Here is a 65,696-nt window from a genome sequence, read left to right as displayed (position 1 = left end):
GTCACCGCACCGGCGTTACTGGACAGTAATTTTTCAAACGTAACCCGCCGTAGAGACCACAGTGTTGTAAATTTGCACCCACGAAAAAGAAAAAGAAGCAGATTTCAAAATTCTTTTCTCCAATTCCGCCATTTTTCTATGATAAAACTTGACTTCTCAATGTTTTAATGATTTTAATCGATTTCTAAGGAATCGTTACCCCCAAAAAGTCTCGTCGTGAGATTAATTTCATACATTTATAGATGAAATGAAAAGTTTTTTAAATTCCAAGTGGAAATTTGCACCAGTGTGGTAAGTGTGTGACCTCAAAGGGAGTGTCTCCGTGCAATTTAAAAAAAAATTCTTTCGGCCAAGTATTTTTTCGAAAATATTCCAACGCCTGAGCTTCGTTCGTAGCCATGCAGAAGTGTTGAGAGCGGGAGCATTTGAATCAACTTTACTCCAAACAATATCGACAAGTATTTTCGTTTCTCTTCATCTCGTGCAACGATGCTCCAATTTTAGTCCTAAGAAAAATGATACGACGAATTCATTATTTATATTGATCGTGCGGGCTTCCAAATCCCATTTGGAGGCTGCGTACTCTCATTCCGAAGAGCAGCGACGTTGACAAGAACGCCGCGACGAAGATACGTTATTCTTAACCAGAATCTCGTTGAGTTTTTGGTTTTTTTCTTCCCACACGCGTTCCCGACAGGAAGCCACTACTACTTCGATGTCAAACCTGCATATATACGCATACAAAATACAAGAACGAAGATAAAGATACGAAAAATACGGGCAGCGAAAAATCCGGTGAGACGCGGTAGGATCAAAGGAAGGAATAATCGTTTGATGCCGGGCTATAACGTACCTGGTCATGGAGAGGGTCCTGCCGAAAGAGAATTAGGGATCTGGCAACGGGCGCACGGGTACTCGGATCATCCACTGGCCGCACGATCACACGAGCCCCGTACCACGCGCTCGTTTTCATTCACGGGATATTCGTACGGTCTTCGAATCCATTGTACAATCAGCACATTTTCATTTGTATTATCATTGGCTCGGGAATATTGGACAACGAGAAAGTAGAGAAAGAATCGTCACGATTCCATGGTCGATTCTAGCGGGGACGAGAATCATCGCGTTTTTTAAAGCTGGAAAAAGAAATTCGTTCATTGAACCCGTGAGACGACACTTCAAAATGCTTTTCTTCAATTTGGTCATTTTTTTATGATAAAATTTGATTTTTCAATTTTTTAAATGATCGTAATTGATTACTAAAAAATAATGCAAATTTCAATTTTCAGCATTTTTTTTGTATACAAGGAAATAATGTATTTTCTCTACCTTCTTTTACGAACTTTAATTTATCTCTTTGTTTAAATCCATAAAAAAAAACTGAATGACGAGCCATCAGAAAAAACAGTTTGCAACTTTCAATTTTCATCGTTTTTCTATTTACATTGAACTTAAATAATTCAGACAACTTTACTGGAAAGTATAGAGCAAGTACAGACTTGTACACAATATCTTACAAAATTTCCAAAAATTCAAGCGGTTAGACGATTTTTTAAAAAACTCATATTTTCGTAAAATTCAAAATTTCGTAAAATTTAAACCGCTCAACCGATATTCCCCAAATTCAATACCAACCTTCCTATTATCATAGTCTATTTATAAAAAAAAAAATGATTAATAAATCTTAAAATTTTCGAAAGTTAAAGCGTCGACACCATTTTTATGAAAATTTCAAAACGTTGTCAGATTCGTAATTTTTTACAAATTCTGACAAAATTATCAGAGAATGAAGAGCTTGTATGGATTAACATCTGTGCAAAACGGTAGCCCTGTATCTCAAACTGTTTCTGCGGGGACAAGTTAACGAAAAGTATTATTTTGCAGTTCCTGTAAGGCACTGCAAAATTTTTAATATTTTACAGAATTTTCAGTTTTGTAACAATAAATATTGCAGATAGGACGCCAAAATTTACTAAATACTTTGCTAAATGTTTCTAATTCGAACAATAAATATTATTTAATTTATTGGAAAATTCATTTCGGGTCTGGGACAAAATATTCCGGTTAAAATATCCTGAGACACGTCCTCTATAATATTGTTTAATGATTATTTGTTTTTTCATTGTATTTATACCAGGCAGAACACACACACACACACACACACACACACACACACACACACACACACACACACACACACACACACACACACACACACACACACACACACACACACACACACACACACACACACACACACACACACACACACACACACACACACACACACACACACGATGTTTTGGACCATTTTGAGCACATTAACATTGAAAACTGGAAAACAAAATGTTTCATCGTCACAAAGCTTTCTATTATGAGGAAGCAAAAATAGAAGGATGTTCACAAACCTGTATTTTTTTCCAAGCATAACGAACGAGAGCAAAAGTGTTGAGGCATTGTGTCAAAAGGACGAAAGGATCTGAGTGATCGCCAGTTTTTGGAAGGTGTGAGAAACAAGAGAGAGAAAGAGCGAGGGAGAGAGAGAGAGAGAGAGAGAGAGTGAGGGGGGGGGATGATCCTCACCTGCCATAATCAGAGTAAATTGGACCCCCGGCGCTCGTTCTACGTGGTTCGATATAACGCGGCCACGGTGTCGGGATACGCCCCGAGCGCCCTGTGATCTTTAACGCTAATCAGGGTGAGCGGAGTGTGAGGTTCGGAAGAGAAGGAAAGAGAGAGAGAGAGAGAGAGAGAGAGAGAGAGAGAGAGAGAGAGAGAGAGAGAGAGAGCGAGAGAGAGAGAGAGAGAGGAAACTCTGTGCTCCTGTCGCAAGAACGCGTTTCGTTTTCTGTCTCACAGCGACGATTACTACGCTTGAAAAGATACAACGCAGGTGCGGCGAGTTACGACAGCGCGTTGTATACATTCGAATGTTTTTTTTCTGCCGCGGGGGAGCTGTAAAATTCACCTGCAACGTCTTCCCCCTGAGCAGCCACGGTTTTGGCGATTAATGATCGTTAACAAGAGAACAAAAAACCTCGAAATTACAGATCGAAAGAACGAACCTGCTCTCAAGGAATTCACAAAATTCAGTATCACTGAATTTGACCGGTTAAGGCAGTATCACTAAGTTTGTTACGAGATGAAAAAAAAAAAATTGTTAGTATAAATCGTGGAAGTTGAGATACGAGAATAAAAGAGAAAAGAGCTTCGATCAAACGCGGTTAATTTTACGAGTAAACGAGCTTTTTTTTAAATCGATGACATCCAATTCACGATGAAGTTGGTCTCCATTAGTGTTTCAGTTTCACTAATTTTTCTGTTTGGTATATACGGTACGTAATGACAGATATTTTTTTTTACGTCCTTGATGAGATCAAATAAAATGATCATTGTGTTGACACCAGTTGTACCGTCATAAACTTTTGCGTTGTCAGTTAAGGCAGCAGTTCAGTATCACTAATTTGACCGGTTTTGACCGGTTAAATACACTTGCAGCGGGCGGAAAAATGTGATTTTCTTCATGTTTTTTCGACAAGAAAATAAATGTTTAGTGAAAAACTGTGAACGACTTCATTAGTACGTGTGTTCGTGTACTTGTGCAATTTTTTTCATAAAAAAATTTCTCATGGCGCAACTCCAGTTGCGTTCCAGTAGCACCTTTTTTTAAGCATCAGTCGCGGCGGACGTGATAACTAAAAAATTAATTCGATCCATACGAAATTTATCGCACTTATTCATTATAATAATAGCTTGGGCCTGGACGAAGGATTTGTGAAAATTTTGATTTGAAAAAAATGGCGACAGTTTTAACGAAAAATTCATTTTTTGAGGTGCTAAATTTTCGGTTTTTTGTTACAATTTTTTTTTCAACGAAATACGAAATCCTTCGTCCAGACCCCAAGCTATTATTATGATAAATAAGTGGTATAAATTTCGTGTACATCGGACAAATAGTTTTTTAGTAATCGTGTCAACCGCGAAGGTATTTAAAAAAAAAGACAATTCTGAGATAACCGCGTTAAAGATTCAAGAATCTAATGCTCCGATCTTTACGAAATTTCGTGAAGTTTCTTCAGACATTGTACTTGAATATCTAATGTAAAAATTTTCAATTTTTCCTCCCTTCACAAGTGCGCCCTTGAAAATGTTTTCACGCCTGAAATAACGAAATTTATTGTGAGGCATTCGGAAAACTTCGCACTCCAGCTCGAAGGAAATTATCAGGTAAAATCCTGACCTGAGGAGAAAACAGTCTCTCGACATCTTCCAGGAAAACCAGGAAAAGGCGATTCCGAAATCCCCATAAAATTAACTGAAATCCAAACGGTTTGCGATCTCACCCCACTTTAAGGAAGTTGAGGCTGTACAGTCATTTTTTTTACCCAAAAGTTATGACCTGTACCTTTCAAAAGTTAGGCCAGTTTACAGTTTGGCAATGTTGCATACACTTTAAAGAAAAGTTGGGGAAAAAAAGACGAAAAACTGGTGAAAGCTCAATCGAAAACACGAACGGTGACGATCCTAGCCGCAAAAAACTGCACGGGAAACAGATTATTATTAATATAATCTCAAAAAATAATAAATAAATAAATCTGAAAAAAATTGACATTGTTCGGCAAGCCTTGCTCATGTTGCCCAAAAAATTTCATATTTTTAGCATCATTTTTAACGGAGATATCACTGAATGTGTTTTGACTTCCATAAGATTACATGTTATTTGGCCCAAATTGTTATTGATTTTTCTCAGCAACAACGCTCCTAAACTGTCTGAAAATTTAACTGATTTTTTTTTACACTTCACTTTATAAGATGCAATCGGTTTAAAAGCGATGACATCATTTTCATTCTAATGCCTCAACTTCCTTAATCCAATTCATTAGAATTTTTCTACACGATTGTTGCCAGAATTTTGAGTTATTCCCACCACTCTAGCGGGGCTTCGAATTTTCGTTTGAAAAAAGACCACCGCGAACGGTTCGTCGTTCGAGTGTCGACACGAAAATATCAAGAGACTCGGTACAGTCTCGGATGCGAATGAATACACTGATATGTAAGCCAAGAGCGATTACGTAGGCGGGGAATGAAGGAAGCGAAGCTGAAATCAGAGGCGAGAGGAAAGCCGTCGAGTGAAACTCTCCCGTGGCGGCGATAGAGAAACGAGTGTGAAAGGGAAAATGTAGAGTTGGGAGCGAAGAGGGAGGGTGAGTTTTGCACCCTTTCGGGATAGCGACGTTCAGCGCCGTCTAGAAAATTTCCTTCTCCTGCTCAGCGACGCTTACCCTCGCGCAGAAACACACAAACAAGTGCACACAAACACAAAACCATTTCAGGCTGAGTTAAGGGGAGGACGCATCAGTGGCACGATTTTCAATTCCACTTCAATTAATTGGGCTCTGCGTTATAGTACGGGCAGACGAGACGCGATGAGCGAGCCCAGAAAGACGCAGGCGGAACGACGCTTCTGCAGAAGGCACCAGGGGCAACTCCGCACAGAGCCCGGAAAACCCCTCAAACCGAGACGCAGAAGTAGTTCTCGCGCTCGACGCTCGCTCAAGTTAATTATGGAGTAAGAAGCAATTCTGAATTATATTGCCCTCGGAAATAGTATTCGTTCCGGCGTGACCCTCTCTGTCCTGGCCCACTACTCCTCTCTATCGTCGCTCCTAACTTTTTTCTCCGACACCCCGCCGACGTCACACGACGATGTCGTTCACAGTTGACTTATGACTTCGCACTTGGGGAGAGAAAATCCTCGAGCCAAAAGCACTTTCAACTAAAAATCAGCTCCACCCTCGCTATCCTCATTGGACTTTTCCGTCGGAGGGAATTTACGAAGACAGGAATTCGGACGATCCGAAAAGTCGAGACGGGCTGCAGTAGTTTTGCCCGAATTTTGAAAGCCGGCTTCATCCTCGACAGCAATTGAGGTATTCCTTTCGCATGGGCGTATTTTTCGGTGGCGCAAATTGGGGCACTCGAAAGCGTTCCGCAACCCTTTATTTTTATCGTCGATTCCTTGAATTTTTTTCTATCCCCGAGACAGTTTGTATCGGGGAAGCTTTCGTATAAATTTTACGATTTTTCAAGTTTCGATTCTTTATTAAGGGGGTCCTCTAGTTTCTCGGGTCGAAAAAATCGATTTTTATTTTATTTTTTTCGTAAATCACATCTACAACATGTGTAGAAAATGTGTGCCAAAGGCCTATTGTATGGTCCAGGCATAGCAGATTGACGGTGAGTTGAAATTTTTAGTATAAATCACATGCGCGAACTTTCAAACGCGTTTTTCTCGAAAGACCATTTTTCGAAACGGTGAGCACGATATTTCAGTAACTACTGCACCGATCTTGTTCAAATTTGTACAGCATCTTCAATACGTTATAAGCCAGCGATTGAACTAGGATTATCACGATTGCTTCGATAGTTTTTTTTTTACGAGCGAAAAACTTGAGAAAAAATGAGTAAAAAATAGAATGTAATTTTCAAAAGTGTATAAAAAAGTCAATTTTTGTAATTCACAATTCACTCTAGTTCAATCGCTAGTCTTAAATATGAAGATTAAAATGCCGCTTGGTTTTTTTATTGCAGATAAGCAGAACAGCCGTAATTCTGGTCACCGTCAAGCACCTCTTTTACGTGATGTCTTCCTGTCGGCAGCTATAACTTTTATTCTACTGTATATTTTGATTTCAAAAAATTTGAAAAGCTTATTCAAATGTTAATAAAGATTATGCAAAAACAATGAGATTGATTGTTTCGATGGTTTGCGCGTAAAAAATGATTGAAAAAGCCGTAAAAAAACAGCCGAGAAATTAGAGGACCCCCTTAAATGTTCGATAACCTGACCTGGAATTTCGCGAATTTATTCGCACGCACTTTTACTTTACTGTTACTTAAAATCAGTTGTTTGCAGAATATTCGAGTTCGTGAAAGGAATACCTGCTTTTTGTTTCAGGAACGAATTGCTTTGCTCGCGATCCAAGAAACTTATTCGTCCCCGTCGGTGTTCTCGCTCCAAGGGATTTTCGCTTCTCATTTTCATCATCTTCAACGCTCCCTCAGGTTTGATAAACTGATAAAGTCATATCTGTGAGTGCATCTCCCAACGGAATGGTGCTAAAACACGCCGATAATAAGACCGAGTGCAATAACAATTTTGATGCTAACGTGGCCAGCCGAACGATCCAGAAATCTTAGAATGGCCCCCACCCTCCCCACACTGCTTCTCCTCATGAGCCCTATAATAATAGATATTAAGGATCATGAGAGGGAGGCAAATGCGAACATATTACACGTGCGGCTGCTTCCGATGCACCTCTCAATTCTGCCCCATCAACGATCTTCCATTTATATAGCTATAGCTACGTGGGACGCTGGATTACTCTCGATGTACGCGCCTTTGTATGGAACCTTCTGTTCCAAACTTCGCAAGCCACAGTTCCAATAACTTTTTCGATAAATCCTCAGAAAATTGTGACGCGTGACAAAAATACGTTCTACGGAACGTAGAAAATCGGTTTTGCAGTTTCGAATTTTCGATTACTCGGAATTACGACGAATTTGTAAATTTCTGACAGCCGATGATCAGGTTGGTGGTTACTGGAATGTATTTGACTCTGAAATGGGTCGGTCGACATTTCAGGTCGAACGATTCCCTATTTTTATGATAAGATTATCAGCGAAAACTGATGGAAGAGCGACTGAAATATACGCGGCATAAAAAACATCGGAATCGATAGAATTTCGGTCCTTTTTGCGTCGAATGTTTTTTGGGGAATATCGTAAAGGCACTTTTTCACGTGCTTTTATCCTTTTCCCCGAATTTTAGTAGCGCGAGGGGTTTTTCTTTCGCAAATCTGGGGAACGTTACGCGAAGCGACTTGACAAAAAGTTTGAAGAAAAAACATGAATTGCAGCTGCTTGGAATTGCTATCAAGGGATGCGTCGGTGTCTCGAGCTTGTGGGAGGAAGGGTAAGGAATTTCAAATTTATAATGCACGAAAAGTCGAGTCCTCTTATGCCCGCTGATACAGCTTATGAATTCTTGAATTTTGCCTACGCGAGTAGACAAAGTGCATTTAGCGAATGTGTGGAAAACTTGAAGACTTCGGAAGCGCCCACGAAAGTTCAAAAACTTGGGGAAATATGCGAAATGCCGAAATCTTGAGAACGAGCAATTCATGAGAAAAAAATTAACGAAAAAAAATAATCAATATTGATTATCTTCAAGGAATGTCCAATGAGCTTGAGGCAGTTCACGCACGAAACGATTTTCTTAAGAAAGTCGCGAAATTTACACAGAGTTCAAATGGCCAGTCGACTGACACGAATATCAAAGTTTAAAGGGTTCTTCTTATTGGTTGTTCAGATAAAAGTGCTTAAATATGAAGAAAAATACACAGGGGAAAAAATTCGAGACGATTGTCTTACTAGTAATAAAAATATATTACGTCAAAGATTGAACGAAATTGGTGAAACGAACACTCGTAACCACAGATTTGCTTGTTTCGGCGTTTTGTTTCTTCTTGGCTTCGGCCATTCCCGTCATTTTCCCTTTGCGTTTTCAAAAGCGATTTTTTACATAAAAACTATAATATTTTAGCCAGGGGTGAATGAAATTTTGGGTTCAGTCAGTGATGGATCCTCGATTAAATAATGGCTAGTAATTTCATTCACCAAAAGACAACTTGCAAAAATGTATTTACAATTTCTAATTAATAACTCTGACATTAATTTAGAGTGACAATATCTTTAATTAGGAAGTAAAAATCGACCCAATTTAGACACCCGTAAAATACGATTCTACGAGCATGATCTACCTTAAGCATGATCTATCCATTGCACTTAAAACACGCTGAACGTGATTTTCTTGAGTCTTTTTTTAACCAAAATGAGAACGAAAAAACTGTTATCTGAGACCCATTTAAAATTTTTATTGTTTTGAGTGCTGGACGTAAAAGCTACTTTTTTTTGCCAATTCATGCTCATTTTGTTTCTTAATAATAAAGGGTAGAAAGAGTGGAATAATGTACACAAAAAAGTGGTGGTGGAAGGGAGAAGGAAAAGAGTGAGAGAGGGAAAAGGAGCGAGAGAGAAAGTAAGCATGGCAGGTCGACACGTAGAGGATATTTGACGGACGTGCACCGCCCCGAGGGGAGCCCGATGGCCCTATCAATTTTCGCCGGTCTATAATTTGCTGCTTTCAGGTGCCAGACCGTCCGATATTTAGGTTGTAACGAGAAGCAATATATAAAACGAAAAGAGATGTAGATAGGAAGAGAGATGAAAAGCTGAGGCTCTACGTGCTCTGATTATTCGGTATTTCTGCGAGATACTCTGGCCAATCTGAACACATTTCGAACAGCTTGCTCGTCAATAAGTAACAATCGAGAGGGCCTGAAGAAACCTCAAGAAGAAAATCCCTGAAAAATTCTCGAAAAAAATCTATTTAAAGTAGTTCGGCCGTTCTATGACTAGTTTGCAACTGCTTTATGTTGATTTAATTTGAGTCTAAATGATTGGTAAAATTAATAAACATTTACATTGAGAATATTTTTATCACGAGAATGCAATAAAATGCTTTAAAAATATCATAAAAGATCAAATTTAGACTTCAATTTGACTAATTAATTATTGAGTTCGACACTTTAAATACACATAATCTAGGGAACATTTTTATTGTACGAAAGAAAGTTTATATCGTTCTAATAGCTGCGAGAAAAAAGAATGAACAATTCGTTACAAAAAATGAAGCTACTAGATGAATGAAGGCACGCGAGTCAGTCTCAAAAATAAATTTAATGAAATCCCCGCGATTCCCGAATTTGCCCAAAGTTCAATCAGCACTCCAACGTAATGACTGACATGCGCTTTCGACGCGTCAAAAACTAAAGTTTTATCATGTTTTCTTTCTTAAGGTTGATGGGTGACGGCTACGTGATTTTTGCAGCAACTATATTTTTCGAAAATTTCAAAAGACGAAACTTGCTTGAAAACAATAATTTGATTATTTTAGAAATATAATTGGTAAAGAACCAACATTTTTATACAATTTTATTATTAAATAAACGTTTCAAGAGTTCATTTTGGCTAGCGTGGTGCAGCAGCTGCCGCTGCTGTTGATGTCACGCTGTCACTTTTGTTTACAAATTTTATAGGTTATGAAGTGAGTTTACTGCCCAAAGCAGTATTGCAGTGGAGGAAAATGAAAAAATGAACGATCAAAAAGTTTACCGGGATAAAAATCGTCCTTTTGTAAAAATTTACAAAAAAACGTGGCGAAGCTAACGAACGACAAAATATGACCGAAAGGTCGAACTGACGTCACATGCGAACGTATATTGAATGCAGCGTTGTCAAACGTTACTGATCCATTTGTCGTGTAATCCGAATGATTTCTCATCAGATAGTTTTTCATATTTCAGCCGATTTTCAACGGTAAGGTTAAAAAACTAAAATACTCGTGTATTCTTGAATATCCACGAAATACAACGATCGATTTTTTTTGCGAAATCTCGGATCTGGATATAACTAACGAAAAAATTCAATAACTTTTGATGTGTGTACGGTTTTCATATGCCGGAGTGATAAGTATCAGAGAAAAGTCGATATTCAATAATTAATTTGCTGCTAAACTACACGGTAACTAGCGTCTAAATTTTGCAAATCTATCCAGTACGTATTCATTTTTCCCTACCAAAAATATCATCGCGTAATCTTGGATAACGAATATTCATCCATCTACCTTAAAAGCCCCGTAAGGTAATGTTTTGTTTTAAAGAAACCGAATCTGTGATAAATTTTCTTCACGATATAAACTTTTCCGAAGCTTGGACACCGTGCAATTTTTCACAATTAATATTATTGTGAGTTTTGCCATAAGGTACCGAGTCAAAAACTCAAAATTGTAAATGAAAAAATTCAAAATTTTGCCCCGTAAGAGGCCTCGGAACTGTGCTTATCTTTATCAGTGGACCTTAAACTATTATTTACCGAAAAAAAGTGAACCTTAACCGGACTTTATTGAACGGCCGAACTGCTTTAATCAAGTTTTTCACAGAAAAAATTGTGAAGAATCAAAAACCCAGAGAATTGCTCACAGCAGGTCAACTCGCCACGAATAAATTCTGAAATGAAGGTGAGTCAACAAGAGACTAAAAATTTCTGAACAATCGAATGTTTGATCAACTCACTCAGGAGGTTCCTTTTGAAATGTAAAGTCAAAATCTTCCTCATTCGTTCTTCCCTAGCATATTTCTAACGTCACTTTATTTCCTCGAATACACGAAGCTTGAAAACCAGATTTTTTAAAATGTTCGAGTGCATAGATCGGCCGTCGATTCGTTGAACTTGCTACTCAGTAATTTGAACTCTTAATTTCACTTTTCAAAAAAATGTTCACAGATTGGGCAAAAATAGATTTTAAGTAACAGTTCAGTGAGCATTCAGTTTTAATAATAACTTCAAATCTCGTTCTTCACGTATTATTAAAAATATTTTTACCCGCCCCCCCCCCCCCCCCCCTGCCGAAATTTACTTCATTCAGAGATAACATGGTAGACATAGCTGTCAATGTACTTGTCCCGAAACTCTACCGAGTCTCTCGCCTTATTATTTCACTCACAGTAGTCGAAACCGGCTTTGGTCAGACGCCTAAAGTTGTTTCTTGAGGTTCGATTGTTCGACGAAACTGAGGTAAAATCAAAAAGCTTTCAAAATTCTATTGCAAAACCTACCACCAGATGACGTCGTTAAGGTAGTTCGATAAGTGCCGTATAAAAAATAGGGTGCAATCCCCTTCCTGTGTGAATATTATTTGTTGTGATATTTTACTAAAATTTCATAATTGCTCGTGATTTTGGAATTTTTATCCGTATATACGTACACATACATACAAATGACCGCTCAGAAGCGCGTGAATCGTGGCAATGGTACACGGGCAGCAGTCTGAGACGAGCGCAGCGTCTCAGAATCCTTGAAATTCTCCCACTCAAATTCTCGTACGATTTTTATTAAAATAATATTTTTCTCAAAAACTGGACGGTGAATCATGTTTTTTTAAATAATTTTTTTTCAGATAGTACTCTAACATATAAATAAACAATAACAAATCTAACAATAAATTTGTTTCAAAATTTTTGTAAGAAATTTGGTTTTGCTACTGAACAGCCTTAAAGCGTGAATTTTGTACAGAACATAACGAATTGTCACGACGTGAAGTTCAAAAGTGAAGAGAAATCGCCAATCTTGAGACTCGATACGTTCCAAATTTTCTTCTCAGTTTTTTTTTAATACTCGGCTTTGTTTTGTTCTAAACATCTCCAATCAAAATTTCATCATTCGGTTCTGATGAAATAATCATTTCAGAAAAAATCGTGGTGGCTGATTTTTCACAAATGACAAGCATTGTCGAGTAGCTCAGCAAAGAAAATTAGCGAAAGAACTTCGGAGATTTATCCGCACTGTACTCTCTAGATACCTGAATTTGTGTATACAAATGCACGTGGAAGTGGCCAGGTCGTGTGGAAATCGGCGATCGGTTTCCAGGCCACACATCCTTAACGAGGGTTCGTTATTCTCGAGAGCGAGAGAGAGGGAAGCGAACGTATAGTGGCAAAAAATCGATGAGGCGGCAAAAATTGCATCAACGAGCGAAAATGCTGATGGCGTGCGGAGTAGAAGAAAGAGAAAAATACAAACGAGGCTGCTGGGGTTGCGGACAGATCCGATAAACGCGTGGTGATAATTACGAGGAAAAGTGGTTATCGATGTCGTCCGTTCTACGTCTCATTTGATGAAAATTTCGATCAACGAATTTCATTTATCGAGGGGGATTTTGGAATTGAGTCGAGCAGGAAAATTATTCTTCGTTTTCAGGGTCGAAAGTTTCAGGTAAAAAAATTTTGTAAACAAACAATGTTCATTTGATTTTTCTTCAAACTGTGCCTTCTCTTTTTCAATTTGACCTTCGAAATTTTTCGTTGAAACAACCCCAAATGAAGCCTTACATGAGCTGCCTCAGGTGGAAGTCGAAGGGGAAAAAAACTCTGGAAAATGATCGAGGAAAAAATTGAAGAATAAAAATACTCGTATCTCGTACGGTTCAATATATTCGCAATTATGTCGGACTGCGTAACTAAGTACATTGAATGAGGAATCGGATCCCAAAGATATTTTAGCATTATATTTCGGTAATTAGGTTTCGACGAATCGTAGGTCACTAAATTCCAGACCGTTATCAACACAATCAGAGACTCAAGCACACCACTCGCATATATACTTTCTCACTTTCTTTCTCTCTTCATTGTTGTACGATTACAAAACTGGAGGAATACGTAATCGATTGTTCGGACGAAACACATACTCAAACAGAATTCCAAGATGATCATCACCTTGAAGTAAAACACTTTCAATAAAATTAACGAAAAAAAAAAAAAAATTAATTTTCGACAGGATGCATGAAGAAAACGAAAGAGAAATAAATTATTTCTTTTTGATCAATGTTCCATTATTTTTTTTTGTCAAAATGTGTTATTATCGATCTCATCATTCAATCGTTGGTCATTTTTCTCGCACTCATTCGAACATTCATTTTATACCTAGATAACATCAAAATAAATCTATGCTCTTCGTTAATATACATAGCAATAGTTTTTGTATTTCATTCTCATCCTCGAGGTGAGATAAATATTTACAAATGCGTGTGTGCGCGCGCGCGCGCGCGCGTGTGTGTGTGTGTGTGTGTGTGTGAGGGAATAAGATCGCAAGAGTTGCAGGCTCTTCGAACGCCTCAACTTCCTAGACGAGTCAACAAAAAGAGGAAAACTTGTTATATATTTGGAGCATGCGTACTTCTGCACTACTACGCCCTCTTACAATCTCTCATCATGTACATATAGACACGGCGACAATAATTTTTCGCATTATAATAATAAATTTCTATCTGTTATCACGAAAATCGTACGTTTCAAGGGGGTTTAGAGTAGTCGCTTTTTTCATTGTATTTCGACGCCATAGGAAACGTAAAACACCCAAAACAATGGAGCGCGTATAGGGAAAACACACCAAGATAAAAAGCGTGTTGGCTCCAACACAGTTCGCTTCGCTCTCGGGTGCGTTTCGTCAGTCTCATAAACAGTGTACAATTTCAATTTGATCGGTTCCGCATTGAAGTTGATCGAAGCTTATCGGTAGGTGGAATAGGAGGCGAAATAAATCGAGGCAATTTTACCAAGGTCTCCACATGCCCTCTTCATCTTTGACCGGCTGTGGCTGGCACACGGGCGAGGGTGATGAGATTCTCACTAATTCGCAGCCCGCTTGACTAGAAGGTCTTGCATCCTCATCCTCGTCTTCCTGTATCATCGAAATTTCCGTGTGTTCCGTCATTGGTAGCTGCTGCTGCTGCTGATGCTGTTGCTGCTGTTGATGTTGCTGCTGCTGCTGCTGCTGCTGCTGCAACTGATGTTGTTGCTGGATGTGATGCAAGGGCGCTTGCTCGAGGTGATGCTGAGCTGGAATGACGTTAGGATTTTCATTCCCGAGAGTTCTCGTGACCTGGAGCTTTTTCGAGGTCGTGAAATCAAGGGGCTGCTCGGGTTGCTCGATTCTGGGACTCTTGGAGGACTTGGAACCGTCCTGGGACCAATCTTGGCCGATTTCAGGCTCGTGTGGCCTCTTGGCGAGCTTGTCCGTTGCCTTGAGGAGAGACATGTTGGTCGCTGCCCAGATAGCCGTTGGTGGATTCGGGCCGATGCTTATGCCGTTGGCAGCGGCTGCCGCTGCCAATTGCACGTAATGACTAGGGAGGAGAAAGACGACCTGGCCGTCGGGCAATCGAGATGGTATGACTTGCACGACCGATAGCATGTTCGGGTTCTGACTGGAAGTTGAGGCCTGCTCGAGGCTCATTACCGTTGGATTGTGCGGATCTAGAACCCCAGGATTGACCTGACTGAACGCCGAGTTTGGCCGACTACTGTTGTTGTTCTCGTCGCCCGCGGTCGTACTACTGTCCGGACGTGCCGTTTCCATTTCCGGCATTTCGGACTTAATTATTGCCGGATTCAAGGCCGTGCTACAATGCGGCGCCGGGGTCACGTGATGCTCCAATGGCGATGGACTCGTCGCACCGGTAACGCGCTCGTTCACGCTGCCCGGACTACTCCCGAGACCACTGTCCGGCCTCGAACCCAAATCCAAATCAAGCTCCGAAACGCAACTGTCCAGATGGCGCAACAACCTTTGCTTCACCGCCGGATCCATCGGCGACGTATTCCCAGTTATTATGTCTGGAGCATCGAGGTAACGGCTTACCTGCAACAAATTATTCAATGTCGATTAAGAAACAGGCTCGTCTTTCCACAAATTTTAAAAAGTCGATTTTTTTCATTTCCATAACTTGTTTAGATCATTATTGGGGATTGTTGGAAACGAAAAATTACTCTATTTTTATGACGCTCAAGTTTGCAACGTTCGAGTCCAACGAAATGATCTAAAAAACACTCCAATCATTCCAGTCATTCTCCAATTTCGTTCCCTGTCGAATTTCCAATTCGTAGCTTTTCAACCTGCACTCATACTTCGCGAAATAAAAAGTCGTCCATTTTTTACTGGAATCCTTATGACGAGCGGTGGGAAATTCGGAGAAAGGGAATGACTGAAACTTTTCTACATGCCTCATTATAATAGTCACTCATAAATGTACGTACGACGAGTTTATTGAAAAATTACATAAATTTCGAAAGCTCAGTTTCAAATATTATTATTATACACAGTATGTGTTGATGGTAGTTGATAGAAGAACAGAAAACAGGCCCTAAAAGAATGCAATTTTCCTCACGAAAATGTCACCGTGACGAGATCACCGACTTAGAGAAATTCCGCCTCTAAATTTTCACTGAAAAAAAAGTTATTCGAAAACTTGGAAAATTGGGAACAATCTGCTCACGAGAATGTGGCAACCGCAACTGTCTCCAATCGTTCTTAGTATTTCCTGTCAACAATTTTTCCTGGAATCGTTTCGACTCACCAAAATATTTAAAACAGAGACTAACTATCGGCAAAAACGTTTTTTTCAGGTTCTAGTTTTTCGATAATTAATCGTCTTATTTTTTTCGGTTTAAATTTAAAAAATCAGGTCATTGGTCAATTTTATTTGTCAGAGATACCAAAATACGCGTGAGCCCGGGTCCTCCAAGCGATTTTTCTCGATCATGGCCGACCCTCATCATCAACGAGTTTCTCTACGACTGCTGTACTGCTAGTGGACGAAATAATACGCGTATAATGTCTATTTGCATGTGTGTAGGAGCGTCGAGCCTCTCTCCCATTTACGGTTGAACACGTATCGATAACGAGCCGCGAAATGTCCGAGCGTTTTAGCGATTAATACGGAGCTCCACTACTCTCATCGACGCGTTCACGAGGATCGTTCAAACGAATTCTCGTTTCTCTTCAGCTCCTCGCCGAATATACATTCATGCTTTTCGTGCTGTACGATCAACTTTACACGTGTACACGAGAACCGAATGCATTGTTCGAGCAAGTATGACCCATAAAACAATAGAAACGTAAATTTGAGATTTATAGAAAAGCTCGTTATGCTTCTGCTCGACTGTTTATTTCAGATTGGTCTGCACCGGGCTCTTATTTCTATCAAATAAAGTGGGGAAAGAGGCTTCGTTATTTTGGACTTTGAGTGCTCATTATTTCAGCGAAATTCAGTTCGTCCAATATAATTTATAAATATAAAACGTTTTCAATATGTTTCATGATAATTCACAACCATAATTTCATTGCGTGTGAATGAAACTGTTCACCAGAGTATATGGAAATGAAGGAACGTTGCATAGGTGAAATTTGCATGAGATTAATCCTTCGTCACACGTGCAAGAGTTGCAAACACACCGCGACGCGTGTCCCGAGGAAATGCAACGATGCTTTTGAGCCTCGGCGCGCTGCCGAATCGTTTTCACTCACATTTTACGCGCGGTTTTGGGGTTCGAGCCTTCGGTAGAATTTGTGACAACGTCGAATCTGAATCCGTATGCACGATTCTGCACGCCCTTGCAGACAAACGGTACGTTTCTTGCCGCTAGTTCCATTGAAATTCTTACAAATTGTGAACTGGAAATACTGAAATTAAAATACCGGGATTGATCAATTGTCACGCGCCTATCAACCAGCACAGTTTTTTTTAAATGAAAACAGAAGTGACGGTAATGTGGGAAATTGTACTTTGGAATGATTTCGCCGCAATAATTTCGTGTAAACCGATATTTCGGGCTCTTCGAACGCACATTATTGTGATAAAATATTCAATTTTCTTTATATCGAGGAAGTTCACGCGAATCCAATGGAAATCGAAAATTCCAACTTTATAATTGTTGAAATTTGGAAATGTGCTAGAAATATACAGCGTGCATCTATTCCCGGAATTATTATAGGATCTACTGTCTAGTAGTCGAGAAAGCAATTCACGAAAATCACATTTTTTTAAGGGTTATACATAGGCTCTTATGCGGCAGCCACGCTCCTTGTGCGACGATTTGGATTTAATGGAATAAGATCCTCCCGATTTTAAAGAGTTAAAAAATAAAAAAAAAAGAAACATTATGTTTTTAGATATCAATGATGCTTTAAGAAACTCTTGTTACTGATGAAAGTCACTTGGGAATGGAAAAAGAAAAACACTTATTTGAGGTTAGCGAGTAATAACGACATAAAAGGTGGAAGGTTTGACAACACCATGAGCCAGGTGGTTTAAAATATAGATATACATACGCATATAAACAGAAAATAACTATTGTCACATTTCGCTTGACGATTTTACAACGAAAGTATTTTAACCGCCATCATTGTATTAAAAATTGATCAACCTCAACAAATAAGTTACACACAATTGAAATAATTGCGAGAATAAATTATAATCGTTTCTTTGATCACCAAAAAAGCAAAAAAAAAAGTCAGTTGCTATTTTAAATCACAAGTAACGCTTGATCTCTCTTCTTAAGGTAGTTCATGTACGAAACGATTTTCTTTTAAGAAAGTCTTGGAATTTACACAGAGTTTAAATAGGTAGTCGACTGACACGCATTTAGAATTTTAAAGGGTTTCTCTTATTGGGTATTTAGATGAACGTGCTTAAATATGAAGAAAAACAGTGTTATTAGGTCTATGCATAAAAAATTGTTCATCTTCCCATATAACGAATGAAAGCTTTTTACGAAGTTTATGAAAAAGTCCACAATAACAATGAAGTATTGGGAAAAAATTCGAGACAATTGTCTTACTAGTAATAAAGATATATTACGTTAAAGATTGAACGAAATTGGTGAAATGAATACTCGTAAGCTCACATTTGCTTATTTCGGCATTTTGTTTCTTCTTGGCTTTGGCCATTCCTGTCATAGCCTTCTGTCTTTTTATTAACAATTTTTTCTTGATGCATTTCCCCTTGCGCTTTCTAAAGCGATTTTTTACATAAAAACTATAGTATATTCGCCAGGGACGAATGAAATTTCGAGTTCAGTCTGTGATGGATCCTCGATTAATTAATGGCTTGTAATTTCATTCGCCAAAAGATAAGTTGAAAAAATGTATTTACAATTTCGAATTAATAACTCTGACATTAATTTAGAGCGATTATATCTTTAATTAGGAAGTAAAAATCGACCCAATTTAGACACCCATAAAATACGATCTTACGGGCATGATCTACCTTAAAACAATTGATTCACGTACCTCTCTGGAACAATCCTGATATCCGGCTTTGTACCTGGAGAGTCCAGGCTGCGTGAGTGATCTTTGACGCTGTAAGTGCCGTACTGTGAGTTCCAGTATGTCGGCTTTTTCCAATTTACTGTGCTTGGTATTCTCGAGACGAGCGCTGTCAAGTATCAGGGCCTTCAGCGCCGCCAACGACTGATTGATCCTTGCTCTCCGCCGTTTCTCCATCAGTGGTTTGTTCGCCTGGAAAAATTCCACCAATAGGATACTTTTATTAACGCCGTTGTATCGCTTTAACCATCAATTGAGTTTTTATTTTCTTCCTCCCTTTTGCTTCAATGTTTCAACTTTCATTGGATCGATAGACGGTCCAAGTACTGCTTTATCCCTATACAGTCTGATTTTTCTTATTTATTCGAAAATAACCAAGAAATACGATCTTTGACTTCTTCAATATCAATGGGCAGATGCATTGATTTTCGCCAAATTTTCGACTTGAGCCAGCGACAGAAGAATTCGATCCTAAAAATATGAATTTAGAAGCGTTTGAAAAACTATTTTGTTACTCGTACGAATTAACGCAAGTGAAAAAATGATTTATAAAAATTTCAAAAAAATCTACAGCCATCGGACCTTGTTAAATTGAATTTAAATTCGGAAGATTGTTTTCTTGTTTGGCATTCGTTCTTCGAAAAAAAGCGATAGTCAAATCGTTGACTCGAGCCCGCATTCAAATACATCAAAAAAAAATTTTTTTTTAAGGACGATTACTCGTATTACAGTACAATCAACTTCTTTCAAAAGTTTTTTCCAATTTTTCTCATCATTGTCACAGGAGCCAATGATGAGCCATCGCATTTCCAGCTGGTTTCGAAAACTCCACAAAATTATTTCTCCAATAATAAAATAATTGCACTACTCCAGAGAACAGTGCAAGTTCACGTATTTTTTCTATTCTTTTTCTATCGCACAATGAAAAGAAATAAATTATTTTTGAATTGGATAAAAAAAACTGTGCATTTTATCACACATTTTTTGATTGAGATGTATTTTCAAAAAAAAATTAGCTACAAAATCGACATCGACGAATGTTTAGCTCACGTGTTCGGTGCGCTTTGAAACACCGTTCGTTGAGCGTCTATGTCTGTATATTATCGTCTTTAAACCTCTCCGCCATTTCGTCTCGTCGTGAGATTTACACAAGCGAGGCACACGTTTTGTACGGTACATATCTCTAGTACGAGAACCCCGGGAAGCCTGGCAGAGTGCCGACGTCGTTCTTTACTCTCTCCTAGTTGGAAAAGACACGAGACAGACGGCAAGAGTGGCGTGAAGCAACTTGCAAAAAGAAAATCGTCCGTCAGGGATTCCTGTTCTTATATTTAGTTGTATACACACGAGAATTTTCTAAGCACTCGCTTTTAATTCACTGAATTTCTGCATTTGGGACCACCCAGCTCCAACGCTTTCTTAAATTAAGCTCGTAAGAGCTTCCAAAGTTATTCGAATATGTGAAGTCGTGCTCGGTTGAAAAGCAGCGATTGATTGTTCCTCGGTTTCAGCTGCAGTTTGACCTATTCGGAAACAGCAGGTTCCACGACCATAGCAAATTTTATCAGATTTCTAATTAGGCTAATACAGTTCGATCAAATCTGGACTGACCGATTATCTGCCGGATTAGTGGAATAGTGTGAAACGCAGTGGTGCGAAGCTCGACGATTACCTATCTGTTCGAAGCGGAAATCTTATTTCGACGATAATTCGAGAACCGATGGTTTCGTTTCAATTGAATATCTCGAGGCTTCAGAGTCGCTTGACTCGATGAGATCGCCTTCCCAGCAAACATTTCATTGGAGCACTCGGATCGGTGGCCACCGATTCGTTATCAACACGCTTAAAATATCGGTTTCAAGACATTTTTCACCTCCTTCATATGGAATAGAATTAAATTGCAATTTTGAGTTAAGCCTAGTTTAGGATCGTCTTTATTCAAAAGTCGAGAATGACTTTTGGGAGGATACGTCAAGAGAAACATAAAGAAGTAAAAACGTCATGACGCTGAAGTTTGCAACGTTGAAGTGCAACGAAATGATCTAAAAAAGCTCTCCAACAATTCCAGTAGTTCTCCAATTTCGTTCCCTGCCGATTTTCCAATTCGTAGTTTTTCAACCTCCACCGATACTTCGTGAAATAAAAAATTGGTGAATTACAAATGCTTTTTGGTTCATTTCGTTGGACTCGAACGTTGCAAACTTCAGCGTCGCAAAACGTCGGTTTTCGCGTCTGTCCCGTCTAAGCCTCGTGGCGTTAGTAAAGCAGTTCGGCCGTTCTGTGACTAGTCAAGTCTGCAACTACTTTATGTTGATTAAAATCAAGTCAAAATGATCAATAAAATTAATTAACACTTTCATCGAGAATATTTTTCATCATAAGAATGTAATAAAATGCTTTAAAAATATCATAAAAGATCAAATTTATACTTCAACTTGACCAGTTAATAATTGAGTCCGGAACTTTAAATACACATAGTCTAGGGAACATTTTTATTGTGCGAAAGAAAGTTCATATCGGTGTAATGCCACCGAGAAGAGGAATGGCCAATTCATTAAAAAAAAAGCGAAGCAACCAGACGAATGAAAGCACGCGAGTCAGTCTCAAAAATAAATTTAACGAAATCCCCGCGATTCCCGAATTTGCCCGAAGTTTAATCAGCTGTTATCAGCAGTCCAACGTAATGACGATTGACATCCGCTTTCGACACGTCAAAAACTGAAGTTTTTTCATGTTTTCTTTCTTCAAACCCCCTTAAATTTTCTTCACGATATAAACTTTTCCGAAGCTCGAACACCGCCCAATTTTTTCCCAATTAATATTATTGTGAGTTCTTCCATGGGGTACCGTGTTAAAAGCTCAAAATTTTAAATGAAATAATTCAAAATTTTCTCCCCGCAAGAGGCCCTGGATCTGTGCTTATCGTCATCAGGGAACCTTAAACCATCATTTACCGCAAAAAAATTGGATCTTCACCGTACTTTATCGAACGACCGAACTACTTTAAGCGATGAACAACCGATAAGCGGAGTTCGTTGTTAGCATTTTTCCACAGGACGTACAGTCAGTGAGCCATCATCTAATTAGAGACGAGTTGTTTCCGAGTCAATGCGTCGTAGGAAAACGTGGGTTGCAGCGGTCAAACGATTGCGACTGAATTACAGCGTTGCAACTGTATCGTACGAGCTGGTCCATTCCAAGGATCATTTCGAGTAACGTTTCCAACAGGTTACCGTTCGTAATGGAGGTTCGGGTGAGCCTCGTGACGAAGGAAATTTCGAAGGATATTTCTTACTCGTCCTGACCAGTGAGAGCGGAAAAGACGGAAAAAAAATCATTGCGTCGATCGAAAGAGCAAATAGCAAGTTACCGGCGTTGGGTGTCGAACGCTATTAGCAACGTTGCGGCTCCTCGCGTCCGTACCCGGCCCATAAAGTCATTCCACGATGCTACAGATTCTCTTATCGCTACAGCCAACAGTTATAGATACGAAAAGCCGCAAGTACACGCGCAGTTAGTCAATGCAAATGGCTTGTTTCCAGAATGGCGTATGTTTGGCCGAAAAAGCGTAAAATTGATGGCCCTTCGGTGTGTAGCAGCTCGTTAGAGTGCGCGTATTGATGTTGGCTTTCGAATAGGGCTTTATTACGAGGACGCAGAGAGCGGGCGAGGCGAGCCTGAGCCGTACGAGTATTGTGATTTATTAGTGGAATTCGCGTGGCTGCGTGCGGCGGAGCGTAGCCACGACGAGGTTGCCGGTGTTGGCGGGAACGCGGTGACTTCCTCTGTTATTACGAGACGAGATGACACAGGAGGCGAGCTGAGACGGAATTCTCTCCTTCTCTTATACCTTCGAGCGTCACTCTTTTTTCCACCTTTTTTTTACTTCTCTTTAACACAGGCCGTCGGTTTGTTCCTCTTGTTTTATCTTCCGCTCTTCTCCTCGCCGATTCCACGCTGCTGCTGCTTCTCTCCATCCTCCCATGCTTCTTCAACAACCTTCAACGTCACGTCGCATGCGGCACGTACATGTAACTACTTGCCACACTCATATGCCTCCGCACTGTCGTAAAACATTTTCTGCAAACTTTACGTGGCGCGCTTTCAGATGCGCCACCTTATTTGCCGACGAAAAGGCGTAACTCGTGCTCACGAGCGTGCTCATGTCCTTGTAAATTATTCCTCCCATTGAATTTTCATTAATTAACGTAATTCGACTAATTAACGAACGAATATGGGCAAAGGACTGAGTGCTCGCATGAAAAAGTACTTTGCTTGAGATCGACCTGTCAACGGAGCTCTCACACTCTCGATTCTCACTGAAAGCCGATAACGGCGAGTGGGCCGGGCCTGGTTGAGCTTTAACGCAACCTGGACGATTGATGGATCCCAAAAACTGCGCGTTATGCGACGTGTTACACGGCGACGTTCGAGGCTCAAGGGAGAGGCACTTGCCGCACGAGCGACTGTTGACCAAAGCATATTTGTGAAGAATTCTGTTTAAGGAGTTTCGGTGCAGAAGTCTAAATATTAAGAAATTGATCAAATTTTGTGATAATGTTCTTCAACATCAAGTGCGAAAACACAAATTTTTTCAACATTTTCTTCTGCTTAGTTATCGAGTAATTACGCATTAAAGCAGATTTCTTATGCCCGGAATGTATACCTATATATATATGGAAACGCTATGCTTATACACGTGAACTTTAGTGATCAATAACTCGATAACTGTGTAGAAGAAAAATCTTAAGGAAGCTCGGTCGCGTAGGGCCGGGTTCTGTGGGTGCATGAACGGGGCACCCCGTTTTTTTTTTAAATGCGCATATTTGCATTGCCGCAATGCATTATAAAACGATTATTAATTATTTAAAACAGAAATAATCAGTCACACATCAATAAAAAAAGAACAGAAAAAAAGGTACAGTTTGATGTTACGATCCTATGCTCACAAAAAAGTGGCAACGTCGAAATATAGAGAAAATAGTTCAACAGCTGAAAATGACTTGATTTCATACAGCGAAATACTCAACGATCTATTACGATGTTTTTTTCGGTCTCATTACCTGTGATATATAACATTATTTATTATTGTTGGAAAATAAGTATATAAATTGCGTTAATCGTTAAAACTTGTCGTTTTTATACAATTAATTCGTTTTTTTAACCTCTATGTACGCGTATACACACGCCCGGACGTGTGTGTGTTTTTCACAAATTCCAGGTTAGACAGTCGATGCTCCAAATATCGCGCATGCGCTTCAGCGCTGTGATGAACATCTGATTTCTGCGACGTTGCGGAATCGTCTCACCGTCACGAAACGTCCCAGAACATCGAGTTTGTAGACATTTTAACAGTCAATATCTTTTTAGATAGGTCGATAACTCCAAACTTTTTTGATATATTCTGAATCCTTACGATTTGGAGAACAATACTCTATTTTTTTGTTTATTTCTGTTGCGTAAGTGCATATATATCCCTTAGGACACGCGTTTTGAGAGTGACTCTTCCATAAGACCCGTGTTAAAAATCCTAACTTTCACGATTTTTTTCATTCTTAAATGGTCGATGACCCCATCTGAAATTTTGCACATGTCATTATTGGTAATCTAACTATGAGATATTAAAAAATTATTTTTTTCTGTTGCGCAGGCATTCGCGACCGAGCCTCCTTAAAAAATTTGTATTGTCAAATTTGGCACTAAAGAATATGTTGACCAAATTTTATAAAATTCTCAACTTTTTGAAATTTTTTATATTCTTAGCATGGTTTAGCATGGCGACATTGTATCGCCTGTACCGAAACTCCTTAAGGAGTTTCGATACCTGTTAACAAATTTTAAGAAATTGATAAAACTTGGTGATAATGTTCTTCCATATAACGTGTAAAAGCTCAATTTTTTTCGAAATTTTCTTAGCAAAGTTCTTGTGCCCGGAATGTATACTTAGGGGCATTCCACGTCAAATCAGCCACTTCAAAACTTTTGGATTTTTTATTTGGTTCAAAATTTTTCAGGTTGTTATACCCATTGAAAGGAGCTCTCTTGATTTTTTCCAGAATTTTTCGTCGGTTGGCTAGTAAGTTATGATTTTTGGACAAAAATAGAGATTTTTTTTTCTTTTCCCTATAACTTTCCGAAAAATGGGCCGAATTGAACTTTTTTTTTTAAACTTGAGTGTTTTTTTTCTGTTCTTTTCGAAGATATTTTTAAAAAAATTATTCGTGTAGATTTTAATCAATTTTTCGCAGTTTTAAGCAATAAACCATTTATTTCAGGCAATAAGACACTTTCAATTTTTTTTCGATAAATTCTCAAAAAAACTTCAACTAACCCAACGATTTTTAAGACTAGTTTCGTTATGGGATCTCGTTTGGTTTTATTTTTTTTGTAATTTTGAAAAAAAAAATTCACCAATAAAATCTCATACACGTGATCTTTCGAGTTCAATTACTCGATAACGGTATAGAAGAAAAATCTAAAAAAAATATGTATTGTCGAATTTGGTACTAAAGAATATGTTCACCAAATTTGATAAAATTCTGAACTTTTTGAATTTTTTTATGTTCTTAACATGGCTTAGCATGACAACAATGTATCGACTGTACCGAAACTCCTTAACGAGCGCATACTCAGGCTAATTTTCCACGTTGCTCCAGGGATCCGGTCGTTCTCATCGATAGCTTCAAAGTTTTTAATTTCAGGACCGGCGAGCAGCGAAGGTTGGTCGATTATACAATAATTCTTGAGAAATAAATTAATTTGCACGCGGACTCGTCGAAGTGGTGAATGTGTTTGTAACTTTTGCATAATCTCGAGCCCCTGCTAACTTTTTTCTCAGCAATAACGTCGCCGATCAAGCTCGTTTTGGACTCAGTCGAACGAGAATTTCTTCATTAGTCTTCAGCTCAATTTTGAGGCCCCTTTGCCTTCGCACTCCAACGAAATGACACGCCAATTTAACCCCCACGAGCACGAATCGTTTTATTCAGAGATAATATAGTTTCGGCGAGCCTCGGCCCAGCGGACGACGGAACTGTCAATGCACTCGTTCCAAAACCCAACCGAGGCTGTGTGGGGAGAACTGTGCGAAAACTTACCCTGCACACTCTGCCGGATCGAGCTACGGAGGCATTTTTTCCACCAGTGCTTTCGACAGGAAAGCGTTGAACTTTTGACAGCGGTCAAGACGAGATCCACGTTGGTTGCAGTTTGGCAGAAGTTCTGCGAAATTGGTTGAAAATGGGGACTTGGAACGCGGATGGAGGCAGTCGAAACGAACGGAAGAAACGAAGGCGGGCTCCTAGGATGGATAATAATTCTGCTTCCAAATCCACTAAATTTACAGAAACCTGCTGCAGCTCAAAGATGTGCCTCGGAGATGATGAATGGGAAAATATGAAACGGTCCAAATTACCACCTCGAGCTTCGTGTATTAACGATCCCACGGTACACCTCACCCTTCGTTAAGTACCGTCAATTAAGTCTCCTCCGACATGTTCCCGTCGACGTTTTTCAACGTCAGAGGCCTCCCAGACGCGGGGCGAAGACGTCACGAGACGGGAGGCTGCTGCAGCGAGCTGGATATTTCCGACGCTGACTATCACAGCGACGCATAAGCAGCTCTGCTTCGCGAGGTGGCTCGTGCCCTTATATTCGTTGAGAATCGACGCAATTTATATCTATATGAAATCTAGATATATGAATAAAAGATGGGACAAAACCGCGGACCAAGAAGGTGGTCGAAAGCGAGGCAAAAGTAGGCGCCTCGGAGTCCCACTAGCGCGCGCGCATCCTCATCGCTTTCATTAGCTCAAGTCCCTCGAGTCATGCAGCCTCTTTTCGCTGTGGCCGCCTCCCCCGTTCATCCTAGCTTCGGACTTTTCTTTTCTGCCCTTTTCTTCCCTCTTTCATGCTTCACTTTTTTTTATTCGTTTCGTCTCCCCGCCTCGCTCGCTCTCCGTTCGCTTATATCATTGACTGCATCACGGTCCGTCGCTGCGTCTTTCCACGTTTTTTTTTAACCACGTACACGAATATCAGTACGCAAGGGACGATTTACCTTCTCTTGAAGTTCCCACATCTCGTTGCCGGCTCCGTGCATTTCGATGATTTTCTGCAGGTCTTCAATTCCTTCGAATCGACCTTCTTACAGCGGTGGCAACGACCATCGACGAGGATTCGAAATCTTGGAACAGTAACGACGACGGTGCGGAGGTCGCCGCGATTAGGGCACGATCGAAACTAGGAGGGCTTCAACCTCCGTGCCGACGACGTTATTAATTGGCTAGTAAATACCTCGAATTACCACAAATTGACGTCGTTGCGAGAAGCAACGCTCGCCTCTGATTCGCAAGACGTGCATACACGTACAATATTCACGCGCATACACCAACACACGAATTTACACATGATTTGTGTGTTTATATGTGACGTATGAAGGGCGGTTTATTGTACCGGGGAGCTCCCTTAAATAAATTGATACCTGGTCACTCCGACGAGCAAATTTAACGGCATTTCTGAAAAACTAGATTTTCCCAAGTTTTGATTTTCATAATTCAATTGATTCCAGTGATATTTTGGATTCTTTTAAAAACTATTCAGAGATGTGCCAAAACCGAAGATTTTTAAGATCTTTTAAGAAAAACAAAATTTAAAAAATCTCATTTTCTATTACAATCGTATACAAACTCAACCATTTTCTGAGTATTTAACAGTTCGGTGAAGAATTCTCATTATTTTGAAAAATCTTCAATTGCTACAGCAACAGAGAAAGTACACGCGAATAGCAACCGAATTAAGGGAATGAGAATCCACACTGACGCTTCAGTGATCAGTGGTTTCTGATGTTTAGCTACGAAGACGAGGCATCAACATTATTTGAGATCCCAACAAGTCTCACCCACTCTCGGTTTTTCAGGCAAATCGACCAGATCGAGATCCTCCCAGAATAGTTTCAAGGAGATTCGAGCGTGTCTTATGAGAAAATTATTTTCCAACATTGCACAATAAAATTTTTCAAACGGAAAGCTTAATGATTCGCCGCCTCGAATTTGAGATATTTATAGTTGAAGTTCCCAATTTTTTGAAAGCTTCCACAAGAGTCCTTAAGCTCGTCGAAAACGAGTGGCAATGAAACCTCTCTAAATTTCTCACACGTATTTGAGCGCTGTTCAACAAAGCGCAATTTCAAGTACACAGTTTTAACTGAGGAACAAAAGAATAATTCTTCCAAACCTGGCATTTATTTTGTAAAATCGAATAAAATTCTTTATCATTTTTACCTTTCGAGTTGAAAAGTCAAGAATTTTTCACGTTTTTATCTCTCAAATCGATTTTCGTTATCGTTCCTTGAACAACCATATTGTCGCCAGTGATTAATCTCACAAAACAAATGCCAGATTCCGAAAGAGCAAGAGATTTTGACCAACGCTTCTTTGGTTCCTCAGTGAAACCCATGTACTTGAAATAGCGTCTCCAAAATAGTCGTTTCGTGCATTAAGGCGGGTGGATCGCGACGATGCAATGTTGCCATGCTAAACCATGTTAAGAATATTAAGAATTTTTAAATGACAAGAATTTCATAAAATTTGGTAAATGTATTCTTTCAAAATATATAAGACAATATAAATTTTTTTACATTTTTCTAGCACACAGCTCTCGAGTTACTGAACACTAAAGTTCACGTGTCTATGAGCATAGAGTTCACACATATGCAGTTATACATCTCGTGCATAAGAACTTTGATTTAACGCTCAATTGTTCGATAACCATGTGGTAAAAAAATGTGAAAAAATTGCATTTGTAAACTTGATGCCAAAGAATGTTATCACGAAATTTTATCAAATTCTCATTATTTTGACATCGTGATCCACCCTCCTTAATCGGTTGGTGATGAAACCCAATGTATTTTTCGTACGACCCTGAAGTTTGCAACGTTGGAGTCCAACTAAATGACGAAAAAAAACATTTACCATTCGCCAATTTTTTATCTCACGAAGTATTGGTGCGGACTGAAAAACAAGGTATTGCAAATTCGAGAGAGAACAGAATTGGAGAATTACTGAAATTATTGGAGAGTTTTTTTTAAGATCATTTCGTTGGACCCCAACGTTGCGAACTTCAGCGTCACTTTTTCGTATGGTGTCCCATACACGTTCCTCGAATTTCCTTGAAGCACGAATGCACCATTCGCCACTGTATTCAGTGATCAACCTACGTAAAAATCAATACGTTTGGACGTGCGTGAAAAATGCTTCACGTAAATCTATACCGCACGTTCTCTACGTATATGTTCATGTGTCGTTACACGATGCTGCGAGGTGACACGTGAACCGTGTTATTTGCCTGACACACAACGATTCCCAGTCCCTCCCCATGTATTTGGAACAGTGTTACGTGCAACGCGCATACAAATGTGAGCACAAGTCTCCGTATATGCGTGCCCCGTATGGCCGGGCTTCCCCGTGCATGTGGCTCTTAATTTCTCACTACGACGCGCCGACACAATCTTCCACGTTGACCGTATGAGCCGCCAAAAGCGTTGGACGCACTTATACAAGTGGCCAGCGGGGCGTTTTATCCCGATATGATGGGGGATCGAGAATGGAATTTTGTTGGACGGAGATAATGCTTGAAGAGGCTGTGGATTCGGTGGAGGGGGGATCAGCAGAAGAGCACAGGCGAGGGGCTCGACACGTGCGAGTGGCACAACAGAGCCTCGTTGAAACGCGTGTGTACGGTGCTCTGCGACGTCCTATATTCGCTCCCTTCCTCGCCTTTTTTCTCTCTCTCTCTCTCTCTCACTTCGTATTTATTCCCTCCGTGGATTAGGAATTCCGTTCGCAATGGGCGGAGAAAAAATCGAGGAGAGGACGAAGGGCACGGAAGGTGAAAGAATGTCGGGGAGCCCAGCGAGGTTTTGATCTCGGTGCGGTACTTTCATCGAGAATAATAAACGATGAGAGACACACCGCGTTGGAAGAAGCCTGAAATCCCCTCAGCGCCGTCCCCCAATCTGGTCGGCTCGCAGAGCATCGCTCTCGAACGAGCAACTGCACTCGCCCAAATATTTTAATTAGTCGTCACAGAGGAGGCACGCGAAGGGTCTTCACGCAGGGATACACACGGCTTGTCACACAGCGACGAACTCTCGTCGATTCTATTGCCTCGAATTCCTCTCTTCTACACTCCCGTTCTCATCGATTCTGCAAAGTGGGAGTCGTTCGTTAGTTCACGCGAGATCGAACGGGCTCGGAAGACTTTCAAATTTTTTCACTCTTCCGATACTATTTTTACTAGTTTTTCTGAGCCCTTGCTTCGTTGAGAAAATCCGGAATTATCTGCTCGCTAATTTCAATGTTTTGGACGATAAATTGGCACGTTTGTGTTCTCACTCACCTGCGAAAAATATCATTACGCCGGAATATAAAACTCGCTAACTCGATTTCAACGCCGTCGTATCGATTCGTCAGTTCGATTTCCGCTCATTAAATTCTGTTACGCCAATTATAATATCGATTTTGCGGCTAAACTCGTTGCTTTTGATTGAAATCTATAGACACGTCGAATCGAATTGAGGAATTAGTTGCACCTTCTTTTACCTCGATACGATGAGACATGAAACATTGAAGCAAAAACTAAAGTGACTGTCACGTGACATTGGTTTCGTATTATTTCATCATCGCAGTCACATTGTGGATCCGATCGACGAATCTTAAATTCTCAAAAACTTCGATTTTTCACATTTACCAGAACGATGTGTCAAGAGCCAAACGAAAATTAGGCCAATTTCATATTTTATGTGTCCACGAAAAAGAATGTTGAAAAATTGTATTGAAAATTCGAAAATTCAAGTATAGAACGCATGAACAACATTTTAGAAATTTTTATCCTCGGATTACGCTCAATGTTATGCCCAAATGTAAGCTCCGATCGAAATTTTATTAGTGTAGAATAAAACATTCGTTGGATCGAAAAAAAACGAGATGTGTGAAGAGAAATAAAGCTCCGACATAATCGAAACACACGTAAAAGCAGGTACCTGTCAAAAGGCGCTGAATTTTCGTCAGCTCTATTTTAAGGTTATATTTGTTTGTTATCAATTGGATCGTTACTTACTCGACGGCCGTCCGAATGCTTGGGACTCGGGCTTGGACTCGGACTGGGACTAGGAGCCGGGCTCGGTCCCTGTGACGTCACTTGTTGGCTCTGTTGTTGCTGATTGCTTTGTCGTTGTCCGCTTACTGATATTTTCTTATCCTGGTGTCTGAGCGAGTGGAGACGAGCGGTCATTTTAGCAGGCCCGAACGGACCTCGAGCACGTGAAACTCTTCGTCACCCTTAAATGATATGTAACCGCTGAGAATCTCAGCATCGCGTCACTTGCGACCGTTTTAGTTGAGATTTCTTTCACGTTTCCGCGTCTCGACTCGCATCGGTTCGGACTTGACGAGCAATCAAATGTTTTTCTTCTCTTTTCAGTATTTCTCAATATTTCTTCTTATCCGATCGTCTCTGCACTCGATACTGTTTTTTTCTTAGTTTTGGAAGGATTGTTTGCACCAAAAATATGTAATACGATGGTGAATCTAACCGAGGTGCTTCGACTCGACGAATAGCCGCGAAACGCGCTTTTATTTACCCCCCACGGTGTGTCGCCACGTGGTTCGACACGCGTCTCAACTCGGCACCCGACCACTTGTCACTCGCCCCACAACCGCACCGCACTCGACGCTCGTAACATTCGAGCTTACGGCCTGGGATTCCCGATGCGAGTTTATTTCGCTTCTCCGCAAATGTCTCCTGTTATTTGTCCGACACTTAGGGGCTCGACTGATCAAAAGTATTATGGGGACGATCGTAGTGCACGAGGAAAAACGGTTGAGCCTACCGTCTCTCCGTTTATTCGAATACGCAGTTGAATGTGACTGTGAGACTCCGTGAACCGAGAAATTTGGGTATTTTGTGGTGCATGAGAATAACGCCGACGACACTAGGTAAGTACAGTAAACACTGTAAATCGTATTTGACTTCGATAGAACGATTAGAGTCTCGTTCCAACGGTCAGCGTCTAATTCGAAGCACGTTTTATTTGGATTTTTGCACTGCGCATGCGCACACCGTGGTTCAATCCGTTGTGCCGTCCTGTGTCTATGATTGTAAAAAAAACAATTTGTAACTGTTTTTGTCGAACTTTTTAGTCCATCGATCGTCACGGGATCTGTAATGTCATTTGAGTCACAAGGGCTCGATAGAATATTGGGATTAACGAGTTTTAATGCTCTCGGATTCACCAATATTTATTTATTTATTCGTTTATTTAAGTGGAAGTAGAAGCTCAATATTTACGTTCGCAAATCGTCGTGGTGCTCGCACGATGAGCGCCGATGACGGACTGTGGCGGCGGCAAACGGGTGCGGGTTTGCTTCTCGCTTCGCCGACACACGAGCGGTGGAGCGAGCGAGACAAAGAGAGAGAGAGAGACGGTCAGAGTTGAGACGCGCGTTCGTTGGGGGCGGCGGGAGAATGCGCGCTTTTGCCGAGCATATAGCGCGTACGTGAGAGAAAGAGAAAAGCAGAGAATGAGAGTGTGAGTCGCGCGGCACGACGCGCCACAACGGTTCTGCCGGCGAAACGGGCGCGCGCGCGCTTACTCGCGGCACGGAGGCAAAGGGGAACCGCTCGACCGGCGTCGGGAGCCTCGGGGTTGGCGTCAACAGGAACGGGGCGAGGACGTAAGCGGGGGTGTTGTGCACGAGCGACGTGCTGTTCGAGTCGGACGGCGAAGCGGGAGCGGGGGGGCTCTGGGGGACGGAGCTGTGCAGACGCACGATCGTCAACGAGCGAAACAGAGAAAGGGAGAGCGAGAGACAAATTTCGACGAGAATCGAGTGCAACAAGGATGGGAAAGCTCGCCTCGTTCGCGTTCACGCTCACGCGCGCCCTTGCCTGCGGGTATCGCGCGGGCTCTTGGGAACACTTCGTCTCTCTTGCTCTTTCTCTTTTTCTCTCTCTCTCTCCCACTGTCACTTTTTGTGCTCCCTCTCTCTCTCACTCTTTCGCGGTCGTTACAAAGGCTTGCGCCGTCGAGTGTGCTCGTTCCTCGTTCGAGGCAAAATACGAACATTCGCCAAGTTACGCTGCGAGAGCGAGAGAGACTGAGCCACCAAGTATAAGTTACAAAGAAAGAGAGCCAGCATGGAGAGTGACACGCGGGAGACTGCGAGAGTCGAAAGTGCTATACACACCACTGCGAAAAAAGATTCGCGATCGTGTTGCAGTGTGTGACAGAGACAAAGATGGCGGATGAGCAAACCAACGCGACGCGGCGAGGACTAGACAGAGAGCGAACAACACGAGTGGGATTTTTGTGTGAACTGTGGAGAAAGAGAGAGCGAGAAAAGTGACATTTGCATAAAGAACGAGAGAGAGCAAGTGAACGTTGTACATCCGCGTGCTCCCTGGCATGCATACGAAAAAAAAAACGTGCATGCGAAAACGACAAGAGATATAAAACGAAACTCGGTGTATATAGTTGCTGTACTACTAGTGCCGGGTGATATCGAGAGCAGCGCGGTGAAGGTGGCGGCTCTCGTTGACGGGCGCGTGTGCGTAACGGACCCGTTCGTGCGGCAGCTTTGCCTCCTCTAATGCTCGAACCTCTTTCTCTCTCCCACCTACGCTATTACCGCGTACGTATATATATGTGCGCGCGTACTTACGCGAAATATATAACCTATAACCTACGCTACCATATCGCTCGCTGTATATCCGTCTACAAATATAGCATTAACGAGAGATGTGGGGTAAAATGGAATGTCGCCACGATCTCACGATTCGTAGTTCCGATGTTCGGACCCTGCGTCATACCTCCATGTGTATTGCGCGTGTTTTTGGATGTATCGAATTTCGATAACTCGTCTTTGCCTGTGCCTGTGTCACCCGAGATAAATTACGCTTCGCGGCTACCTCTGCAGCTCTCTGCTTTCGCGTTCAAAACACTTTCAACAACAAAATACGGGGATCTGATTTCCCTCCCATTGTTTTATACCTCCGGGCAAATTTTACTTGGCTATTGGAAACATTTTGCGGACCTTCGACTGCTAGATCAAATTTACCGGGGGCCAAAGCACTGGGCTTTGGTCAGGTGTCGCTTCCACGCGTACAGCTGTGTATAGCCAGTTTCCTCGGTCACGTATACCAACGATGCCTGAGCTGTCATTTTGAAAATCAACGAATTTGACTTCACAGTTTTATACGTGGTTCTTTCTGTCAGGATTTTTCGGATTTTCATAAATGTACTATTCGTTTTCGTAGTTTAGTCATTTACTTGATTTTGGAAAATGATTTTTCACTGTCAAAACCGTCTTGAAGAAATTGAATTTTTGAAATCGGAAGTCGCGATAAAGTGATTGTGGAATTTCAGTGGATCGGACATTTCGCGAGTGCATTTTAAAAAATGAAGACTCGGTTGATCGGGCTCGAACGACCGGGGCACCGTCAGGTGATCAAGTGTGATGAGAGTTACGAAAACTCGCTCACGCCGTTTCGACTTACTTTCGAGTTCAATTGACGTTCGAAATGACCGAATATTTCTGGTAGAAATTCGTTATAGAAAACCTGATGGAAATTGTGCGAGAAATCATTTGATTCGTTGCGTGTGTTTATCGATACAAGGGTGGACGTTGATTCCGTTGATTTTTGCGAAGTTTTTATCTCCACCGAGATGCGCGAGTGATTTCCGGTAAAACTGTATTCTGCACTGGCAATTATCTCTGTCGGAGAGGCTGCAGATATTTTTCCCAAAAACTACAATCCACCGGTCGAGCATGGATTGTGAGAAATTCGGAGAAATTGTGCTTAAAAAAATGTTAGAAAGTGGAAAAAGGGGTTTCGAGTTATTAAGGGAAGCTTCGGATTAAAAATGTTATTAACGAAAGCTCCGGGTGAAAAGCTAAAATGAAACCACTTATTCTTTTTCCGAGAGAGAAAAATTTTTCAGCAAAGCTCATCCGATTAGTCGGTCACGGACGCGAATGTACTCGGTGAAGACATCGGGCCTCGCGAAGCCACACGCGCTCTCTTCTCACGCGGAGGAAATTGGAGGAGGCTCATTAGCAGCGAGAGCAGGATTACGTGCCGGTTAATTATTCGAGGGGCGATCGCGCGGTGGTGTTTACAAAAATTGGGATTGAGGTGGAAAATTGGAAAAGGGAGAAAGGCGTTGCCGAGCCATTTTGCCCCGTCCGTGTCCGTCAAGCGCTTCTCGTCGACGGGAGTCGCGTGGGAGAGCGAGGAGGAAAGAGAAAAAGAGGATTTTCCGTCTCGGTCTGTTTCTCCGTCTCTCTTTCGTAACGGGCGTGCGGCGACTGCAGACGCGGTCGGCGGGTGGTCGTCGACGCGGTAGAGAGGCAGTTCGCGAAATGGGCGCGTACCGAGGCACAGCCGAAGAACGACGGAGAGAAAGAGAGACGAAATTCGCACACGCGTGCGAGCAAAGGAGACGGGAGCAGCGAATTGGCGAGCGCCTCGGACGAAGAGAAAGAGAGAGAGAGAAAGAGAGAGAATCGAGTGAGTGAGTGACTCGGAGGTGGGTTGAGAGGCCGTAATGCCGCGTCGCATGCCTCGTGGAGGCGATGAGGCCTCGAGGCGTCGTTCGTCGCTACCGAAGAGCCTCGAGGACGTACATCGCTTTCGGTGTGCGTGTGCATGCGCGAATTCGCGCGCCCGCGCGGCGCTGTGAGCGAGAGAGAACGCGACGAGGAGTATAATGGTACGGGGCCGCGGAGGGGGGGGGGGGGGGGCGGCGGAGGCGAGAAGGGGATTTGATGGGGCGCTAGCCGACGGGTTCTCACGGCAAACGACGGAAGACGAAGTGTGGACGGGACGGGGCGAGAGAGGCAAGCCGTCACAAACGGGCGGCGAGGATGAAGCGAGGGACGAGGAAGGAGAGTCGGCGAAGGCGAAACGGCGAGGAAAGCCGCGCTCAGAGACGACAACGACGCGGCTAAGTTACTGCGATCCACCAAGATCGCGCGGCAGGGTCGGGCAAGGGGAGGGTAAAAGTACGAATTCTCGTTGGCACGCGCTCCTCCACCAAGTGCTCTAGCCCACAATACTCTATAATACCTCCGTATAGATATACTCGCACGCCGTGCATGCTGCCACCGAGCGGCTATTTATATACTGTGATAAAAATGGATTTCTTTCCTTCGAATACGATTTTAATTCGAAAAACACGTGTTTCGTACGATAACGTATTTGAACAGGATTAGCCTTTATATTTCATTTTCATAAATGATCGTTCTCAGGTCTGCGATATCTCGGAATTTTCTGTTTATCTTTCGAGGCAGGAAAATATTTTTATTCAATATTTTCAACCTTTTATTTGAACTTTTTGGACTGTTAATTGTACTTTACTTTATGAAATAAACAGTTTTGTTGGGCAGTTTTCATTATTTTATGGAATTTTGTATTGGAATATGAGCAAAAATAATCCATCAGTATGGTAATAAAACTTGATATTAAACAATACACACAAGAGCGTGCTCGCAGTCCTATAAGTTTGTTTATAAAACGAATATACAGATCAAGAAAGAGGTCGACACGACGAGGCCCTTTGTCGTTGGAGTTAGAATAAAATATATAATTGCTCTGCTTAAACTTTGTGCCATTTATTTCGAAACCTGCTTCCATGATCCAATATATTTTGTCTTCGTTGTGGAATCAATCGTACAGAAATGGTAGAAAAATGGTAACTATTCTTGGACTATGACACGATTTTAATCGCTGCGGAATGAAAAAAAAGTCGAGTTTGTTCTCCAGGACACTCGCGAGCTCACTTTTTTCCATGAAACACGTTAATTTCGGATGATATTTTTACGTTTCGTTCCATTGTCTGCTTTTGAAGGTGAATGAGGACGAAAACCGGAGGCAGCACAACTAGGCTGACGATTCTGATCTTTATTTGAAGAATCTTTTTGGTTTCGCATCCTCGGTGACATTTTTCGTCACTTATTTTAGTCACAACACGAATCACTTTTCGTTCACTTTGGTTTTTATCGTTTTTGCTTCCTCGCAGAGGAAGCTATGTGACGATGAAACAATTTTTTTTCCAGTTTTCAATGTCAATGTGCTCAAAATGTCCAAAAACATCAAAAAATCATATCTAGTGTGTATGTGTTTGTGTGTGTGTGTGTGTTATGGCAGTGCAAAATTCAAACGCTTATAACTCGAAAACGATTTGAGATACAGGGCTACCGTTTTGCATAGATGTTAATCTGATCAAGCTCTTCATTCTCTGATAATTTTGTCAGAATTAAAAAAAAAATACGAATCCTACGACGTTTTGAAATTTTTTAAAAAAGGGTGTCGACGCTCTAACTTCCGGAAATTTTAACATTTATTGCTAACTTTTTTTTTTTATAAACAGATTATCATAATAGGAAGGTTGGTATTGAATTTGAGAAATATCGGTTGAGCGGTTTAAATTTTATGATTTTTGGAATTTTACGAAAATATGAGTTTTTCGAAAAATCCGCTTTAATTTTTGGAAATTAATTTGGAAAAGTTAAAAGTCGATGAATAAGTTAAAATTTTATTTAAAAAAAAATGAAAAGTAGCAAATTGCTTTCTCAAGCTTGTAGAACAATGCTTAAAGCTTCCTCTATGAGGAAGGCAAAATAAAAAATATAGCACCTCGTAGAGTAAGCTTTGAGCATCGTGCATCTTGAGCATCTTGAGGAGGCAATTTGCAAATTTCAATTTCCAGCTTTTTTCACTTCTGACCAATGTTACGTTGTGGGCGAAATAAATAGTCGAAATAGGTTTTTGAAAGTACGGGGAGGTTTATTATATAAGAGAATACACTGTGATGTGTTTCGCTTGAGGTTCGTACGTCTTCTGTGTCTTTGGTCTTGTTTGTTACAAAGGACGATCGTTGTCAAGGAACGTGAGATCTTCATTTTAGTAATAAGCCAAATACAGGCACATGCAAGAGGAGGGGGAAACCGTAACAAAATTTTTAAGGAGGATGGATCCCGAAATCAAAATAATCAGAATTTGATAAAATTTGGTGATAACATTCTTTGGCATCAAGTACACAAATACAATTTTTTTCACATTTTTTTACCACACGATTATCGAATAATTGAGCGTTAAATCAAAGTTCTTATGCACGGGATGTTTAAAAACTTTATAAATGTAAACTCTATGGTTATACACGTGAACTTTAGTGTTCAATTACTCGAGAGCTTGTGGTAGAAAAATCTAAAAAAATGTATATTGTCTCATATATTTTTAAAGAATACATTTACCAAATTTTATTAAATTTTTATAATTTTGAGATTCTTAATATTTTTAACATGGTTTAGCATGGCAACATTGTATCGTCGCGATCCACCCTCCTTAATCTGAGTCATACTTGAGACATTTTTAAGGCTCCGGAACCAGTTATTTGAGAATAGGATAGTGATGGTGAATAAATTGCTAAAAATTGCATTATGCTTTGAAAATAAACGCGAATCTGCCCACTGGACCTCGATCCCAATTCATAGGAAATGCTGGAAGTGTGTTTGTCGTTTAGAGTTTAATGATTTCAACGAATTGTCGACTCTCAAGTACGAGCGTGCAGCGCAGCTCAATTTTTTACTGGATGCGTCGCTGCAAGATGTTGTCCTGTCTCCGGATCGTCAACAATTAAATTTCAATCACAGCGATTCTCGGTCGAGGGGAATTTGGTAGAAAAATTCACGTATAAAGGCACCAGTCAAAAATGCGGGTCGGGCGCGAATCGAAATTATTTGTTGCGTATAAAAAGTTTCTTGCGCTTTCACTCGAGCTTTTTCATTACATTTTCATTAATTTATTCCCCCATCTCAAAACTTTTCAAAGTTTTTCTTTTCGAGTCTGTCTCTCGATTTTCATTTTCCATCCACCTGTTTAACTCCTGGGTTTTTCAAATGAATTTCGATGTTTATTCTCCATGGCGAATTCCATGTGGTTTTTCTCTTCCTTATTTGGTTTAGAATACTCTTTATTTTTATTCCTCTTTTCTCCGTCGCTTCGCATCGTCCTTTTTCCTTCGTTTTTTTCTGAATTTCTCCTCCACTCTTCTTCTCGTATTTCCTTCTTCCTTCTATTTCTCAGTTTTTCTTTTTCGCGCACACTTTTCCCCTCTTTCTCAATCTCCCTTCCTCCCGGCTCTCGTTATCTCTCGCTCTTTACTCGTCCATCTATCTCCGTCAGTCTCGGAAAGTGCTCTCGAGCGTACAACCCTCTCAACCTCCCACGTTGGAGAGCTCCGTTCTCTCCGTTTCTGCTCTTCTCAAGCCTTCCTTGTTGACGAGCTGCAAATATCACTATATACTCCAACTCTGAGGATCGAGCTCTCGGGCTCTGCGCGGTTCGCTTGCCACACGGATGGAAGGTCGTTTAGAGGTAAGACGCAGAGGAGCTTCGTCGAGATGGGAATTCGTGAACTTGCTCTGTGCGCCCAACCCCTTTCGAAAGAGACGACTAGAGAGGGCGAGGGAGCTAGGAATATGGAAAAACGGGAAAGAGGTACGGTGAGAAAGTCGGAGAGTGACGAATAGTTAAATAAAACGCAGTGAATTACCGAATCTATGATCCCAAGAGCGCACACGTACAAATTTATTTTTCTCTCTTCTCAGCTCTTCGATAAACCTTCGACTCGTCAACTGCAAACTGATGCAAACTTCAATAATTTCTCTCTTTAATTAAGAGGCGGATGGACGAGCCGCGTGATTTGGGTACTGGCAGCTGAGGACGATCAAAAAACCTAAGTTTCGTTGTAACTGAGCACTTCCGCGACGAGTGGGGGAAAAAAATTCGAAATTTTCAATACGAAGACTCAAAACAACTTTTTTTCGAAGAATGAGTCGCGAATATTCGTGATTTCTTTGGCATATAAAATAGCAAAATTTGGTGACGCTGAAGTTTGCAACGTTGGAAATGTTCTGAAAGAACTGTCAAATTGTTCCAGTAAATCTCAAACTTTCTTCCCTGCCGAATTTGCAATTAGTCATTTTTCAAGGGACATCAACGATTCGCGAACGTCGTAAAGTTTATGATAATTTTCTTTTTCCATTTCCCAGTATCAAGCTAAACTCCTCTTGTCAAAGCGAGCACAACAGAATCATTAAATTCGAAAAGTACGATGAGCAAGCTCCTCTTGGGTGCAGTTCGTAATTTGGAAATGGAAGTTTCTAGGAGAGGATCGTCCGAATTAGTCCTCGCGTTCCGTCAACGTATTGGAGCATTTGTAAATTGTGTGTGACAAGATTCTGAAACGTTAATTTCAGTGAGATATGAAATTTGACTACAATCGCTCTGCCCTAGCGTGTCTTCATGCGATTCGATTCTGCGATTTCATCATCGGAGTAACAACGAAGATAAACGAGCCACCGGATTTATTGATGCTTGGCCGTCCTTTTTAGGTTTGATAAATTTTTACCAGGATTTTTCATATTCAGCATCACAATTGATCTTTCCATGCGCCCAGATGCACTTCGGTCTTTCCCCTTCCGGTTTCCACCCCTCAAAATATTTCCCACATGGGTGGCTGCGCGATTATTCTCCGTTGTGGGGCTCCCGAAAGGCGAAGGAAACGCGTAGGAAGCTTTGTCGATTCGCCGTTCCGTGGGTGACTAATCGGCTCGGGTGGCAATGTCATTCAGGTAGGCACGTCGTGAGCGAGGATGCAATGAGCCAGCGGGTGGATGCTTGTCTAGAGAGGGCTTCGTGCAACGAGGAGGGTTCACGGGAGGCCAGGAGCAAAGCCCATACATCGAGGGTTCGTGCATCGTGTAGAGGGAGGCTTTCTGGGCGAGGATTTATGGCGGCGGAGCCAAAACCGGTGGGAATTGGAGTCGGAACGTTCGGAAATTTTCAAATTTTCATCGGCCTTTGGTCGCCGCTAGAATCCGGCATGAGATTGTGCGAGCCCGAGTGCTTTCGACGCGCAGGAGGCCCAACGATCCGAGCTCAAAAATTAACAGCTCGGTAAGCCAGCGCGTGGGCCAATAAATCCGCCTCAGCCTGTGGCCTGCAACAAGCGAAATAACGAGATTTTATTTCGTTGGAACAAAAGGCAAAACGCACTTTCCATCGTGGCCGTGGCCAATGTAACTTTCCATCGATTTTTCGTGCTGAGATTGGAACGGCAGAGGACACCCGGTGGATACGACTGCTGGCGTATACCCCACTACACACTCGTGCGAATGGCATCCTGAGACACACCGAGACTCGCACACACCCGGGCAGACTTTCCATCCGTGAGAAGGGTTGAGGAAAACGCGCGCGTAGACCCGCACTCGAGAGTTTCTTCTCCGCTGGGAACACTTCTGGGATCTTTTTCGACCGAGGGATTTCTTCGTACAGCGCCTCGGTTACATTCACCTACACCCTTGTTGACGAGGCTCTCGTACGGGGAACGCACACGTATGCGCATGGGACCTTCCAATCCGGCGTAAAATCTTTGCTTCTCTTCTCTTTTTCATTCTAACGCGTACTGCGACTAGAAATTATTCAATTCGAACGTGATACTGCTATCTAGTTTTTGAATTTGCTTCCCGCAGGAGGCTGTTGAAAGAAAATTAACTCGCTTGCTTGCCGAATGGAAATTTCTACTTTTCAAAGCGTCTCATCTCGCATTTGCGTCCTCAAGAACCTCAAAATTACGAAATTCTTGACAGCCAAAACCTACTGAAGAGCATGCAATTTTATTCTCGTTTTATTTCACCTCGAATTTGAAAATATTTGTCCGAAGCTCACTGTCCACTTCTACTTGTGTCATTTTCTACTGAACCGTTTCGATCGGAATGAAGCTCGTGGTTCCGTAGGAAGCGTTGCAAACGCACCATCAAACACACGAAAACAATAGAAACTCTTGTTTCAGTAACGAGAAAAGAACTGTAAGAGTTAGTTCACTTAGAGAGATCATTCATTGCACACGCAACGTTCTCAAGTTAAGAAAAAATTTGTAAATTCTTACCAAAAGTGTGGATCAGTCGACATAGCCTCACTTGGGATTTTCGAAATCGAAATTCGCAGCTATCTCGCACTCACAATTGCGATATTCCGACTGACCCGTGCCCTTAATATTCGTTTTGACTACAATCAACTCTACACACACATCCATTCAACTTTTATTACAAACAAAACAACAATTTCAACAGAAATTGGCCAGTCGGTCGGAAGCCCGAGGTCTGACCCTCGATAAAAGCGACTTCGAAAGTCCAGAGTCGATAATAATTTCCTCCCAATCTACACCGAATACCTCACGCATAATTATTCACATCTATACGCTTGAATTTGTTGCCCTTTAAAGCTTTTTCGCCAAAACCTTGTCGTCATTGTTCCATTTAATTTAAGTCCCAAAAACTAACTTAACGAAGCAAACAGTTATTGGAAAAAGCTTGCGAATATCTGAGCAGCGATTTCCTCGCCAGAAATAATCCGCAAATAATATTTTGTTTGTCCACATCGCGGTGGTGGCATTTCGGCGTGGAATTCGTTCTACGTGCGATCACTTTTCCACCTCCGGTCGCTCCTCCTCGTTGGTTTATGTGGAGGCTCACGGCTATGTACAACGCTCTCGTTCTCTTTTATTTTTGAGCGAGCACCTATGTAAGTTTATACGTATATAATATTATGTGCGTTATGTACCGTATATCAAGCAAAGTATATAGTCCACTGGTTACGTTCTCGTATGCGCTGTACGCCGGGAAAATACGTTTAAAGAGTGTGCGTTCGCCGAGGCTGTGAGGAAATGGTGAGTGTGTTGTGTGCGCGCGTAAAACGGAATAAAAAGCACGGTACTCCGAAATTAACGACTGGACGGAAAAACAGTTGTTTCTTATGGGACAGGAGCCGCGATTTCTTGAGATTCCGAAATGAGTAACTTGGTGCTGTGGGACTCGGAAATTCGACAACGAAGTTATCGATTCTCTGGCTTGTGAGCGGAGGCCTTTGGCTCTCGGACACTCGGAGGGCCCGTGGCAAAAGTGATCGAGAAATCTTTCGAAACGTCAGTGAATTCCAGGCTTTTTTCGTCCCGACGATCCGGCTTATTTTCGTCCTCGGCATACCGGCCAGCCGGAACCGCGGAGGGCGGTTGACCGCTTCTCTCATGGCGATGATATCCGCCTGCGATGACGTACGTTTCTCGGTCAGGCGTTAATAATAAATACAGGAATGGAGAGGAGCATGCGGCGGCGTGAGATATGCCGAGTGAGGACGGTGTCGGTGCGCCATTTTAATACACTTGCCATACAACAATAAGCGCACATGTACGCCTGGGAAGAACGTGCCGTGCCGCAAGGGCGTGCACGCGCTGTCTGCCGTACAAAGTACACAGATACAGGACTACGCTCTAATATGCATTCTCTACGGCTACGGCGCAAGAGCACAGAGCCTCGGGTGTTTATTCGACGCTCCGAGCAGGCTCTCCAACACTCTGGGCCGGGAGTCTATAGAGCCGAATGTGCGAGCCTCGATCCCGCCGTTCCATTTGATGGCCGTGTCTATGGGGGCTTTCACGTCGAGTCCCAAAAGCGTGTGAGCCTTAATTTTCGAACTTTGGCGTCAATCCCTGCCTCCCTGACTGTTTAAAACATTTGTTTTCAAAGTTTTACAAAACTGTATCGCTCGTGCCTCTGGATTGGGTTTTTCTACTGGACGGTGCACTTTTGCAGGGGGAAAGAAGGCGAAACGATGGGGATGGAGTCGCGGCTCGTTACCCCAGTTGCACTGTTTCCGTAGCCATGAGAAATCCTGTCAATGGTAACCCCTTGAGGGCCTCGATGACGGCGTCGTTGACCCAGTCCGAAAAAGGCTGCTTTCCAAATAATTTCAGCGAGTCTATGGCAACAAAATGCGGAAATTCGGGATAAAAAATGCACCACTTGAGCTGGAACGATCTGCGTGTATACAAACATAAAGGATAGCGTGCCTGCACAGCTCGTTGGGCTTTATACTCGCGTATATACACGCCCCAATGTGGATATGTGTGTATACGGAATCTTTGGACACGAGAGAGAAGGAGAAGGATGCGCCGAATCGCTTGGCTCGTTTACGCGAGGGAGATTCACCGCGTTTCTCGAGATGGACGAGCTGCAGGGGGGAGAGAGAGAACGAGGAGCAGAGAGAGCGAGGGAGACGTGACGATCCCGGAGGGCTTGATTTATGATCTGAAACTTTTGGGACGCGCAGCGTGTACCGGCTCGAGTCCGACTCTCTCCCTCGAGCTCTCTCTCTTTCTCCCTTCATTTCTCCCTATTTTCTGCTCTCGGTGTTTATCCCACTCTCTCTCTCTCTCTCTCGTGCTCTTTTGAGCTTTGTGCTCTTTACGATTCGTCGTCCAATCTCGCCGTCACACCCACGGCGCGTCACAGAGAAAGACAGAGAACACCGCGCTCATATCTGCGAATAAATATTTTCGTGTGTTTGTAATAGTCGACACTAAAAATTACGCTGAAGCTTGCAACGTTGGAGTCCAACGAAACCCTGCCGAATTTGCAATTCGTAGGTTTTCAGCCTGCACCGATACTTCGTGAAATGAAAAATTGGTCAATCGCGGATGCTTTTTTCGCTCGTTCCGTTGGATTTCAACGTCGCTAACTTCGTGCACTAAAATTGGAGCAACCGAATGAAATCGACATCGCTCCGAAAGTTCCAAATACACTTTGTTCATTGTCAAACAGTGCCAAGCATGCAAAGTCCTTCAGTTCAGCGATTGATAGAACGAAAAAAATCCACGATCATTGAAGAACGAACGTAATTAACGATTCCGCACATTCCATCAGTGAAAAATGAGCATCCAACAAAATTGTTTTTCTCCTCGATATTGCATTCCTTCCCCAATGATGATTCCCGCTGCAGCCGATCATCGAGCAGAGAATACAAAAGTGTCCGTTCAAACATGCCTTTTTCCACTTGCCCGAGCACCTCGTTCCGTCCTCGTCTCACTCTCGCTCGAAGCACTCCGCACAACGAACGAGGAGTGCCACCAGCGAGACGATACGCACCAAGAATCGTTCGTCTCTCTCGGAGTAACGCTTCGCAGGCTTTCTTCGCGCGCATAATTCTATGTGTGCGGTCCGCTAGAACGTACCTCAAAGCGGGGAGCGTGTACGCGGTGTCATTACTCATGTACATTTAACGCGCTGAGCGAGAGTCGAAGGCAGAGACGGATGAGGCGGAGGGTTAAAGCGAGCGAGGGAGACGGGGAAAAAGGCAGTCGAGCATCGCCAGCGGGACGAAGACAGCGCATCGGACGTCGAGGAGAGAGCGAGAGGGAGAGAGAGAAAGAGAGGAAGCGTCGTCGTCGCAGTCTTCCGAGAGACTACCGGGCTTCAGCGACCAGCGGAGTGAGCACAGAGACCATTATTCTCGTCTCGGAACGCACATATACGAACTGAGCATACAGAATGCATATAGCGATGCACTTTGTGTACACTGGTGTCGCGGTCGGGTCGACGAAAAGCGCGGGAACCGGACGAGATAAAGCTCTGTGTGGTACCCGCCCGGAGGTCACGGGGAGTCATGGTTGCTTGGGAATCGGGTAAATAAAAATCCTCGTTTTTAGGGAACTAAGTGTTGGGAAAAAAATCGTTTTGATCGGAGACGAAGTGACCGATTGGAATGCCGCAGACATTTTTTTCAGGGTTTCTCAATATTCGATGAGCTCCCAGCTTCTGGAATATCTTCCGTATGGATCGTCGAGTTGCTACTGGGCACGTGAACTTTTCGCTTTAATTGTCAGAGCGAATCGAGCCCAACCCTGCGTCATTGTATTCTTGGCTCGAGTGCCTGACATTTCAGCGAAGAATATCACTCTGTCAATGCTTTCTGGGAGTCTGGAGACCGGCGTTGATTCACTGTTAGGATAAACTATTCGCGATTCCACTAAATTCGAGTTTTCGAACATTCATTGGACTAGCAGGTGTGCTTTTGCCCAACCCCACCAGCCTCGGCCGAGGAAAAAAGCTCAATGTGTGAGCGAATCGACCGAGGGCGATTTTTTTTTCTCTTAAATGTCAGCCATCCACGTGTGCGTAGAATTGCGACGCTGCATTCGGTTCTCAAGCTCGCGTGAATGGATCGAAACGTTTAATCGTTATGCGGGAGGTCCGAGAACTTAGGAAGAAATGCAGTGAAGGAACTCGCTGAGTTTCCAAGTTAGAAAAAATTTTTCCGTTTCTAGAGGTTAGAAACAAAGTTTTTTATTTTTTAATCTCGAGCTATCGTCCAGGAAAGATTTTCGGTGGAGAATAAGATGAAACTTGGTCCGGAATCGTCGCAGCATCATCGTGCTGCTGATGCTTCGTGACTCATGACGCCTCTGCACTGGCCTGTCGTTGATCGACTTCACTTTTTTTTGAAACACCAAGTTTTCTATAACCGTGCACATTTCCGTGCACATTATAAAAATTAGCAATTTTAAAGCAAACGACAATTTCAGGGTGGGGATAAAATGTTGGAATGACTGAAATTTCGAACAGCTAAAATCTCGAGTTTATAAATCTTCGAATGATAAAGACAGATCAATTTGACTAGAGCTTTCAATGTCGAAAATAAATAAAGTAGAAAGTTCAAGGTTCGAAGCACGTTTACATCGAAAATGGAACGTAACAATTGCTCATAAAATGACGACTAAAATATCGATTTTCCGAAAATTCGACTATCACTCTTTCCATTCATAAATTACTGCAATCAGCAATACTGTGAACATTCACAATTTCAAAAATATAATGACGAAAGACTAAATATTACTGAGGTTGAAATACTGAAACATCAAAAAGCCCAACGGTCGAAATGGCAAAACGTTAGAAATTCGATCGATCAAAATAAAGAAACGCAGCGGAGCTCAAAATACACGCGTCTCAGTTACTCGCTTACTCAGACCGGTGATCTCCAATTTTAAACATCGCCGTTTTGGCTTTCGCCTTTTTGAGCTATCGCTATTCTGCATATCTAAGTTTTATAGGCTCGAAAAATTCACTTTCCATTTTTTGCTACTCTAATTCTGATCTATCTATAAGACAACTACTCACCATTTTGAATTCGAAAATCTGAACTTTTGACATTCGTACGGTCTGTTAAGGAGGAGGGATCGCGACGATACAATGTTGCCATGCTAAGCCATGTTAAAAACATAAAAAATTTCAAAATGATAAGAATTTAATAAAATTTGGTAAATGTATTCTTTAAAAATATATACGACAATATAAATTTTTTTAGATTTTTCTACTACATAGCTCTCGAGTAATTGAATACTAAAGTTCATGTGTATAACCATAGAGTTTACATATATGTACAGTTATACATAACGTGCATAAGAACTTCGATTTAACACTCAATTATTCGATAACCATGTGGTAAAAAATTTTGAAAAAAATTGTATTTGTATACTTGATGCCAAAGAATGTTATCACCTTAAAATTGCATTCGAAATGAAAACTATCGAAATATATATTTTCGAATAAATACGAATTCAAAGAAGAAATATTCGGTTAAACACGCAATCTGCCATATAGTCGATCGGGAATAAGAATTTCAAATTACTCATTTTTTTCTCCAATCTGATATGACAAGTTAAAAAATTTCGAAATATCGACCGTTCTACAATTGGGTTATTTGACATATTGAACCCTACCCCAATTTCACTGTTTTCGAATTGGTCAGTCGCCGGGTTCGAAATATCGATCGACAATCGTTCATGGTATTTCTTTTTTTCCATTTTCGTCGTTTTTTTTTGTTTTATCCTCGCTCTGCTACATCCAGCGACCCTCCCGTTATTTTCGTCCGTTTTTCCGCCAGCATATACAGAAAGCTGTTTCGTGATCTTCCGTTCGTTGAAGGATCTCGAATCCGCGGAGGCACATGGGGGATTTTGTCAAAAACGCATTCGTAAGACACGTGCCGGTGTATTAACACGTGCGTATACGAAGACACATGCAAAGATAGTGTCACCGAGTGTCGTGTTCTCACGTATCTTGGAACAGGAAGCGTTGGAAATGAAAATAAGCGTACGCTGAAAAAGTGAAAGTGAAATCGAAACAACTTGGCATTTATCAGACGAACTTCTGCTCGGCAAATTGGCTCGATAAATTTTGGCGTCGAGGCTTAGTGCCCCGTACCATTTGAATCTTCGTCCTCTGATAAAGTTTGAAGTCTGCTCGGAGCTTCAAATTTTGTAAAAATTTGTTTGAACTTTTTCGAAAGTTAACGGAGAAAAGGAAGGAATGAAAAAAATGATCGAAGCACAAAGGAGGGAGTCGCATAAAAAAGAGTAAAAGGGAACAGAAAAAGCTTAATTGAGTGAGTCTGTGTATGCGGAAGAGAAAGAGCGAGAGAGAGAATGAGAGAGTCTCAGCGACGTGAAATGACGAAGGATAAAAAGGGGAAGAGTGCGGAGGCGAGAAAAAGAAAACGATCGAGAGGGAGAGAGAGCCTCGATATATCAAACTCTCGAGACCAAAAAAAAAACAGGAGCGGAAAAAAAGAGAGCGAAAATAAAAGAGAAAATCGTAGATATACCTCGGCGGCAGCGTCGGTGCGCACGGACTTTTTCCCCTCGAGCCCCTGCTACGCCGCGTATATACGTGCACGTCGGTGCTGGCGGGTCTCCCGCTTCAATACAGAGACCTCCTCGGTCGTGCTCGTACCGAGCTAAAGCCGGCCAAGAGAGAGACCGAGGCGGAGAGAAAAGAGAGACAGCAACCGATGAAACGCGTATATCCTGAGAGCGAGAGATGGAGCACGGCCTTGCCAGTTCCGCTTGCCACTCTGCTCGCGGAGTATCGAGAGATTCAGAGAAAAAGAGAACAAGAGAGAAAGACGGAGAGGCCAGAAGCGGGATAGAGACGAAAAGAGAAAAACCGCGACGGAGAGCGACCGAGGGAAAAGGGGGGAGCGAGCGCGCGCAAGAGAGAGAAAATCAAATGCCCCGCGGGGCCTTCGCTGCATACGTAACCCCGACATATCTCGCTCCCGTTGATCCGCCCGAGCGAACTCGTGCGACGAGAGCGACGCACGCGAAATGAGGATGCGAGGGGGTAGAGTCGGAGGAAAGCACGTGCGCATGTATGTGTCGTATCGTATTTCTGTCTATCCTGCTTTCCTGCTCTTGTATTATTAGGAAACATACAACTATATCTGACTAACGTACACGTCGATTCGTACTTGTATTCATCTCCGCATGTCTGGGCGCGAGTGCTCGTTCAACAATATTGTGACGTTTGTATGAGGGCAGTATCTCATATTTCGAGAAATACTTGTTTGCGCCGGATGTCCACTAAATTTCGTACTTTCCACGTTAGCATCAAGGCTTTCAATGATAGGAAAAAAATTATGTTTTTAAGACACTTTTCATTGGGTGCACAAACGATTCAATGGTCCAATCGATTGAGACAAAGACTCTTGGGGGTTCTCACAATTTTACGGAACAACGGAATCTTTTCACGGTTATCAATTCTTTCGATTTGTTAACCCGTAGAGACCAGACTGGTGCAAATTTGCACACAGGAAAATTTCACGTGTCTAAAACTCCAGAATTCCTTTCTTCAATTTTGCCATATTTCTGTACTCAAACTTGATTTTTCAATTTTTTAAATGATTGTATACTCGATTGCTGAAAAGTCCCCTTGTAAAATTAACTCCAACATTCATGGGTTATTCCCAATTATTCAAATTATGTGTAACTTACTTGTTGAGATTGATAAATTTTTAACACAATGACAGTGATTAAATACTTTCGTAGTGAAATCGTCAAGCAAAATGTGACATTTTGCAAAACAGCCATTTTCTATTTATATGCGTATATGCTATATCTATATTTTAAACCAGCTGGCTCATGGTGTTGTGAAACCTTCCACCGTTTATGTCGTTGTTACTCGTTAACCTCAAAAAAGATTTTTTCATTTTTCATTCCCAAGTGATTTTCACCGGTAACAAGCCTTTCTCAAGACATCATTGATATCTAAAAACATTCTATTTTCTTATTCTCGTTTTTGACTTGGCATAATTCTCGTATGCCTGTCATGCATAAGGCTTCAAAAAATGTGATTTACGTTAATATTTTTCTCGACAATTTCCAAATTCGTACTCTTAAAGTTGGAATTTTCGATTTCCATTAGATTCACGTGAACTTCCTTAACTGATGGTTTAGAACGTTTTTTGGAATTTTGAGACAAACGAACACACTGTTCTGGGTGTAATTTACATGAGAAAATGCCAGCATGAATGTATAAATTTCATTTTTAGTGGAAGAACATTTGAAAAATCTGATCGAAAAGTAAAGAGTGAGGGAAATGAAGTGAGATTCTCGTTATGCTACATCCATTGCTGCTTACTAAATTCGAGTTCGAAATGGAAGAAACGAAAAGAAAATTCCTCGATCAAAAATTGCTCTTCATATTGTTGAATCTTTCCGAACGTAGTTGGATCACAAATGAACTTTCGTGGGTAAAAATTTTCGCATTTGAATATCGGTTCGATCAACCCAAAATGTTGTATATTCCTACTCTCGCTCTATCGTGTAATCTCTCAGTTGCATTTGCTTCGTGTGGGAGGAAAACATCGGCGGAGACAGCGAGCCACCGCAGCAATGTTGCGGAAAAAAAGACTCATTAACGGCGTAGCTCGTTGCCGCCACGGTAATCGTCCAACTTTCCCTCTCTCTCTCTCTCTCTCGAGTTCTATCGCGAATGCAAAGCAGATAGGCAAGTTGGTGTGAATTTGATCAATGTGTGGTAATATGGACCCCTTTGGTTCTCGAGTTTATGGATAGAACCACCGATCAAGGCTCAGTTCGCGAACAGCGGTGTGAATTTTCTCATAATTTGTAGTAACATAATCGTTTGGTCTTCGTTTATTAAAATATGCGTTCATTAATTTCTCGATTTGAGGTCTGAGGAGTTTTTACGGTTTCAAAGCAATAGATTCAGTACTTTCAGAACATAATCTATATTGATAAAGTAAAAATCTGCTCCGGATAGCAGTACTTTATCAGAAACAACGGAAAAAAGCTTGCAAGTTCGCTCGATGAAGGAAAATCGATTGAATTTCGACTACCAATTCCCGAAGGACCTTAAGGGTGGGGCAACGTCAATTCGGTGAAGAAAGTTTTATAAGATTTTTTTTAGACGCTACGGATAATACAAATCTATTTTATCGATTGTGACGTCATAATACATCACATGAACAAGATTTCCTGAATTTTTAAATTTCGGATATCAATAATTGACTCGATGGCAGCAAAGGCACTTTGGAAAAAGATCCTTTTGAAATTTGGCATGGTGCTTCCTTACACAGTTGATCAGGTATCTGCGAAAGTTTTTTTTTCCAATTTTTCATAATTTTTAATTATACAATACCGAGTAGTTTCATTTTTAAAGCGAAAGTCAGTGTTTTCACTTCCGAGTGTCACAAAAAATGCGAAAAATCGAAAAAACAATCCTCGTAAATACCTGGCCAATAGTGCAAAGAGTTACCATGCCAAATTTCAAAAGAAATTCATCGATGGACAATTTTTTTCTGAAGTGCCTCTGAAGATTGGCTAGCATCGAGTTAATAATTGATGTTCGGGTCTTAAAAAACCCAGAAATATTGTTTACATATTGTAATGTGATATCCCAATCAATAAAATTGATTTGCTATTACCTGTAACGTCTAATTCTGGGTGGCTGCGAATAAGTTGCCACACAAACATAACTCACGTACTAATGTTTGGATTCCAGGAAACCCGGCATGGCCCTTTCAGCATGGATTGATGGCACTGTAAAGTTCTTCGTCCGCACTAGCGTTTTTACGATAGCGCGAAAGCAAACATAGCAAATTTGCCACGCGATGGCAGTTGAAGGAAAAAATCGACCTATAAATTCGGTTTTATCCTCACTTTTTGCAACTCGTGGTTGGAACCGAGTGCGAGAGAAGCGAACGCATGTTTTGAGAATCTGTAAGAGTTTACAATATTTGTCTGAGGCTCGTAAACGTTTGAATGCGGTTCTTCATGCATTTTTTATCCGCCCGACTCGGCCAGTGGCGAGCATTGAGTCGTCAGTTTTGAGGGGGTCCATATTCCCACGAATTTTTCGATAAACGTGGAATATTCGTGCTTCGATGTTCGTAGGCGCGGTTTTTCCGGCCCCCGCGGTAAATTTGATCTGATAGTTAAAGGTCTGCTGCCCAATGCGCCACAGCGAGCAGGTTAAATTTGCCTGGAGGTGAAACAATCGGCGCTCGATGATAAAAGGGCGTCCGTCCGCGGCTTCGCCTCGTGGCTTGCGATGTTTTACCTGAAAAAGTATAGCATACGGATAGTGAGGTGACCGCTTATCCCCTGGACAATTCTGGGCTTCCGCAGCGTGCGCACGACGCTGTACAACGGCGTGTCCTCCACCGAGCACGCCGCTTACACTCTGCCACGTTCCCGTCGCCCCTTCGCCCCTTTGCGTTACCCGCGAGCATAAGACATCTCGGGTAAGCCTTCTCCCCGAGCTTCGCCCACCGTTCATGAGCGCTGTGCTACCGTGGGTCACGTGCGGCAGCATCGTACCGCGGGGAAAGGAGGCTACGATTATTTGTAGTTACGTAGATCGAAATGGTACTCGAGTTGGCCTCATTAGAGCCAAACGCCGTTTTCATTCATCCACGAACATATTTTCAGTTTAAAATTTTTCGAGTTTATCATCTTTCGAGCTCTTGTTAGTCGGATCCCTCATCGGGGGCCCGATAAACTGGCATTTCGGTGGTCGAAATCACGATCGCAGAAAAAACAAACAAAATATAATTAAAAAACGAACCAGAAACATCTCCGGAAACGCTGCAATTAAGGTAGTTCATGCACGAAACGATTTTCTTAAGAAAGTCTTGGAATTTACATAGAGTTTAAATGGGTAGTCAACTGACACGCCTTATTGGTTAAGAAAAACACTGTTATAGGGCCTATGCATAAAAAATTGTTTATCTTTTCATATAACGAATGCACGCTCCCATTTGCTTATTTCGGCATTTTGTTTCTTCTTGGCTTGGCCCATTCCTGTCATAGCCTTCTGTCTTTTTATTAACACTTTTTTCTTTATCCACTTCCCGTTGCTCTCTCTAAAGCGATTTTTCATATAAAAAACTTAAGGTTTTTCACCGGAGACGAATGAAATTTTGGGTTCAGTCAGTGATGGATCCCTGTTCAATTAATGGCTTGTAATTTCATTCGCCAAAAGATAAGTTGAAAAAATTTATTTACAATTTCGAATTAATAACTCTGACATGAATTTAGAGTGACAATATCTTTGATTGGGAAGTAAAAATCGACCCAATTTCGACCAATAAAACGGTAGCACATCTAAATATCACAGTCGAAATATCACAGACAATATATCGCCACGACAAAATATCACACATCAAAAAATCACACAAAATCTCACACGAGCAAAAATAACTATAGGAAAATATCACCTCGATAATATATGAAGCGCAAAGGCATTTATCATGAATTAATCGAAGCTCAATGTTGTGTGTTTGTATGTTTTGAATATTATGTCCATAAGAGAATTAATAGCCAACGGTTAACAGTAACGTTAGTGGAGGACAATGCCTAATATACTTTCTTTATTATACGTGATTGTAGTTTAGTTTATAATCTTGATTGTAGTTTAGTATCAATCGCACAAAGTGTGGGTCTGTTTTTTTGTTTCGGTTTGTTTTTTGGTTTCACGACCAATTGTTGCAAATTCTTTATTTTAACCAAAACAATTTAATGGTGATTTAATACTGTCAGTGTGATATTTTGTTCATGTGACATTTCGTTCTTGTGATATTTTGTCGTGTAATTATTTGTCGGTGTCCTTTTGTCGTGTGATTTACAGTCATGGAACCCATAAAATACGATCCTATACGGGCATGATCTATCTTAATTCAACATCGTAGAAACTATTTTTGAAAATCGCGACTAGATATGTCAGAAATTTTATCACTTCGACCATTTTTTTTCATTGATAGCGAGCTAAAGAACTTTCATTATAAATAAGTTCCATAAATAACTTTTCCTTAAATGTAAGCTCCCAGTTCAGAGCGCTTATCCAACGGTCGTATTGGTAACTCCACGGAAATATCAACGTTCAGTGGAATAAGCGGGACGGTATTTAGCCCTCTTGGTATGTTTAACCATATACGAACAAGTGACGTTCTTTTGTGTTTCGTGCTAGTCATAAAGTTCAATGGAGCCGCTAGCGGAGCAGAGAGTTTGCAAAAAAAGGAATACGCTTCGTCGCTTTTATTCTCGTCTTACCGCAGCACTGTGTTTAGCGTATTAGCGTCCTCGCTCTCTCTCTCTCTCTCTCTCTCTCTCTCTCTCTCTCTCTGTTTGCTCGTCTCTCCATCTAGCAGCCCCCTCCCCGTCTCTTTTACTTTCGAATGAAGTTCACTTTATGCGTGTCATCCACGAGCCGCGACTTGTCGCGCCACTCGTTTATTTCAGCATCGATCTGCACGCGAGATTATGGCCCGCAGTCTCGTCGGCACGAGTGCCGCCGCCACCTCCCTCGTTACACATACACACACACACACACGCAGACAAACACGCTTTCACTCGACGTGGACACACGTCGACGAACGTCTATGGTTGCTTTATCTACACACGACTATAATAATTCGTAGGTTTGTGTGCGCACCTTCGCCACGAAATTGGCCATGATTCTATGGGCTTACTCGATGGAGAAACTCGTACTTGTGCATTTTGTGAGGGAACATTACGCGGAATAAAATTTTCTCGATGCGAATTAAATTGATTCGGTAAAAACTTGCTCATTGTTAGTTTCATTATTTTGTTGAATGTGTTTTGGGGAACGTGGCACATCGACGAATTCATGGAGATTTCAGGATCTCTTTGGCACGCTACAGCGCGACGTTGAACACTGTTTTCTCCTTCCGGTCGTGAAATATTTCATTCAATTGCATTTTTCATTTTCCGAGAACCCGGCCGAGTTTGACGAGTCCACATCTGCCATCCCTTCGAACCTACTTTTGTTCCCGATTCAGTGACTTCTACGGCTTCCCAAAATACTCACGAAAACGTTAGAGTCCCTGCCGCTCGTGCGCTAATTTCATCGGATCTGCTCGAGGACCCACGGAAACTGCAGAACAAATGGTTAGCACTATCAGAAACTCACAAAATCTACGTCGCATTAACGATCGACCCGGCAACCGGGGCATGGCTGAACGGTCGTTCACCCGAAATAGCTTCATCGCCGAGATCGCTGGAACCGTGCCTTAAACGTCTCATGATGGAATTTATTTATTTATGAGACATTTAAGGAGTTTCGGTACAGAAGTCAAAATATTAAGAAATTGATCAAATTTGGTGATAATGTTCTTCAACATCAAGTGCGAAAACACAAATTTTTTCAAAATTTTCTTCTACTTAGTTATCGAGTAATTACGCATTAAAGCAGATTTCTTATGCCCGGAATGTATACCTATATATATGGAAACGCTATGCTTATACACGTAAACTTTAGTGATCAATTACTCGATAACTGTGTAGAAGAAAAATCTTAAAAAATTTGTATTGTCAAATTTGGCACTAAAGAATATGTTCACCAAATTTTATAAAATTCTAAACTTTTTGAAATTTTTTATGTTTTTAGCATGGCTTAGCATGGCAACATTGTATCGCCTGTACCGAAACTCCTTAAAGTCTCAAAATGGAACTTCGATGTTTTAAGAATTTTTCATCAAAAAACAAAAGCAATTTTGTTTATCCACCTGCCCGCGTCGCTGTCTCATTACAAATCAACTCGGCAAGACTCGCGACTTTGCTTTCGCCTCGGCCTTTATATCACACACGCCAGGACATCCAGCATTCGGGCGGTGGGTCGTATACTATTTTTCTTGATCCCCTAGCCGAAAGTACGTTGAAAATTACTTTTAAGGAGGGTGGATCGCGACGATACAATGTTGCCATGCTAAACCATGTCAAAAATATGAAGAATTTCAAAATGATAAGAATTTCATAAAATTTGGTAAATGTATTTTTTTTAAATATATAAGACGATATAAGTTTTTTTACATTTTTCTAGCACACAGCTCTCGAGTAATTGAAGACTAAAGTTCACGTGTATAAGCATAAAGTTGACATACATACAGTTGTACATCTCGTGCATAAGAACTTTGATTAAACGCTCAATCATTCGATAACCATGTGGTGAAAAAATGTGAAAAAAATTGTACTTGTATACTTGATGCCAAAGAATGTTATCACCAAATTTTATCAAATTCTGATTATTTTGATTTCGTCATCCACCCTTCTTAATGTACAAAAACACACGAGCATGGCAGCTCATGCATTTTTGACGATATTCATTTTATCAGCAGCCCGGCGAAGTGCAGTGAAGGTACAGTTCTTGCCGGCGCGGAGGGGGGGGGGGGGGGTCATCCGTCCGAATTTTGCAGAACCGAGGCGAAGCCGAAGTTTTGCTAGTCGGGGCAGGCATTAAAAACATCAACAATATTAATATAAAATCAATTTTATACATTGTTTTTTGATTTTACGATTCATTTTCTTTATCACAATTATATAAAAAAAACTAAATGTTCTTTCGTGAGTACTGAACTTATATCGTTGTGATTTTGATTGTCCGAATGTTCATTGTTTTTTCTTCTGTTACATGTAAGTGACTGAGCAGTTGCTTGATTTTTGAAAGGTAGTTTCATTCCTGGCTTAGAATGTGAAGCCTCTATTTTTTGTTATTCGTCGCTGAGGCCGAATTGTCGCCAAGCGTCATTAGTTGCCGCTGAACATATGACAAATGTCAAAATTAAAGCGGGCGCGTAGTGTCCCGGTTAATGCTAGTATATGTGTATGTATCACCGGCCGCAAAAATCCCGTCTGAGTGCACTGTCGTCAGCCAGCCACGGAAATCGCTCTGCCTGGTCTGAAATGCAGCTGGAAAGTGCGTACTTTTGGATAGGGGAGCAAGAAAATTCATTTTTCCCTCCCAACTTGTGGTTTCATCGAATCTAGACGCAGATTTAATCCTCTTTTATTGAAATTTCGTGAAAATTGTAACTGAATCAGCCCAGGACAACGTCAGTGATGCTCACTCACCATGAACAGGGTTTCGAAGCTGTTTGGAGCTTCTAATGTTTTTTAAAGTTGCGGTACTTCGTATCCGAAATATGCTCGGATCCCGACGAGTGTGTGTAAGAGCTCGTAATATGTTAAAGACACGTAGAAATAGGAATCGGCAACATGTTAATCGCTTAACCACTAAACATCCAAATTACATCGTTCCCGATGACGTAGGAAATTCGATGCGTAGTTCGGTGGGCGGAGATCGGATTCGGAAAGCATAGTGCGCCGACTCTTTTTTTTAATCTTTCATTTCTTATCTACTGATTTATATTCTGGTTACTTAGCCTCGTTTCTCCGAGTGTTTGCACCTTGGAGTAAAATTATTTATCTTTTAAAGGCTGTGAGGGAGCATTTTTTCGGCACTGGGGTCGCCAGCAGTCGTAACGCTGAAAGCAGGATTCGAATATTTCGGGGTTTTTCAATGTCTTCGATTTCATTAGACGAATTTTGTAATGATCACCAGCAGTTAAAGTAGTTTAGCCGTTCTATGACTAGTCGAGTTTGCAACTACTTTATGTTGATTAATTTTAAGTCTAAATTATTAATAAAATTAATAAACACTTACATTAAGAATATTTTTATCACAAGATGTAATAAGATACCTGAAAAATATCATAAAAGATCAAATTTATACTTCAACTGTGCGAAAAAAAGTTTATATCGGTGTAATGCCACCGAGAAGAGGAATGGCCAATTCATTAAAAAAAAAGCGAAGCAACCAGACGAATGAAAGCACGTGAGCCAGTCTCAAAAATAAATTTGATGAAATTTCCGCGATTCCTGAATTTGCCCGAAGTTCAATCAGCTGTTACCGACAGTCCATCGTAATGATTGACACCCGCTTTCGACACGTCAAAAACTGAAGTTTTATCATGTTTTCTTTCTTAAAAGCTCCGTAAGGTAATTTAAAGGAACGGAATCTGTGATAAATTTTCTTCACGATATAAACTTTTCCGAAGCTCGAACGCCGCACAATTTTTTCCCAATTAATATTATTGTGAGTTCTTCCATGGGGTACCGTGTTAAAAACTCAAAATTTTAAATGAAATAATTCAAAATTTTGCCCCGTAAGAGGCCCCGGATCTGTGCTTATTGTTATTAGGCGACCTTAAATTATAATTAACCGCAAAAAGTGGACCTCCACCGCACTTTATCGAACGGGCTCACTACTTTAACCGAAGTTTTCGGGCGAAGGGGATCATTCCAGTGATGAAAGCTTCGAATGATCCGACGTGGGTTTCGGTTTCGTCTCGAGGGGCACCGTTCCAAATCATATTTTATGATTCGGACCGGTGCAGTATGTGAATTTTCGAAATTCCCTCTGACGCGGTCTATAGATATTACCGCGATGCATGCACGTTGCATGTTTAATGCATCGGTTACATGCCAGAGGAAATCAGGAGTTTGGAACAGGGCAGCAGCAGGATGCATAGGAAATTATGAAAATCGGGGCATGGCTGAAATACACACGGAGAGGCGAATAAGCCGACGCAGAGAGAAGGTTCGGCTCGGATGATTTTCCAGTTGATAGTTTTAGGGTGCAACGCCCTTTTCCGTATCGTGGCTTTGTGTAGGAACGAAAATCTCGTCACACGAGCTTTCGGAGCTCGCAAGTCAGAGCTTTTCACTCTTCTCTTTCTTTCTCGTTATCTCTTTCTACCAATTTTCCTCCCCCTCTCCCGTCCACCCGCACACCCACGGAATCCCTCTCACGTTTTCCTCGTTCCTATCTTCCTCCATCTCGTTTCTGCTCTTGAGCTATATCGTGGGAGAAACGTGGCTGGCAGTGGCACGAGAGAGAACCATTAATGATACATTGCCCGTTGGCGATAGCGGAGAGTCCAGAACAGTCATAATGACCTCCAGTCGACTGGGTGGCGGGTCCTGTTTGCTGGACGTTCCTGGTCTTCCTAGTTCGATCGCGTACGCTTTTCTATATACGTATATATAAGCGTGTACGTATAACGCGAGGAGATAGCGGAACCATCGTGTCTTTCAAAACGACCTTCCCATTTTTGTTACCTCAGACCGTTAGACTCGATTATTTCACGTACGAATGTGCATTGATTTAGGTTACCCTTCAATTTATCTCCATTTCCAGCCAACAGTGACAGTTTTTCCCAAGATTCTTGACCTCTCCAACTCGGCTGGGAACACATTTTCGATGGTCATAATTCAACGAGGGTCTGCAGCCGAATTCCAGCACTGAAGAGCGACTCCCTTTTGCCGACGTTAATTTTTCGAGCTCGATTCAACTTGAATCGTCGATTTCCATCAAATCTGCGGAATACAGACAAATATTCGACGAATCCCAGCCAAACGAATCCCACTTTTTCCATGCGAGCGTCCCGCAGCAGTTGTTGGAACCGTGAAAAAGGCACTTCTCGTACTCCACATTTTACAAGACAAAAATCGTTAGGATATTGCTCAAGACCCTTGTCGTTGCTGCTTTTCTCTATAAACATAGACTAAGAAAAACTGAGAGAGAAAGAATGGACAGATACACGTATTTATATTCGAATTCTACGCAACCCACGACTTACACGAGATTCATAGGTCGCTCCCCTGCCCGAGCGCAGTCTCTCTCTCTCTCTCTCTCTCTCTCCATCTATTTATTTCCCTCCGCCTCTCTTCAACCCTCCCCCATTTACATAGAAGCGTCAGCGTCAGGGTTTATGCTTCCCCATTAATTATGCACCGCGTCCAATGAGCCGCGCGCGCGTCGCGGCTACGAAACGCCGCCCTATCCCGTATATATGTCGTTTATGGGAGGGCGCCCGATCCATACACCTATCTTAACACCCTAGATTTATATACATGTATAACGTGCGCGCAATATGCGGAGGGTGGCCGGGGCGCTGAGTCGGGGCGAAGCGAGGTCCTGAAACGTTCGGTCAATTCTTTTTTGTATTTTATCTCTTTTTATTCCAGCACACGAACCCCATGAGCTGGGGCCCATATGTTGAGCGAAGCCCCGACGATCAGCTGCGGATGCTGCGTGAGCAGCTCGGACACTGGATACAAAATTTCATCGATTACCGCTTTTTGCAGGACAGCCGTCGGCTATCCTCACTAATTGTACGAAAGAGACTTTGACTCGAGCAAACTCTCAGAAACGTTTCGTTCTAATTTTCAAAGAATAAGAAAATGGAGGACAATCCGTTACGATCGTACTTTCAACTCGATCCAAACCCTCCCGAGAACGGTTGTGTTTAAGGTAACTCCTGTACTGCATGCTAGTCAAATAAGTGCTAAATTTTCAAAACGCTTTTAGACCAAGTTCAACGTACCGATCAAACTTATTGTCAGTAGATATGTATTCAAAAATATCTTATTAACGTGAAAAAATATTGAAAATTATAGTTTTGTAAAACTATCAAATGATAGATGCAAATTTCCATGTCGACACATTTTCACAGCTATTTTTCAAAGAATCATCTGTATTTTATAACCGATTTTATTGCACCAAGTCTCATTTTGTTCCTCAACTGATCCTCTACGAATTCACCGCGTAGATTTTCATTTAAACTCATCCCTTCAGAAATTATTAATGAAAAAGTTTTTTCACTTAATGAACAATTAGCTGCAACAGCGAAACGATCGAGTTAAAAAAACAACTACATGGTGGATTCATAGAGGACCAGTTGACGAATAAAATGAGACTTGTTGCAATAAAATCGATGAAAAAAGGCAGATAATTCTTTGAAAAATACCAGTGAAAATGTGTCAGCGTGGAAATTTGCATTCTCATCAGTTGATGGTTTTGCAAAACTAGCATTTTCAATATTTTTACATCTTAATGAGATATGCTGTAATACAAATCCACTAAGAATACATTTAATCGGTACGTTAAACTTGGTCTAAAAGCGTTTTTAAAATTTAGCACTCATTTGACCAGCATGCAGTACAGGAGTTACCTTAAAGAAATTGAACGTCGTTAGCAAATTTTTAGATTGGCAATATTGGAAAAACAAAAGAAAATTGAAATGAGTTTTGTTTTAGTAAGTTCTTCGTGTTGATTTTGTGCGTGTTTTGTTAAACTCGGAAGAAGAGCTTTCTCTATGAATGCTCATAAAAATGAAATAACACATTCTTCAAGATGATGAAAATTGTCTAATTCCCCACGACTAATCAAGGTAACTTTGTGAATATACTGAAATATCTGTACCTAAATTATCGATATGATCGATTCTTTCTAACATCGTGAGCGTATGACGAGTCTTTATTAAAAGCTTCTTTCACTCGTCACACATTTCTGCACTTTCTCAGTCGAGTGAGTTACTTTCGTTCAAAGCCTATGCAGAGGTTATCTCGCTACTGGACTAATTCTTTCAACACTCAAGTAGTTTGGTTAAGTTACTCTCAGAAGTCTGTATTGGGACTCCTTTTACTTATGAGCCTACTAAGAATATAGTATCTCGGGGACAGTACGTACGTACTGAATTGCAGCATTAATTTTAAGAGCAGTAATAAGAATTGTTCTATCCACCATAGTAAAAAGACCAATACCCATACCTTTTATTCAAAAGACTCAAGAGTCTTTTTCTCTATAAGCACAGCAAAAAATATATTCGGTCACTTCAAATGTTTACGTTGTAAATAATGCTCAGGCAAGTATGAAAGAAAACTATATTTATGGCAAAATGTAACACGTGTTCGGGGAATATTCGTGTATTTATCATAGAATTTACAATGCCGACAGTGAAGATTTGTGATTTACAATAAATTTCCACTCATCAGTAAGTGCTAGTCCAAGATGACGAATAACACTCGAAAACAAAACGAAATATAGTTCTCACGTGGATCACTTTTTGCCATCCACATGAAGCTCTTTAGAATTGGAGGAATCCGTTTTCTCCGTGCATTTTGCTTTGCACAAGCTTCTATTCGCTTGTGTATAAACGATTTTCGAGTAAAAACCCATCGAACCGAACTTGTGTTGATTTTATTATTCGTCAATGACCTAAATTGTATCGCTAATTCTGTTTGTTTTACACCAAACCAGGTGAAAGAAAATCTCTAAGAGGTTGAGAACGAAAGAAAAGTCCGAAAAACGCCATAATCGAGTGTCCGAAAATGCGGCAGTTTTTTCAGCGTCCTCTGTGTCCAGCTGCTCCCGTAGCTCTTGATTCGTTCGCGGACGCGAGAGATAGCGGACATTTATCCGGCCATATGTGCGCATACACGTCGGGAAAATCATCGAGGAGTCACAGATAGGGAAAATCGTATATAGGAAGGTAGGAAGATAGACGCAGGCAGGGCATGGACTGCGGTGCTCGCCGCGATTCGCGCGAGCTCGTTTCAATTTATCTTATCTATTGTTGGTTCTCCGTGCGACCGTACAGCAGCGAGCTCGATCGCGGAGTATGCATCACACACGTAGCGTGTCGGGAGCGAGAGCAAGCGAGCGGTACAGCGATAGGGAAAGCCGATACGGAGAGCACCGCGTGCCGTTCTCAGCACAGTCGCAGTATGACCGACCACTTTTCTTATCGGGGCCTCTGCTCTCGCGCCTGAACAATAACGCGCGAAACGAAACGTCACTAATTTCTCGGTGCCCGCGACAACTTCACTTTCCGACGTCGCGCATGAAAAAAAATGAGAATTTCACGTTGAACGAGCCGCGTCATCGAAGGAAAACGCGTCGTGCCCAACGTCCGAAAAAATAATGACGCGGCACTTTACTGAACGCCTAAATCTGGAGAAAACCTGGAAGCCTTGTCACAGTGTTCATCGACTTCCGAGATGATCCCTCATTCACTGAAACGTGAAAATTTCAGCTTTAAGGCCTCGCATATAGGTCCAGCATTTTCAAAAAGTCCATTTTTTTCACAGGTTATTATGCTCTATAGTTTTAGGCGCATTTCTGTGAAAGTCGATTGTAAAAATTTCTTATAGATCGAAAGTTATTGTAGAAAACGTGACTGCCCAAAGCGAGAGGCCTGATGCGCGCTTGAAATTTTAAATGCGTTTTTCTCAAAACTACTTTTTGTGGCACGGCCTGCAGGATAATTCATACAGTTTTTAATATTTTTTTATGCCTTCTTTTTCACATTCGAAATTCTTTTCTTTATAGTTTTTTTCGAGTCGGATTTTTGATATTGCGATTAAAAAATGTTATAAACATAATTAAAGTGTGACATTTATGACACGAAATGCACGCTTTTTTTAAACTGCCGTAAATTGATATAAATTTTTGGAATTTCAAAAATCTGACTCGACAGACTATCACTACAATTTTATTTAACGAGAATTTTTTTAGGTTTTGCAGATCTATCAACATTTCAAGTAGAAATGGCGCAGACCGTGGAGCAACTTTTTTTTCATAGTGCTTCGGGAAACGTAATTTTTTATGTTGTAATTATTGAAAAAAATGAAATAAGTTTTTTTACAAAGTTTAAATACTAATAAACAATTTGTAATACGTGTTCTTATTTATTTCTATTGCTATCTCTTCTAAAAAGATTTTTTCTTTTAGCGCGTTTTAGGCACTGCCGGACTTCTGTAAGGCGTTAATTCGCATTGGAAATGTAGAGCTGTGGCTTTTAAAGTAAACCCCGAAGAACTTTTTTGTAGTGGAATAAAGCTTTTGTATTGAGGGACAAAACCATAGAACTTTTGGAAAATTGATTCTGTTATTATTGGCTTTATATTAGCCTCAGAGTATGAGGCAAAAAGGTTTATACGTGGAAAAAAATTTCGTTAAAATCTCGGGCTCTCTCGCGTCAGTCCGCTTCGACCACGCATTTGAAAACTTCGAATACGTTTTTCTCGGAATACATAAATTTTTAAAAATAGCTCAGAGCGTAGCTTTAACAATTTTCATTCTTTTCACTCGATTTTTTTGACAGTATTCTCAAATTTATATTTTGAAGTGAAATACATACGGAATTTTGAGTAAGTTCATTCGAACATTTTCAATCGGCAAATAATCAGGCCTTTTTTATCTCAAAATTTGTAATTCTTCGTTCAAACACTCGCTGATAATAAAAAATGAATATTTTCAAAATCCCCTTCGTACTTCAGTAGCTGGGTATTGAGATTAATTTTTTTTTGTATTTCGGATCAACAGTCGCCCGCCCATTGCCAGTCCCAAGCCCCTCGAATCGAACGAGCCCCTTGGGAATGGCTTTGGCGTCGCGACTTTTATGTATTTTTCAATAATAATTTTCCGCTGTTCTACGAGCTTCGTTTCGAGCCGAAAAAATGGTCGAAAAAGGGCTTTTTTGCAGTGCCCCCAGCCCTTGTCACACCGCAGGTAAATTCGACTAACCGGATAGAGAACTTTCAGGAGTTTCTGAACCCGGAATCGAGCGTGAATTTCGGGCTCGAATATCTCGGGTATCCGTGCCCGATTGCATTATGCAAAGGCCCGCGGTTCTTCTACGCAAGTGTGTATTTATGTAGGAGCAAACGGAGCATGCAGGGCGAGGGAGAGAAAGAGATTGTGAGATAGAAAAAGAGGGGAATAGGAAGAAGAGGGAAGAGTGACGGCGGCGAGCGGTGACGAGCACGCGACTGGCAGAAGGGTCACGCGCGTCAAACATCCCGCCTCTTCGTCGTCGCACTCATCTTCGTACCGCCGCCGTCAACCTTCCCTTTTCCCTCCCGTTTCTGCAGCGCATAGCGAACTCGATATAGCGCTTCTCTTGCCACCAGCCTCCCATCGTAACCGCGCGTATATATCTGTCCATGTCACGAGAACTTCAAGCTGTCACGCGTCGATATAAGATCGTGAGCATGCTACATCGGCCTGCATAGCTCCGCAGTCGGTTTAAACTATTTCGAAATATTCCTTTCCTCGTTTTCTTCCTGTTCGACGACTTTTGTCGATTATTTTTCGTCTTCGCTAACGACGCTTCGAACACGAGAATTTTCTTGATTCGAAGCTCGTTTGAGCCGGAGATCGAGGAACTTTGGCGTTCTGGAAAAGGCTTCGGCGAGAGAATAATTTTGTAAGGAATTCGAGGCTAGATATCGAACGTTTGCTTTTGTGTGAATCACGATTTTTTTGTTTTGAGGTTTTCTAGCCTCAAATTTTGCAGCCTCGAACCTTTGGCATCGGAAATTTGTTTCGTTGCTGGAAAAGTTTGTTGAGGCGACGAATTCCTTTAGAAGCGAAAAAATAGGGATTTTTTTTAGAGGGGATAGAATAATCTGAACATTTTCAAATTTGGACATGAGTTTGTTATAACGGTCAAGTTTTTTAAGAAAAATTTTATTCGGGATGACCAAGAAAATGGCGGCGTTATCAAGGGTCTTCAGTTGTCACTCTTTTTCTGTTGATATGAAAATTATTTAATAAGTCTCATTCGTTTACTGACATTCTAAGCGGAAGGATGTACCTAAAAAATGATGACAAATGGTGCAAAATTTAACATTTGGGAGGCTCTTTACTTAAAATTCGAATTTTCGACCATTTTTTCGACATACTTGACCTCAAGAAAGTGATCTATTTACTTGCTACCTTCTGAAATTTGGGTGTATTCTCCCGATAATATTACTGAGAGTAACTTCCCAAAATTTCGTGCAGATTGGTCGATAACTTTTTGAGCTGCAACACGAGCAGTTTTTGAAAAAGTGTTTCCAAGATAATCGCGTTCAAAGTTCCAACGCGTGAAAACTATTAATTGTACTGTCTTTTATTATGTGCGATTACTCCGTGAATATCAAATATTTTGAGTTTTTCTTTGCTCAGCATATTCTTTGGGTATCATACTTTCGAAATATGTAAAAAACCGATTTTTTCAAAATTTTGAAG

The 65,696-nt window shown here is 41.3% G+C and overlaps 1 protein-coding gene across 2 annotated transcripts; it reads right to left on the bottom strand.

Moving 5' to 3' along the window:
* Nucleotides 1-13,094: 13,094 nt before the first annotated feature.
* Nucleotides 13,095-32,300, bottom strand: LOC122413718 (protein hairy-like). 2 transcript variants are annotated; one of them, XM_043424261.1, is made up of 4 exons: nt 32,131-32,300; nt 30,901-32,002; nt 18,748-18,975; nt 13,095-15,318 (listed from the first exon to the last, which is right to left on the bottom strand). In XM_043424261.1, the coding sequence occupies exons 2-4, from the start codon at nt 31,072-31,074 to the stop codon at nt 14,230-14,232; spliced, it is 1,491 nt and encodes a 496-aa protein (XP_043280196.1). In that variant the 5' UTR covers nt 31,075-32,002; nt 32,131-32,300; the 3' UTR covers nt 13,095-14,229. The 2 variants fall into 2 exon arrangements, with proteins under 2 accessions (XP_043280196.1, XP_043280206.1); XM_043424271.1 differs by lacking the exons at nt 30,901-32,002; nt 32,131-32,300 and adding an exon at nt 26,843-26,899.
* Nucleotides 32,301-65,696: the final 33,396 nt, after the last annotated feature.

Source organism: Venturia canescens, chromosome 1 (assembly GCF_019457755.1).
Source record: "Venturia canescens isolate UGA chromosome 1, ASM1945775v1, whole genome shotgun sequence".
In the NCBI taxonomy this organism is placed as follows: domain Eukaryota; kingdom Metazoa; phylum Arthropoda; class Insecta; order Hymenoptera; family Ichneumonidae; genus Venturia; species Venturia canescens.
Note: the sequence above shows the minus strand (reverse complement) of the source record. Positions and strands in the feature narration are given on the sequence as shown.

Coding starts and splice junctions, on each gene's coding strand:
- LOC122413718 (XM_043424261.1), bottom strand. CDS start 31,074: ATGACCGCTCGTCTCCACTCGCTCAGACACCAGGATAAGAAAATATCA. Junction 18,976..30,900: donor AGCATTCGGACGGCCGTCGA/GTAAGTAACGAT, acceptor GAATTTTTCCAG/GCGAACAAACCACTGATGGA. Junction 15,319..18,747: donor ATCAGGATTGTTCCAGAGAG/GTACGTGAATCA, acceptor AATTTGTTGCAG/GTAAGCCGTTACCTCGATGC.